Source organism: Triticum aestivum, chromosome 2B (assembly GCF_018294505.1).
Source record: "Triticum aestivum cultivar Chinese Spring chromosome 2B, IWGSC CS RefSeq v2.1, whole genome shotgun sequence".
NCBI lineage: Eukaryota > Viridiplantae > Streptophyta > Magnoliopsida > Poales > Poaceae > Triticum > Triticum aestivum.
In genome coordinates, this window is record NC_057798.1 from 72,397,637 (window position 1) to 72,469,725 (window position 72,089).

Below are 72,089 nucleotides of genomic sequence, written 5' to 3' on the forward strand. Positions count from 1 at the left end.
GGAGTTTCTCTCAAAAGAAGTGAGTGGGAGGAAAGTAGAACTTGATGAGGTAATTGTACCTTCTCCCTTATTGGAAAGTAGTTCATCACAGAAATCAGTTCCAGTGATTCCTACACCAATTAGTGAGGGAGTTAATGATGATGATCATGAAACCTCATATCAAGTTACTACCGAACCTCGTAGGTCTTCCAGAGTAAGGTCCGCACCAGAGTGGTACAGTAATCCTGTTCTAGAGGTCATGTTACTAGACCATGATGAACCTGCGAACTATGAGGAAGCAATGATGAGCCCAGATTCCATAAAATGGCTAGAGGCCATGAAATCTGAGATGGGATCCATGTATGAGAACAAAGTATGAAATTTGGTGGACTTGCCCGATGATCGTCAATCCATAGAAAATAAATGGATCTTTAAGAAGAAAACCGACGCAGACGGTAATGTTACTGTTTACAAAGCTCGACTTGTTGCGAAAGGTTTTCAACAAGTTCAAGGAGTTGACTACGATGAGACTTTCTCACCTGTAGCGATGCTTAAGTCTGTCCGAATCATGTTAGCAATTGCCGCATTTTATGATTATGAAATTTGGCAGATGGATGTCAAAACCGCATTCCTGAATGGATTTCCAAAAGAAGAGTTGTATATGATGCAACCAGAAGGTTTTGTCGATCCAAAGGGTACTAACAAAGTGTGCAAGCTCCAGCGATCCATTTATGGAGTGGTGCAAGCCTCTCGGAGTTGGAATAAATGCTTTGATAGTGTGATCAAAGCATATGGTTTTGTACAGACTTTTGGAGAAGGCTGTATTTACAAGAAAGTGAGTGGGAGCTCTGTATCATTTCTAATATTATATGTGGATGACATATTGTTTATTGGAAATGATAAAAAATTTCTGGATAGCATAAAGGGATACCTGAATAAGAGTCTTTCTATGAAAGACCTCGGAGAAGCTGCTTACATATTGGGCATCAAGATCTATAGAGATAGATCAAGACACTTAATTGGACTTTCACAAAGCACATACCTTGATAAAGTTTTGAAGAAGTTCAAAATGGATCAGTCAAAGAAAGGGTTCTTGCCTGTTCTACAAGGTGTGAAGTTGAGTCAGACTCAATGCCCGACCACTGCAGAAGATAGAGAGAAAATGGAAGTCATTCCCTATGCTTCAGTCATAGGTTCTATCATGTATTTAATGTTGTGTACCAGACCTGATGTGTGCCTTGCTATAAGCATAGCAGGGAGGTACCAAAGTAATCCCTGAGTGGAGCACTGGACATCTGTCAAGAACATCCTGAATACCTGAAAAGGACTAAGGATATGTTTCTCGTTTATGGGGGTGAAAAAGAGCTCGTCGTAAATGGTTACGCCGATGCAAGCTTTGACATTGATCCGGATGACTCTAAGTCGCAAACCGGATACGTATTTTGATTGAATGGAGGAGCTGTCAGTTGGTGTAGTTCCAAGCAAAGTGTCGTGGCGGGATCTACGAGCGAACCGGAGTACATTGCTGCTTCGGAAGCAGCAAATGAAGGAGTTTGGATGAAGAAGTTCATATCCGATCTAGGTGTCATACCTAGTGCATCGGGTCCAATAAAAATCTTTTGTGACAATACTGGTGCAATTGCCTTGGCAAAGGAATCCAGATTTCACAAGAGAACCAAGCACATCAAGAGACGCTTCAATTCCATCCGTCATCAAGTGTCGGAAGGGGACATAGAGATTTGCAAGATACACACAGATCTGAATGTTGTAGACTCGTTGACTAAGCCTCCTCCACGAGCAAAACATGATCAGCACCAAAGCTCCATGGGTGTTAGAATCATTACTATGTAATCTAGATTATTGACTCTAGTGCAAGTGGGAGACTGAAGGAAATATGCCCTAGAGGCAATAATAAAGTTATTATTTATTTCCTTATTTCATGATAAATGTTTATTATTCATGCTAGAATTGTATTAACCGGAAACTTAGTACATGTGTGAATACATAGACAAAACATATTGTCCCTAGTATGCCTCTACTTGACTAGCTCGTTAATCAAAGATGGTTATGTTTCCTAACCATAGACATGTGTTGTCATTTGATGAACGGGATCACATCATTAGGAGAATGATGTGATGGACATGACCCATTCGTTAGCTTAGCATTATGATTGTGTCAGTTTCATTGCTACTGCTTTCTTCATGACTTATACAAGTTCCTCAGACTATGAGATTATCCAACTCCCGAATACCGGAGGAACACTTTGTGTGCTACCAAACGTCATAACGTAAATGGGTGATTATAAAGGTGCTCTACTGGTATCTCCGAAGGTGTTTGTTGGGTTGGCATAGATCGAGATTAGGATTTGTCACTCCGTGTTTCGGAGAGGTATCTCTGGGCCCTCTCGGTAATACTCATTACTATAAGCCTTGCAAGCATTGTAACTAATGAGTTAGTTGCTAGATGAAGTATTAAAGAACGAGTAAAGAGACTTGCCGGTAACGATATTGAACTAGGTATGATCATACCAACGATCAAATCTCGGGCAAATAACATACCAATGACAAAGGGAACAACGTATGTTGTTATGCGGTTTGACCGATAAAGATCTTCGTAGAATATGTAGGAACCAATATGAGCATCCAGGTTCCGCTATTGGTTATTGACCGGAGACATGTCTCGGTCATGTCTACATAGTTCTCGAACACGTAGGGTCCGCACGCTTAACGTTCGATGACGATTGGTATTATGAGTTTATGTGATTTGATGTACCGAAGGTTGTTCGGAGTCCCGAATGAGATCATGGACATGACGAGGACTCTTGAAATGGTCGAGACATAAAGATTGATATATTGGACGGCTATATTCGGACACCGGAAATGTTCCGGAGAAGTTTCGGATAAAACTGGAGTATCGGGGGGTTCCCAACCCCGGGGGGTTAATGGTCCTACATGGGATTTAGTGGAAGAGAGGAGGAGGCGACCAGGTGGAGGCGCGCGCCCCCCAAGCCCAATCCAAATTGGCGAGGGGGCCGACCCCCCTTTCTTTCTCTCCCTCTTCCTCGTTCCTTCCCCTCCTAGTTGGACTAGGAAAGGGGCAACCTACTCCTAGTAGGAGTAGGATTCCTCCCCTTGGGGCGCGCCCCATGAGGCCAGCCGACCCCCTCCTCCCCTCCTTTATATATGGGGGAGGGGGCACCCCATGGACACACACATTGATCTTTAGCCATGTGCGGTGCCCCCCTCCACAGTTTTCCACCTCGGTCATATCATCGTAGTGCTTAGGTGAAGCCCTGCGCCGGTAGCTTCATCATCATCATCACTATGCCATCGTGCTGACGGAACTCTCTCTCGGCATCAGCTAGATCTAGAGTTTAAGAGACATCACCGAGCTGAACGTGTGCAGATCGCGGAGGTGCCCTGCGTTTGGTACTTGATTGGTTGAATCGCGAAGACGTTCGACTACATCAACCGCTTTACTTAACGCTTCCACTTTCGGTCTACGAGGGTACGTGGACACACTCTCCCCTCTCGTTGCTATGCATCACCTAGATAGATCTTTCGTGATCGTAGGAAAATTTTGAAATTACTATGTTCCCCAACATTATGGACATCCAGGAAAGGACCAATGATCAGGTTTTGATTAGGATGATGGTGCTCTACATCAGGTCTGGGGTGTGGATTACCATCAACAGGGATTGGATCCTCATCTGGTGGGCCTTATCCAATAGGACTATATATCATGAATAATGACAACTGGGAAAGTCCAAGACTCCCCTTCTTTCTTATCAGAAGAAACCACAATGCTGGCAGGTATCTCCTTGAGATCATCAACATAAACTTTAATTAAAACTGATGCATCAGAGGATTTAGCCCTGTCCCAAACAGACATCTTTCCAAAGCTTCTCACATAATTGGCTAACTCATGAATACATCTAAGATCCGCAGGAAGACCCACTAACAACAGCCAAACTTCTCTGTCTAAATGGAATTTCTTCCAGTTAACCCTTGATTATGCCTTCCAAAAACATAGTGAATATCATCATGTCTGTGTGGACCGCTACCAGCAAGCAGATCTCTCTCTGCTACACTATTGAAGCGAACAAAAGCTTGGCCAAAAGGACAAGGACTGATAGATTTGAAGCCCACATGTTTAATCTGAGTAAGAAAATCTCCCAAAACTTCTCTGACATTAGCAAAGGGGACCTCACCGACAGGCATCAGAAGGATAGAGACAATCGCCAGGTCTTCATTAGCCGCAGAAAAATCTCTGCAGACCACACAGGCGCAAGCTGGTCGATCGTCCACCTCAATCACAGAGAAACCTCGTGGGACGAAAGGCATAGGATCAAAGGGGAAGGTGGCCATTGGAGAGGCAGCAGAGCTCGAGATGTTGGTGGTGAGGATGGGCTGAGGGGGATTTGTTGCAGGCGAGGAACTGGGAGGTAACACCCTCGCCAAAGGGATGGAGGTTTGGTCACAGAGGGGAGGGGCTCTGGCGGTGCTGGTCGTCACCAACTTGGGAAGGCGCGCTGATTAAGGTTTGCTGCCAAATTTGCCTCGGGGGGAAATCTAACACCGGAAGCCATGGCGTTAACCCCCGATTTAGAAAAAAAAAAGCAGGATGACCAAATGTGGCCCAGTCTTTTGCAGGCCCGGCAACAGATGCGGTTAGTGCAAGCGGGCCTAAGGTGGTCCGAAGCGAGACAACATACACAGAAGTTACGAAAGCGGGCCGGCTGTCTGCTAATAGAAGTTGGCCCAGTAGATTGCACAGATGCAGGAATTTGAATATGCGTTGATCCGCCCTCCCTAAAGGAGTATTATTTGGCGAAGTTAATGCAGCAGAAACTGAAGTTGGACCCGAATTAAGTTGATTAACTTTTGGAACAAAAAAACGAGGTTCTTGGGCAGCTTGAGCATATGATCTGTTGGTGTTGTTGCGATTAACCACCGTCCATTCTTGATTGACTGAGCGAAGATAATTCATATAAGCAATCCGAAGATCAGAATCCCCAGTGCCCCAAAGTAAGAAATCCATGGACAATAATTGATCTGAAATGTTGCGACCACGAATAATGTCGAAACCAACATCACGCGAGGAAACACAAAATGACAGATTGTTGACTTGATCAATATTTAAAAGATCGACTTTTAAAATATATATAATATATGCACTATAAGTTGGCATGCGGGAGTATAAAATATAGAATCATTAAAGAATTTAAATAAATAGCACAAATTATTTTGTTTGGGGGGGGGGGGGGGGGGGGGGGGATTGGCCCCCGCCCTGGATCTGAACTGACGAAATTCCCGTCCCTTTTCCATGCCTTCATTCTGGTATGGACACAAATACTTGGGGGTTCTGAAGGTTTCTATACGGAGAAGAGAGGAGCAAATGGCAACTTCAAAATCTATAATATCGGAGAAGGTACGTACATGAAGTTTCTGAACATCACCTTATCATCAGCGCGTAACACGCCGTTTTCACATATAACGTTTTCCCACACTTGTATATTAGATGTTTGCTGCACTATTCTTTTGGGTAGTTTGTTTCGTCAGCATCAGAACATCACCTTATCATCAGCGCGTAGCGTGTGCCTTGCCACGCTGTTTTCACATATGACGTTTCCCCTCACTTGTATATTAGATGTTTGGTGCACGAATCTTTTCGGTAGTTTGTTTCCCGTGGCTTTATTAGCCTTCATCTCTTCAGGATTTAATTAGTCGTTCAATACGGTAATACATGATTCATAATTGCCATATATCGCCCCTAGCGAGCGCTAGGGGCAAATCGCCCACAAGTACTACAGTGTGGGTCGGCCCAATAGCAATCACTACATATGTTTTTATGTGCACCGCAAATTTTATCGCGATGTGGTTTTTTCTGAAACCCGGTTTCTTTTCAGCATTTTTATAAATACCATTTTTTATGCATGAAAATTTTGAAAAAATAGATGTTGAACATTTTATGTTATATGTTGAATATTGTTTAAATATATGTTGAACTTTTTTAAAACATAGGTTGAACTTATTTAACACATATTCGATATTTTTCTAACATATGTTGAACACTTTTTTTATTATATGCTGAACAATGTTTAAATATATGTTGATTTTTTTAAAATACACATTGAACTTATTTTAACACATACTGACAATTTTCAAAGATATGTTGAACATATTAGTTACTTTTCTAAAATTTTGAAATTCATGAGCATTTTTAAATCCACCACCGTTTTTTGAGTTTCCTGAACTCTTTTTTAGTTCCATGAAAAAAGATTAAAGTAAGGAAGATTTTTCTAATTTCCTCTCTTTTAATTCATGAAATTTAAAATTCATTGAACTGTTTAAAAACTTTGACCAAATTTTAAATTCTGGAATATGTTTTCTATTCATGAACATTTTCTAAACACTGTGGTTTCATGAGTATTTGATACTAATTGGTTGCTCTCTGCAAACGATGCAGGCACTGCATAAAGCTTGCAAGTTGAGAAGGAATGGAGTCGTGATGCAAGTCGGAAATGGTGATGGGTTCGCTACTCAAGCCGTTAAAGTCATGTCTTTAGTTTATCTTCAAGATTTATCTTAGAAGTAAATAATACTTATTTCATTCCGAAGTTGTGTAAAACATTATGTTCTGGGTTATGCAACAGATATTCTTATAAGTTCTAAACAATGGTTGTTCAATTTGTTATAAGAATATGGTTTTGGATTTACCTCTATTATTGGTGGTTTATTCATAATGAATCTTGAATATAATACTTATAACATTCTAAACATCTGGAGAAGGATGATAACACCGCTTAAGTGTGGCACTGCTTAGTCATATTGGAAAATAACATACGCAAAAGTTGCATATAGATGGAGTATTGAGATCTTTTGGTGTTGAATCAATTGACAAAATACATAGTGATGTATGTGTTCCGATAAAAATACCAGGGCGCGTGAATACTTATACTTCATTTCACTGATGATTTGAGTAGATATGATCTACTTGATGAAACTTAAGTCTATAATATTTGAAAGGTTCAAAGAAATTTAGAATGAAGTTAAGAATCATTATGACTAAAGATAAAAGGTTCTTCAATCATGAAGAACTATATATGAGTCATGAGTTTAGCAAACATTTGAATAATTGTATAACATACATATCTGCTTTTATTATCTTGGGGATATGCACTTGAAACAACAACATATACACTAAACAGAGCACAGTCAAATAGTCTGGCAAGACAACACCATATGAGTTATGGAATACTTGATCCGGATAAATGCTAATTTGTAGGTTATCCCAAAGAGACAATTGGGTATTCCTTCTACAAAAAGTTTAAGGGCAAAGTTTTTGTCGCAAAGAATGAACGCTTTCTCGAGAAGGAGTTTCTCGCAAAGAAGTAAGTGGGAGGACATTACAGCTTGACGTGATTACTGAATCTTCGACGAAAGTAAGCAGGACTAATGAACCGAAAGTTGTCTGGATAACTAAACAAAACTTGCTACACCAGATGCACAAACTCCAGTTAAGACTGTAACTGAATCGGTAGGCCAGGAAGAGTTATCGAACCTTCTGAATAATTTCATAATGAAATATTCATTTTAGAAGAAGATGAACCTGCGTATTACAAGGAAGCTATGGCGGCGGCCATCTCAAAAGAATGACTCAAATCCGAAATAAAGTCAATATACAAGAATCAGGTTTGGAACTTGGTTAAATCCTCCAGAGGGTGTGGAACCCATACAATGTAAACAGATCTTCAAGAAAAACAAACACTGATGGTAATCCTACCATCCATAAAGCAAAGCTAGTTGCGAAAGGGTTTTCGCAGATTGTGAGAATCGATAATGATGAATCTCTCTTAGTAGCAATGCTAAAGTCCGTGCGGATTATGATGGCAATTACTGCATATTTCGACTACAAGTGATAGCAGATGGATGCCAAAACTTTCTTGAATAGAAATCCCCAACAGAATGTATATATGATACAATCGGAAGGTTTTGTCGATCCTATGGATGTCGTAAATTGTGTGAAAGCTTCAAAGGTCTATCTATGGTTTGAAGCAAGCATCAAGGAGTTGGAGTCAATGTTTTGATGAAGTGGTTAAAAGAGTTTGTCTTCATTAAAATAATGAAGAAGCTGGTGTATACAAGAAGTTTAGTGGAAGCTCTATAGTTTTTCTAATCATACATGTAGATGACATATTATTGATTGGACATGATTTAAAGTTTCTTAGCACAATAAAAGATTAATTGAAAATGTGTTTTTTGATGAAAGACTTAGGCAAAGCAGCTTATATATATTAGACATAAAGATCTATAGAGATAGATCAAGATGTCTAATTGTGCTAAGCCAAAGCACATACATTAACAAAGGTTTTAAAGAAGTTTAAAATGGAAAACGCACAGAAAGGTTTTTCTCCTGATGTCACATGGCACAACACTTAGCAGAAATCAATGTCCTAAGACAGTTGATGAAGCGTGTTAAGATGAGTGGATGTGCATACTTCTGTTGGTCACTAGCCGGATGTGCATAGTTTTGTTGACCACTAGTTGGATGTGCGTAATTTTGTTGATCACTAGACGGATGAGCATAGTTTGTTGATCGCTAGCCGGATGTGCATAGTTTTGTTGATCGCTAGCCGGATGTGCATAGTTTTATTAATCCCTAGCCAGATGTGCATAGTTTTGTTGACAATGTTTTTTTAGCCTTCTTGTGTGTGTACAGTGTTCCAGAAGTTGGAGAAGAAAAACTTCACCGTCATGCATTGTTGGTTGAAGTTGAATGGGAAACCGAAGTGGAACGTATAGATAGCCAAGACCGCCGCCCAAGCCACTGAGGAAGAAACCAGTGACCCAACCGTTCCAACAAAAGAACTACCCAAGAATATTAGAAGAGGGTTTCGGGGAAAGAAGTGGGAGGAGGAGAGGGTGAAGCGAGAAGGTGCGGGGTGAAGATGACGGTGAGGTTCGAGGACATCTTGACCAAGAAGTGGGAGGCATATGTCAAGCGCTCGGACATCAAGTATAAAAGAGAAGGCGGAGAGGTTCAAACTTTTGATGGACGCGATTGAGAAGAAGCTAGCGCTAGAAGAGAATAGGGCCATAATCGAAGAGAAGAAGGTCATGCCCGAGGAGAAGAAGGCGGTGCTGAAAGAAAAGAAGGTGAAGATCGCAGCCAATACAGAGGACGCCAAGATGTTGTCATTGAATGTGGTGTCTTTGGATGCCGATGCAAGGATGATCGTGCAAGCCGTCCACTACAAGATATTGCAGCGACATAAAGATGAGTTGGAGGCCGCAGACAAGGAGGAGGACGTAGCGGCAGAAAAGGAGGCCGAGGCCGAGGATTCATACGCGGCGGCGATGGCGGCGGCACCTTGAGCATCAGCTCGGAGGCTCGGATTACCGGTTCGGCGGGGCAATTATTTTTGCATGGACTGCCAAACTGATATTCTTTTGTGATTAGGCATGTAAAAACTTTAAGCATGCTTGTCTCTTTTTGGTTGTGATTAGACATGTGATTCAGAGGGCGCTATGGATCAGACTTTATTTGAATTTGAAATTGCCCTTTACTGACGGATATATACAGGATAACATTGGATGGCCGCCTCTCGCATCATGTCCGCGGACTGCTCCCGCTGTCCGAGGACGAATGCCGGAGCAAATTTTCGGGTCAGTGTTGGAGACTCCCTGATAGAATAAAATGACCAGTTGGTCTAGTTGTCGATTGTATTACATATTTAGAGTGAAACTTGAAAAAATACATGGATGAAGCAGGGTATATTTGCACCCACCTAAAAAATATATTTCTCAGTGCCAAAAAAATCTAAAAAAGTTGCACGCGCATATCTTCACATTTTGTGTGTGTGCAGATAGTTTCGCGGATAGGCGGCCTTTTTCGGGCCTTTGCAAAAAGACAAAAAAGGGGCTCATGGAACACTATTTTCTAGCACTAATATTTTTGTTTTTGCAGATGCAGAATAGAAAGATAATTTTTCATAAAACTTTGTGCCGTGCACATATTTTTTGCGGAGTTGTACGCGTGTTTTTCTAATTTTTTGGACATTTTAAAACGCGTTTAAAATGCTTTAGAAAAACGGGTGTAGATGCACCTAGGTTCAGGACGTCCTCACTCGTGGAACTTTTTTTTCAAGGAAACTTGTTGCTACTACTTTGTGAGAAAAAGAAGAAGTGGCCCGGCCCCCGACCACCTTGTGGCGTAAGAAAAACTTTGTCTTGCTGTCCAAACCAAAATCCCTCCGTATTAACACCCGATTAAAATCAAATCAAACGAAATAATGCCTCTTCCACCTCCACCGCCGGATGACAGGTGGCCCCGAGGAGGCTCCCGACCCCACGACGCAGCGACATAGCAGGCGACAAAATCGAAGGCCAAAGACTCCTTGCCGGATTCTATTACTTGCCGTCCATGATTCTCTCGTCATATAAATAGCCACGACCAACACGGGTCAAACCATCCAAGAAAATAGTTGTCGCCTCCCAATCGCTCCTCGCGTACGTACCTCGATCGACCGACCTACCATGGAGACGGGCATCGGATCCGTTGACGGGCCCAAGGGGGCGCCGAGCGGCGCGGTGGCGTGCCCGGCGACGTTCCCGGCGTCGGCGCCCACCTTCGTCGGCTCCCCGCACGCCACGCTGGGGCGCCACCTGGCGCGGCGCCTGGTGCAGATCGGCGTGAGCGACGTGTTCGCCGTGCCGGGCGACTTCAACCTGACCCTCCTCGACCACCTCATCGCCGAGCCGGGGCTCCGCCTCGTCGGCTGCTGCAACGAGCTCAACGCCGGCTACGCCGCCGATGGGTACGCGCGCGCTAAGGGCGTCGGCGCGTGCGCCGTCACCTTCACCGTCGGCGGGCTCAGCGTGCTCAACGCCATCGCCGGCGCGTACAGCGAGAACCTCCCCCTGATCTGCATCGTCGGCGGGCCCAACTCGAACGACTACGGCACCAACAGGATTCTTCATCACACCATCGGCCTCCCTGATTTCTCTCAGGAGCTGCGGTGCTTCACGCCGGTGACGTGCTACCAGGCCGTCGTCAACAACCTCGACGACGCCCATGAGCAGATCGACAAGGCCATCTCCACGGCTCTCAAGGAGAGCAAGCCGGTCTACATCAGCGTCAGCTGCAACCTCCCCGCCGTCCCCCACCCCACATTCAGCCGCGACCCCGTCCCCTACTTCCTCGCACCAAGGTTTGTATGCTCCCTTCGTTCTTTCCTGCTTTTATTTTCTTGATGATACGTTCGTGCCATGATCGATCATGCGCTGCATGCATGCATGGGAAGATATATATGACGGATGAATTGACGTGTGCAATGCATGCAGGATGAGCAACCAGATGAGCCTGGAGGCGGCCGTGGAGGCGACGGTGGCCTTCCTGGACAAGGCGGTGAAGCCGGTGATGGTGGCGGGGCCCAAGCTGCGGGTGGCCAAGGCAGGCACGGCATTCGCGGAGCTGGCGGACGCGAGCGGCTACGCGGTGGCGACCATGCCGTCGGCCAAGGGGCTGGTGGCAGAGACGCTGCCACGCTTCCTCGGCACCTACTGGGGCGCGGTGAGCACGGCCTTCTGCGCCGAGATCGTGGAGTCGGCGGACGCCTACCTCTTCGCCGGCCCCATCTTCAACGACTACAGCTCGGTGGGCTACTCCTTCCTGCTCAAGAAGGAGAAGGCGGTGATCGTGCAGCCCGACCGCGTCACCGTCGGCAACGGCCCGGCCTTCGGCTGCATCATGATGAAGGACTTCCTGACTGAGCTGGGCAAGCGCCTCAAGAAGAACACGACGGCCTACGAAAACTACAAGAGGATCTGGGTGCCGGAGGGGCACCTGCCCGAGAGCGAGCCCGGCGAGCCGCTGCGCGTCAACGTGCTCTTCAAGCACATCCAGAAGATGCTCACCGGCGACAGCGCCGTCATCGCCGAGACCGGCGACTCGTGGTTCAACTGCCAGAAGCTCAAGCTCCCCGACGGCTGCGGGTACGTATTCCGATCAATTAACATCTTGCGGTTTTGCTAAGTTGATATGAGCAGCCTTGTGATCCGTGCGTGCAGGTACGAGTTCCAGATGCAGTACGGCTCCATCGGGTGGTCGGTCGGGCGCTGCTCGGCTACGCGCAGGGCGCCACCGACAAGCGCGTCATCGCCTGCATCGGCGACGGCAGCTTCCAGGTGACGGCGCAGGACGTGTCCACCATGCTCCGCTGCGGCCAGAACAGCATCATCTTCCTCATCAACAACGGTGGCTACACCATCGAAGTCGAGATCCACGACGGGCCATACAACGTCATCAAGAACTGGAACTACACCGGCCTCATCGACGCCATCCACAACGGCGAGGGCAACTGCTGGACCGCCAAGGTGACGTGCGAGGAGGAGCTGACGGCGGCCATCGCGACAGCGACCGAGGAGAAGAAGGACTGCCTGTGCTTCATCGAGGTGGTGGCGCACAAGGACGACACCAGCAAGGAGCTCCTCGAGTGGGGATCCAGGGTTTCCGCCGCCAACTCTAGGCCACCCAACCCGCAGTAGACATTATACTAGATCTCGATTTTGATGATTTGAGCGAGGCATTTTCGATTTACTAGAATCCAGCGTACGTTTGATTACTACTACTCCCTCCGTTCCAAAATACTTGTCTTTCTAGGCATTTCAAATGGACTCAACATACGGACGTATGTAGACATATTTTAAAGTTTAGATTCACTCATTTTGTGCCGTATGTAGTTACTTGTTGAAATCTCTAGAAAGACAAGTATTTAGGAACGGAGGGAGTAGTATGCTTGCATGCATGCAAACTTCGCATACTACTTTCTAGGCTCGAATAATTATTGATTAATAAAGTTGAACGATTCTTCTTATGTCGTCTTTCTACTGCAGAGAGTTAAACAAAATAAGTTTGACAATCTTTAGCCTCGAGCTCTTCTCAGTCCTTTTTTTTTTTGAAAGAAAAGGTAGATCATGTTCTACCTTATGCTTTCAAAACAGGCCGTAGCCTGGGTGAAAGTCATTTTACATGTAGGCGTTCTATCAGCCCAAGAAGATAGACGTTCCCTGACATTTCCCTCGGGTGCTTGCAGTCTCCGTAGCTTGATCAGGTCGGCAACCTCAGTGAGAATCCTCCCAGCTGTCCAACACTTGTTATGAAAAACTTGCTCGTTCCGATCATGCCAAAGCGCTACGGCAGCAGCTGCAAAGAAGACATGCCAGAGCGCATCATGTGCCTCCTAGCTATTTCAAAGGCCAAAAAATCTGCTGCAGATTCACATGAGTGAGATTGCCAAGTCCAGGAGGCCGGCCTTGGCCCAAACAGTTTGGGCAAGTTCCCAGTCCTTTATCTCAAAGGCCAAGAAATCTGCTGCAGATTCACATGAGTGAGATTGCCAAGTCCAGGAGGCCGGCCTTGGCCCAAACAGTTTTGCTACTCTCTGCACCAAGCTCCACCGCTAATTGGACTCCTCTGCTGCAAGCCAACAATTCCGCATGCTCGGGAACAGTGACGTTAGAGAAAAAAATGACAAGCCCCCGCGCGAAACATGCCATGATGATCACGCACGACCATTCCTCCGCCAGCCCGTGCTCCTTCCTTCTTCATGGCTCCATCGACATTCACTTTCAGCCAACCCTCCTCTGGTCTGCTCCAGGAAATATATAGTACCTGATGGTGATGTCGGTCTGCCTTAATTTGGATGTTTGGACTGCCACCGACCCATCTCTACAAGCATTTCTAGCCAGCCACATGTGATATAAATAATAAAGACATATAATCATGATAGCTTTCTCACCTTCCGTGTGTGTACTGAACCAATCAAAGGCATCAAGCAACCAAACGCTCATATTGGCCTGAGAATCGATATGCTTGGGAGGCATAAAGTCGCCCTCATTGTCTCGAGCATCAAGCACCAGGCTCCAAAATTGTTTGGCACAGGAGCACCTTCAGAACCGGTGCAGATCCGTCTCTTCGACGCCATCCACAACGGCGACGCCATCCACCGCCGCCGGAGAAAGACGGCGAGCGGCGGACGGCGGTGGCGGGCTCGCCCTTCATCCCAGGGGCGGACTCGGGCTGCGTGCAACGGCGACCCTGGGCGCCAGGCGTGGTGGCGGAGATAGGAAGCTGAAGCGGCGGCTCCAGGGCTTTTGGCGGGGCTACGCCTCCATGGCTTCCGGGGCAGCATGGTGGCCAGCCATGGCGCACAGTGGCGACGGATCTGGGCGCCCTTGGCTTCATCCTATTCTGCTTCAACAGAAGCCCTTAAATTCGTCTAATCGACCATTTCATAGGCAAGGGTGGAGGAGAAGCAAGCCGAACGTCTAATCGACCCGGACACATCAAAAATTCTCGGCGCCAAGAGAAAGACGAGATTCAGTAAGTAATTCACTAAGTGCTTTCTTTTATAAGAAGAGCGTCGGTTTGGAAGAAGAAAATGAAATACGAACAACCGCGCTGGTTGTAATAGATCGATTTGAATGCGTCTTCTTGCTCCAGCATTCAAGTTCCATTTCAAGGGAGGATGACGTACCATGATACTTTCTGTTTTGTCGAGCCCTGCCCAAATTCGTCTTGCTGTGGGTGGTGGCGGCCCGTGGTGTCGTCGGCGCCTAGCTAAGTGTCCGGGATAGTTCTCCACTCCGACGAGTGGAGGTGGTTGTCGAGGCGGCGGGTGCGTCGGATCTGGGTGTGGCCAGATTTGTGGCCGGCGTTGTCGGGTCGGCTTGTTCGGCTGCCGGTGCGCGCGGGCGGTGGGAGCTGGGTGGGTTCTAGCCCCAGATCTGGCCGCAGTCATCCGATCCTGATAGGTGGGCTTCTCTCCTGCGGGTTCCTGACGGTGTCGGCGTGGTTGCTGGGACCCTGGGCACGGGTGAAGTTGGTGGAGGAGATCCAGATTGGGGGGGGAACCCCTTGGTCGGCCCCGGTCGGCCACGCCGACAACGACGCTCAAGGGCGCCGCTTTTTTCTTGGAGACGTTGAGCCAACCTTGAGGATAAGGCGAGCGCAGGGCGGTGGCTTCGTTGGGTGCCGTGGTGGCGTCGACAGATATCCGGACTGGTAAGGATGATGCGGTTCTCTCTCCTGAAGATGGGTCAGTGGTCCCTGGTAGGGATGATGCGGTTCTCTCTCCTGAAGATGGGTCAGTGGTCCAATGAAAATGGCGGTTTCTAAAACATGTGCATGTGGTGTGCGCTTTAGATCTGCTGCACCGGCTGTTAGTCCCGATACGTTATGTGGATGGATCTGTGACAACACTGGTTTTAGATATGGAGAGTGAGAGCACTCCTCATTATTAAATTTGTAGGTGTGAGTAGTGCCTTCGGGTAATTTGATGTATGTACTTATCAGAACTTTGTGGAATAATTAATAAAGATGGTTGCATGCATCGATTGATGCAGAGACCGGGGTTTAACCTCCTTCTAAAAATAATCGATCTAGAGTCCAACGTACGTTTGATTACTACTCCCTCCGTTCCTAAATAATTGTCTTTCTAGAGATTTCAACAAATGACTACATGCGGAGCAAAATGAGTGAATCTACACTCTAAAACATGTCTACATACATCCGTATGTTGTAGTCCATTTGAGATGGCTAGAAAGACAATTATTTGGGAATGGAGGAAGTAGCATACTTGCATGCATGCAAACTTCGTATATTCTGTTAAATATAAAGACGTTTTTTCTGTTAAATATAATTGATTGACGACACTGGTTTTAGATAATTCGTCCTACTATTTCTAGGCTCGAATAAATAATTGATTGACTAATAAAGTAGGATGATTCTTACTTCCTCCTTTTTTTTAGTCTGCATATAAGATTTGGTCAAAGTCAAACTTTACAAAGTTTGACTAATATTATATAAAAAAATATCATCATCTACAATACTAAAGTTATATGTTATGAAAATTAATTTCATCATTCATCTAATAATGTTAATTTCATAGTGTGAATTTTGATATCTTTTTCTACAAAGCTAGTCAAACTTTGTACAGTTTGACTTTGACCAATTCTTATATGCGAACTAAAAAAACGGAGGGAGTAATCTGTTGGCAATCTTTAGCCTCGAGCTCTTCTCACTCCTTTGTCTCACTCAGATTTTCTTATTTCTCAATTTAATCAATGAAGAACCAAAATATAAAGACGTTTTTTCTTCAACGTCTTATATTCTGTACAGAGGAGTACATAATATGGTTTTCGTAGTCGATAAGGAAACAGAGAAAAAAGATTAGAGCAACGGTTCTGCTAAAGCACCATACTTGCAATTAAACTTGCAAGAAGCATGGGCTTGGAACAACCGTCATTATATCTGCACAGAGAAAATCAGGCAAGTTTCAATCCAAACTAGAGTGTGCTTCGCCGTGTCGTTCTTCACTAGTGGGTTGTTGCGGTCAGTTGTTTCGTTGACGGTTGTATTTGTTCTCAGAGGAGAATGGAGTTGTTGATGCGTGACCGTGGTGTCCGTGCCAGTCTGTGAAATTGTTGCTATAACAGTCATATATGGCCTGCCAATGAATTTCTTGCTCGCACAGCTCGACTCCGCCCTGCTTACTTGCTTAGTCTGTTCTATTACTAGCACAGAACAGCCGACTGTCATGTTTTTTTTTGGAAAGTTAACACGGATTTTAAAATTAGAAAAATGTTGCGAATTAAAAAAATCATGGATTTTACAAAAATGATTTGAATATTTTTTTTATAGATTTCAGATAACGTTCCCTAATTTTGAAAAAGGTTCAAAAATCCAAAAATCAAGGATCTTAAAAATTCTCATGAACTTTAAAACTATTGATGTATTAGTTATGTCAAGAATTTGGAAAAATGTTTCATCGAGTTTTAAAAATGTTCATAGTTTTTTATTTTCATGAGTTTTAACAAATATTAATGAAATGAAAAAATAAGTTAGAAAAAAAAGGCATGAAAGGAAGAAAGAAAAACATGAAATAAGAAACTAAAAACCCAAGCAATGCGTTCTCAACACCATGAAAACCGGCCGACCCATTATGGCTATTTACTCTCAACTAGCATAACACAACCTTACAAGCGGTGCCCATAGCAATCCAGCAGTTCTCGGTGCACTTGAGGCTCAAAATCTAGGAAATGGAAGTATCTTAGAAGATTCCAAAGCATGTGTCAAACCCACTGGAGAAGGAGGCGGGGAGAGGGAGGGGAGAGCCATCATGTGCAGGACACGAGCACGTTTCTTCTAGGTATTCCCCTGTCCTTTATTCGAAGCAAGTCAAATTAAATAATAATAACACTGCAAATCTTGAACCAAATAAAACTAAAAATAATAAAATGGTGGTAGAAGATAATAATGGAACACCAACGCCCAAAAAAATTGTTGAAAAACAGGTAACTAAGACTTAAAAGACAAGCCTGGCCCATGAAGCTTTTCCTCCACAATGGCATCGAAGCGTTGTGCCATCTCCGGCGTCATATGGTTCACCCAGTCTCCTGCCACCCCCTTCCTGAAGAAAGATGTGTGCGGGAACTTGACAAAGACCTTGTTCGCGCCCATCTTATCGGCACGCGCGCCCCTTAGCGTCTCGATGCTGCACAACTTCATGATGTCCTCCGGTAGGCCCGCCGCCTCCTCGGTCACCGTGAACAGCACCTCGAGAAACCGCGCAACCTCCCTGATGCTGTCGACCGGGTCACGCAGCATCTCCTCGTACCGTAGGAAGAGGACCCTCCCCGGGGCGTGGCTTGGCTCTCCTGCCAGTAGCCGAGGATGTGGTCCCAGATGGGGCCGTTGGAGTGCTTGCCCTGGCATGCATTCTCGAACAAGTCGGACAACGTGTACGTGCTGCCTTCCGTGGTCTTGGAGCTTTTGTAGAAGTGCCATAGGGAAACCACCATATCCTTGGGCTCCCTGGATGCACATAGAGAATTTTTATTTTTTTTGAGAAATGGATGCAGACAGATGAGTAGCCAAAAATCACACTGAATGGAAGTAAAAAAAAAACTAGGAATCGTTTTGTACCACTTTTATTTCAAAAACAATACCACATTTTTTAGAAAAGGAAAAAAATTGTACCACATGTATCTGAGTAAACTAACGGCCTGTGCATGGTTGATGTGTACGCAATGCATAAGTCAATGGTGCTAGCTAGCTAGCAGTGTGGATGATCTCCTCCAGCTCTCCTCTAACTCTCTGAATGAAAGCGAAATTAGCAGAGAGAAATGGCAGGTTTTACGTAGATACCTACAGACGTACACGATCTTGCAGCCGGGGTCGTGGGCGACGGAGGGAGGCAGCAGGGAGTGGTGCACGTGCGTGTTCATCAGCCTGGGCGACGGCAGCGCATCCAGCTTGGCCTCCTGCCCGGCGCTGAACAGGCTGTCGACCAGGGGGACGCAGTCGTGCGGGTTGAGGCGGAGGAGCGGGTGGTCGCCGTCTCCGGGTGGGTAGGCGGCCCGCGCCACATCGTGGCGAAAGACAGGGCCTTGAGCCACGTGGTGCCGCACTTGGGCGGGCTCGCTAGGAGCACGTCGTCGTGGGCGCGGCGTGAAGCGCCGCTGGAAGGAGAGCACCCCCGGCACCCTCCGGTGGGGCAGCCAGGCGCCCTTCCACTGCCGCATCAAGTGGCCTGCGTGTACGGTGATGGCGGGCATGTGTACTCTTCCGGCGGGGAGACGACGTGGTCGCCGCCGCGGCCGCAGACGTCTTTGAACGGGACGGGGCCGACGAGGCAAGACGATGAGCCTGGAGTGGCGGCCATGGTTCTGGTTTGGTTTGGTTGTACAGTACGCAACTTACAATGGCGCTAGCTAATAATCAACGAGTTAACAATGGCATTAGATCTTCAAAAAATAACAATGCACTAGATGCAATCCAGTAGAGTGTGTTGACATCAATCCAACTGAAACAGTTAAATAAGGAGAGTGGCTTTTTAGATCCAGCCTTGGATTGCTGCCATTTCAAAATGAGATGTGTGACAGTGCTGTGTTTGCAGGCTGACTACCGTATTAACAACGATGGTCAATGCTGCGCGGAATAGTTCTTCAGTTTCTTGGGCTGAACAATGCTTCACCTGTCGGGCCTAATTTGTTTCTGTTTTTCTTTTTAACAACGAAAGGGGCTTGAGGCGCCAAATATAGTGCAGTAGGACTGGGTGGAGAGCGCGTGTGCATGTGCAGCGTAACTTTAAGTTTGTAATTTCCTTAGTGGAGTATGGCGTTATGCCAGCGAGAAGGGTGTTGCCGGTGCATGCGAGCTGCATCCGACGGCTAGCGACGAAGGTGTTTTTACGGTTCTCCGGTGGTCGGAGACAGAGGCAGGAGGTGACTACTCCGTATGCCCTCTCTTTAATAAGTTCGCACGCCATCCAGATCTGGAGGTCATTGCGTCGTCCCTTAGAGCATGGTTAATAGCTCAGCCGGCTGCTGGCTATAAACCATCTCCACGTCACCTATAAAGCCTTCACGCACAATAGACAGGCTTTTAGGCTGGCTGTAAGACTGGCCCTAATAATTACTTAGACATTTAATACTGCATGTGTATATCACCTGTTGTGATCCAATATAAACAACAACTTTGTGGCCATTTCAATCAGCCTCCTAGTGTCAAGTAGGAGTATACTAGATGATCAACTCATACCACATCTAAATTAGAAGTATCAAATGAACATGCAGCCATGACAGATGAAAGGACAATACAGCCTAAAAGAGCAGAGTTGAGATAAGTAGGGGCACGAGTGTAGCTACAAGCATCAGATATATAGAGCATGTCATATAGAGCATGTCATATATGGAGCCATATATGATACAGATTAAGCCTAAAAGAGCATGGCATATATGGAGCCGTATATGATAGAAATTCAGCCTAAAAAAGCATGGCATATATGGAGCCATATATGAAACAAAGCACAGCAGCTTCACATCATACAGATTACAGAGCATGTCACATATGGAGCCATATATGATACAAATTCAGGGTTAAAAAATGTCATATATGGAGCATATATGATACAAAGCACATCAGCTCCACACCGTACAGAGAAAAGACGCCTCAAAAGCATCTGATTTTTCAGAGTTGAGATAAGTAGGGACACGAGTGTAGCTACAAGCATCAGATTTTGATTAACTACGTTAACCTAGATGCATACCATGCTTGCGGATCGGAGTCGTCAATATTCTCAGTCGTGTAGCCAAGCAAATGTAGCAGGCGGCGCCCAGCAAGGGCCTTGACCCGAAGTACCTGCTACACTCGTTGCTGCAGCCTCGTGAGCAAACATGTCCGGTGCAGAGGAGGCCGCCAGCGGAATGAGGCCGTCGCAGGACGGGCTGCGGCGCCGGCGGGATGAGACGAGGCGTCGCCGGTGAGACGGGTTGAGGCGCCGGCTGGACGAGATGTGGCGTCGACGCCCACCTGCTTGCTTGATTTGACGCCGCCGGTGGTTCTAGGGTTGGGGATGGGCTGATTTAGGGGTGATTTGGAGGCTTTGAGGCTTCGATTTGTTGCGCGCAGGAAGTGATTGGGGCTAGGCATGGGAAGAATTGGCGCACAGGGGGAGGAAGAAGCGCGGGAGGCGCACCGGATCGGAATCGCCAGCTCTGGCGCCCGCCTCAGGCTGCAAGCGGGCGGCTGTTCTTTGGTTTTGGCGATGTAGCCGGGCGACTGAAGGAGCGCCCGCTCCCTTCTCTTTCCTCCCTTCTCTTCCCTCAGGTAGGATTTTTCTGACGTGGAGTGGCTTGCAGCCGGCTGATTAGGCTCTATTGTACTTGCTCTTAGGTGTGGCTTGTGGAGTGTGGGCTCTTCATTGATGATTATGAGACAACTGCTATAAAGAACATAAGACTAAACAAATAGAGGATCATTAAATCAATTTTGTCCGCATAAAGAAAATCAACTATGAAGTATGCAAGACCGTGTGGACAAGTGAACGAGTAAAAAAATTTGATTATCTTTATCCAGTTCATTGTCATTATGGTGTTGTTGTTTTTAACTTGTTATCATGAGATCTTATATGTATGTATGTAACATGTCGGAATCTTCGCTGAGAAGGCTCTGTGTACTAATGATGTTACGTGAGTTGTACTCTAATGCGTACATCTATTATATTGTGTTTGAATTATTGTTATGGTAAAATGTGTTGTTTGTTATGGTAAAATGTGTTGTGGCTAATCTGAGACACGTCTATTGTAATATGTATGATCGCATATGCAAGTTTTTGTTGTTGTTTAATGTTGGGTTTGTGTTGACGGCTGGACATGTAGCTGCGGCGGGTGCCCCGGACTGCCTGCCACAACTAACAATATATTTCAATGGTGGGCGACCGCCCGTCACTAATGTCATGTTAGTAGTGGCGAGTGCCCATGTGAGCCTCGCGCGTCACTGCCAGACATTCCTGCGGTGGTGGCAGCATGGTAGTATAAGTATTTGAAATATAATAATAGCTATTATTTGATTGTCTTTCATATGCTATTGAGAAACAGTAAAACAGAGCCACCTAGGAGCCCTCACAGCGCTTTGCCGTACCTAACCGTTCGATCCATCCATCGACCGTTCTCTTGAACGTCTTCGTTTATCTCTTGGGCCGCTGCTCCACGGAACTATCTGTATCTGGGGCTGCTGAAAGAGGAGCTAGACACGCTGTGGAAAACGCCAGCCAATACGTGAGACGTCGCAGAGAAAGAATATTTTCCTATGAGAGCCACACTGCTCACGACGGTGCACGACTATCTTGGTTACGGATATGTCGCGGGGCAGGTGGTCCACGGATTTTCTGGATGCGTCAGGTGCATGGATGACACAACGTATCGCCAGCTAGATAGAGATCTCGGGTCTTCGAAAACCGTGTTCATGGGACATCGAAGGTGGCTTCGCGACGATGACTCATGGAGAAAACATAAGGATCTGTTCGATGGTGAAACCGAACCCCGAAGACGCCCACGTACGAGGAGCGGCGAGGAAATAGACGAGCTGTTGAAAAATTGGAAAGATTGCCCACTGTCGGGAAAGAAGCAAAAGGCGTCAGAGCCGGGAAAGAAGCGAAAGGCGCCAGAGACGCTGCTGAAGGTATGGAAAACGAGGTCTGTTTTCTGGGACTTGCCGTACTGGAAGATCCACCGTGTGCCTCACAGCCTTTATGTCATGCATATCACGAAGAACATGTGCGAGAGTCTACTTGATACCCTGCTCAACATGCCAGAGAGGACCAAAGATGGTTCGAAAGCAAGGGCAGACTTGAAATCAATGGGCATCAAGGAGGAGCTTCACGCTAATGATGATGATGATGAGGGGAAGCAGGACACGGAAAGTCGTCGCAAAGGCAAAAAAGCCAAGAAGACCGGAAATGACTTCCCTCCCGCGTGCTTCACTCTAAGTCAGGAGGAGATCGAGCAGTTTTTCACCTGCCTCGTAGGAGTAAAACTTCCTTACGGTTACGCGGGGAAGATAAGCAGATACCTAGACTCAGCGAAGCAGAAGTTCAGCGGGATGAAGTCTCACGACTGTCACGTGCTGATGACGCAGATACTTCCAGTTGTAATCCGTGGGATCATGGACGCACGTCCGTGAAACGCTATTTGGCCTATGCAATTTTTTTGACATCATCTCTCAAAAGTCGGTTGGCGTGAGGCAACTCAGAAGGCTATAGGAAGAGATCATGGTGATACTATGCGAGCTTGAGATGTACTTCCCGCCGCATTCTTCGACGTTATGGTGCATCTGCTGGTCCATATTATGGAGGATACCATCCAACTCGGGCCGACGTTCCTGCACAACATGATGCCGTTCGAAAGGATGAATGGTGTCATCAAAGGATACGTTCGCAACATGTCACGTCCAGAGGGAAGCATAGCCAGGGGCTTTCTGACCGAAGAGTGCATCTCCTACTGCACGAATTATCTAGGCATTGAGAACCCCGTTGGTCTGCCCGTCAACAGGCACCTCGGCAGGCTCGCTGGATGGGGTCACCGTGAGGGTCGCCGCGAAATGCATGTCGACTTCGAGGGTCGACTCGCCGACTTTGAAAGAGCAAACCTAGTCGTGCTACAACACATAGACCCGGTCGATCCTTGGGTGGTAGAGCATAAAACCTTTATTGAGAAGACGTACAATGACCGAGGCCAACAGAGGACGAACGAAGATATAATCAAAGAGCACAACTCATGTTTCACGCATTGGTTCAAGGAGAAGCTTCTGTCGTACCCTTTACATGAGGATTCTTCCGCGGAAGAACAACTCTTATTCGCCTTGTCACAGGGCGCCGAGCACAACCTGATGACGTATGAGGCGTACGATATCAACCGCTACACATTCTACACTGAGGGAAAGGCCATGAAGAGCGATGGTTATCAGAACTCCGGGGTAACGATGGAATCCTACACCGGTAACGACAAGGACAGATACTACAGAAAGATCGAGGAGATCTGGGAGCTGAGCTACGCTCGAGAGAAGGTCTCGATGTTCCGTGTCAGATGGGCCAAGAGCATCCTAAAAGAAGACCGGTATTTCACCACCATGGTTATATCCGAAGCCAAATCCAAGACCGCGGGCGCAAACTTCGACGTAAAAAATGAGCCATGGGTACTGGCTTGCCAAGTGGACCAATGCTTCTTCATTACTGACCCGTCAAAGCCCAGTCGTGTTGTCGTGAGGAGAGGCAAAAGGAAGATGATCGGAATGGATGCAGTCGCCAATGAGCAAGACTTCGACAAGTACGGCGACCCGAAGATGAAACATGACGACGACGATGAAGTACCAGCATACACCACAAGAAGAAGCAGGACCACCTACCTAAAGGACGTCCGTTCAAGAGAAGAACCCCATTTGCGAAAAATAAGGGCAAGAAGATTGTGAACAGATAGCTAGCTAAGATCGATTGTATTTAAATTGTAGCCTTCATTTCTTGATTGTATTTCGACAAATGTTTTCATATTCATAAATGTTTTACCAATTCGCAAATGAATGCAACTAAAAATCCAAAAAAAAATATTGATTATATTTTTAAATAACAAATTTGATGATATTTTTTCATATCCATAAATATTTTGAAATAAAAAATTTGATGATATTTTTTCACATTCATAAATGTTTTCAAATTTGATTGTCATTTTCTAAAAAAGTATTAGATACAACTAAAAATAATAGTCCAAGAAAAAGTACTAATGGCGCACCAGGAGAAGGTGCGCCATTGCTATCAATGTACTTATGGCGCACCCCTGGGAGGTGCGCCATTGCTAACTTTTCCCCCTCTATCCCTTTCCCCCTCGCCCCCGCGCCAGATCCCCCGCCATCTCGATCGCGCGCTATCCCCCCTTGCCAGATCCCCCTCGCCGCCGACGACCCTCCGCACCCTCCCCCGTTCCACTGCCGCCGATGACCCCCCGCTCCTCCCCCGCTCCACCGCCGCCGACGACCCCCCGCACCCTCCCCCGCCAACTCCACCGCCGCCGACGACCCCTCGCACCCTCCCCTGTCTCCTCGCTCGGTTCCCCCGAACGGAATCGGCCGAGCGCACCACCCACCCCCTCCCTCCCCCCAGAGCGAGACCTAGGGTTCAAGCCGCCGCTTCCGGCCCTCCGCCGCGGCGCGCCAGCCGGCCGAACCCTCCGCGGCCCCATCTGTCCACTCCAGGAGTCGTGCCTCCTCCGTCTGCATCGAGCCCCCCCCCAACTGTTTTACCAAATGTTTTACCAATTCAAAAATGTTTTACCAATTCGCAAATTAATGCAACTAAAAATCTAATAAAAATATTACTAATGGTGCACCGCTAGGAGGTGCGCCATTGCTATCCCAAAAAAAAAGTTACTAATGGCGCACCATCAGGTGATGCGCCATTGCTATCAAAAAATAATTACTAATGGCACACCGCTAGGGGGTGCGCCATTGCTAACCCTCCCCCCTCCCCCCCACTAAAATCCCCAATCTCACATTTCTCTCTAAGCCCTCCCCCCACCCCCCCCCCACCACTGCCTCGCCTCACCCGTGCCGCCCCCGTGCTCGTCGTCCCTGGCCGTGCTCGCTGCCCCCGCCGTCGACCCCCACCACCCCCGCCGCACCCGACCACCACCGCCCACAACGCCCCCGCCGCACCCGACCACCATCGCCCCCAACACCCCGGCGCCTCGCTCCCCGTCGCCGACCCCCACCGCCCCCGACGCCCCCGACCCCCACCAGACCGCCGCCGCCCCCAAATCTCTCTCTCGCTCCCGGCGGTGGCTGCCTCGTCGAGCTGCCCCTCGACGGCGGCCAATAGGAGCTTGTGATGGTACCATCTTGTTCTGGTAAGCGGATCGCGGCGACTCCGGCGGAAGCCTCCCCCATCCACCGCGCTCCTTCTCGTCTGGATGTGTAGATCCGTGGTCCTGACTGTTCCTTTGCTGTTGTTGTTGTTGCGCAGACGAAGGGAACGGGCAGCTTCGGCAAGCGCCGGAACAAGACCCACACGCTGTGCATCCGCTGTGGCCGCCGCAGCTTCCACCTGCAGAAGAGCACCTGCTCCTCGTGTGGCTACCCCGCCGGCTGCATCCGCAAGTGTAAGTCCCGCCGCCAGATCCCCTTCCCCTATCTTAGCATGCGATTCGAGTCCTTCTGCCTAGCTGCTTTAGGCAGATGTGGTGCTTGGTTCCTGCGCGAGGCCGTGATTTCTGAGGGTTTCGATGTTGTTGTGGTAGCCCCATCGCTGTTGCCTTGAATCGCATTCATGCTAGCTCTGTGGCTCGACGTGGGACGCATGTGGCTTGATGTCTTTATCTGAACTTTCATTGTGAGTAGTTCTTGTTTGATGTGATGTGGCTGCCTTTGATCATAAGCATGATAGTTTGAAGATGTTGTGAATTTGCTATGATGTTTTCCTATGAATTTGCTATGTGGTGCTGCTTATATATGCTAGAACTAATTTTGATATGGATGTGCTGATTGTGTCAAGTAGTAGTACAAGGTTGTTGCCCTCTGGATGCTACCATTGTATTTGCATAGAGGAAATATTGATGGCCTATCTGTCCTGCATATTGTGCTTTGGATGTGCTTTGGCCTGATTGTTCACAACAATATATATACCGTGGTAATACTAGAAGGTTGCTCCCTGCCATATTGTTCAAAGCAATATATACTTTGGAATTGAGCTGCTCTGATGAATGCTTTTGTATGATGTTGAATTGAGCTGCAGTATATGTACTAGATGTATACTAGTAGTAGATGTATACTAGTAGTAGATGTCTATTTGCTATTAATTTGAGTACTACAAGCATTCATAGGCTACTAGATGATGTTGATTTTTTGCACATTTAGTTGTAGTAACTTGTACTTGAGGATACCAAATCAAGAAGGCCCAATCAGATTTGCATGATGAAACTGCAAGTTTGAATCTCTAGGACTCTTTGGGTGTAGCTGCCTCTTTAGTTTTTTATCTGTAGGGAATTGAAGTGAAATTGACTTCCCTTGTTTTTATTTCTAGACTAGATTTTAGTGGCAAGTACATACAGGTTCATGTTCATATACACAAGTCTGTATTTTTGTATGATTCAAGTTTATTTTTTGTTTTTTCAAACTGGGCTACTTGCTGAGACAAATCTAGATATGACTTCCTCTTCCAGTTATCCAATATAAATATTGACATATATGTAGGCAGTCAAAGTGTTGTGTCCAAAATGAGAGATTTCCAAAAACCAAATGACATGCCTACTGCCACTAGACAATACAACTAGTAAGCTTCAGGTTGCCTACATGGCATGCCTACTGCCACTAGATTATAATGGGGCCTGTTGGACCCATTTTAAGCTTTGGCCTGTCAGTTAAGTAACCTTAAACAGTTATGCCAGGACTCTGAACCAAACATCTAGCCCAATATTACCTTCAGCTTTTTCTGATTTACAACACGAGGTAGCGACCAGTAGAATATTTCTGCAGGTAATTGTCGTGTAATTTGGTCGAAAATTTGTTTGTTGTTACTTACTTTGTGTAATCCGTCTGTAGGGGATTCTTGCAGAACTTGAGTACAGTCCTGTGGGGTTCATCACCCGTTGTTACAGAGTGATTCAGTGATAGAGACCAGAACAGGTGCGGTTCATCATCCACTTACTTATAAGGGAGCAGTATGCATCTAGTGTAGGCTTGTATACTTGTATAGTTTGAGATGTCTCCTGTTCTGGGTCATAGACTTTGTGCCATGGCCACATTTGGTTTTCTGTTTGGCCTCAATTTGGCCTGGCAAATGATGGTCTACTAGCTGGCAAGATGCTTTGGCAGAAGTTCAGAACTGTTATGTAGTATTGGCTGTTAGTCTGATATGAATCTAGAAGTGTTGATTTTCCTTGGTATATGTTGTGTTCAGTTTTGGCAGGAGTTCAGAACTGTTAGGCAGTCTTGGCCCTGTTGAAGAGATCATATGTTCATAGCTCCAACTATCGGAAGTCCTGTAATTCTTCACTCGCTGACCAATAGAGGATTTGTTTTGGTTTGGTATATGCAAAAAGTAGAGGTTTTCCCCCTGATTGGTACAAGTGTGGTATAACAAGTGTGGCCAGATTGCATAGTTCCCTTCCTGTAGTGCACACTCATTGCTGGAGTTTCAGTATAACAAGTGTGGTATAAAAAGTTTCAGTATAATAAAAAAAATTGGTCTCTTGAATTCTAGACAAGATAATGTGAGCTAGCCTGAAGGTGATGCACTGATGCCCAACCAATAAAAGAAAGAAAATAACCCCGTGAATGCTTTTATCTTTTATTTAGGCAGAAAAGTGCCACAAAGCAAGGATAAGATTGCTGGAGTGGCCTCTCTTTACTTGTTATTTGATTATTTGTCAATATTTTGAAAATATTATGGGAGAACAATGGCTGGTCTAACTAGTTTATCTTTGTTGCAACCTGCATTTATTGACCGATGCCATTCTTTTGGTATGCAGTGATTATGGCATCTACTAAATCTTGAACTGGATAGTATTATCGTGTTATATATTTCACCGTTTTGAAAAACGTTATATATATTCATACTGATGTTGACTCTATAAATCATACTTATTAGACATGTTTTACGTGTTGATCCATCAATTGATCACATTGAGAAAGACTTGTAAAGATGATGATCATCTTTTGCAGAAAACAATTTCTGTAAACACGTCAGTAACTTTGCTAGTTTGCTGGGTTTTGTCTCCGACCCTCGTGTCGTGATGATTTTGCAGGTACCAAGAGAGGCCCTTGAGCTTGCTGGAATGTCGATTAACTTCCATTCCGGCAAATTCGGGTACTCCGTATGTCCTATTTTCAGCAAAGGTCATGCTGAAATTTTCCGTGAATTTTAGCATGACTTTGCTAAAAATAGGACATATGGGGTACTTGCGACTAATGCATGGGCCGGGGTATCTTAGTACTTAATTAAGTAGGATCAACTGCCTCTTGTGTTATACATATAGAAGTGTGATATGTTTACTGTCTCTTGGTGTATTAGAATTCTCCTTCCCTTTTCTTGATAGGGTATATTATTAGAAGATACCCATATATATCAGTCAACCTAGGGTGCCTCGGCATCGATAAATCCTAAATGATGAAAACTTAACTTAGCATTTAGGGTGCCTCGGCGTCGACAAATCCTAAATGATAAAACCTTGGCTTTTAGGGTGCCTCGATGTCGATAAAAACCTAAATGAAGCTTAGGCTTTTAGGGTGCTTCGGCATCGACAAACCCTAAATGATAAAAGCTTAGCTTTTAGGATGCATCGGTATCGACAAACCTTAAATGAGGAGACAAGAAGAAGGGGGTTAGGAAGGGACTTGGACCTTAGCAACAACACACTAACAGGTTCCATCCCAAAGCACCTAGGCAATATCACAAACATCTCTCAATTGTTTCTTGATAATAACCAACTTTTTGGAAACATTCCTCGAGAATTAGGTTATTTGGTCAACTTAGAGATCTTGTTCCTTGACAATAACCAACTTTTTGACCAAATTTTTTTCCTATTTAGAGCGAACATGGCCCACAACGATGAGGCTGGCGGTTCGGGCGGCAAGGCATTCTGGGAGCTATCTCAGGAGATGGAGGAAGAACCTCACCGCTATGAGGACGCCGCGGAAGACACCGATCCTGACTACACAACCCCTAGTGGCGTCGGGGATGACACCACTGATGATGCCGCCGAGGATGCCACCACTGATGATGGTAGTGCATGCACAGATGGTAGCCAGCCGAAGAGGCAACGGAAGGACCGACGCCCGAACATGCTCGGCACCGTCAAGGAGGAATTTACTGAAGTGTCCTCCGAGGGGCATCCAACGACGCCCAAAGAATTAATCAAGGGGTACTCGGTTTAGCTCGGGTGCATTCTTCGGAGCACCATCTCGATCAACACCGAGAACCTAAGGCATAAGGACCGAGGGAATTTGCGCAACCTCCTCTTCACGAAGCTGCACGAACGATACAAGTTCCCCGCTGACTTTACAAACGCACGCCTCTCAGGGAATAAAGTGAACAGTGTCGCCCTCACGAAGATGAGCACGGCCCTGTCTACTTGGAGAAGCGCGGTGAAGAGAATGATTGACAAAGGTGATAGTTATGAGAAGATCAAGGAGAAAAATCCTTCGATCAGCGAAGATGACTACAAGGAGTTCAAGATCAAGTGCGAGAGCAACGCAACCGTGGAATCAAGTCAGTGGGGGAAAGATATGCGTGACTTGAACTAAGGGGTCCACCAACTCGGTCCCGGCGGTTACAGAGTGGCGGAACCTATATGGGACAAGGAGGACGCGGAGCGCGTCGAGCAAGGCCTACCGCCCCGCTTCGAGAAATACCGTGACAAGAAGACCAGGAACTATGTCAGGGCCCGGTACAAGGTAAACCCAGTAACAAAGGAGCTTACCACGGATGCGAAGACCAAGGCGCTTGAGCGTGTTCTGGTAAGGAATACACCCCCGCGTAATTAGCTCCATATAGTTGCATTCTAATTAATGAAGCCAAATTTCTAAATGGTTCACATTCCTTTCACAGGACACTGAAAGCAGTAGCGCGGGGACGTCTCAGAGCTCCCCTTGGGACAATACTTTAAATAGGGGGTTGAACGTAATAAAAAACAAGGATAAGTTCAGTAAGCCGTCAGCAGCTGGTCGTGTGGCCGGCAAAGGCTTGTCCATGAAATGGTCGTCATACTATAACGCTGGTGGGCGAAAGGAGAGAAAGACCAGCTCAGAAAGCCAGTCGCGCGAGGTTCAAGAACTCAAGGCACAAGTGGCGCGGATTCCGGAGATGGTCCAAGAGCAAGTGCAACACCAACTGGGAATGACGCTCACCGCCATTGTGCGTACCTTGATTGAGGGGCTGCAGGCGTGGATTACGGGTGGCCAACAGGGGCCGCCCCCGGTTCCCAGCTTCACGGCCAGCAACTCGCACAACGCGCAGGTGGCGCCATTAATGTCTCCGGCGGAGGCGGTATTGGTGTATCCGGCGCCGGCGCGGCCATTGGAGCTTAATGCACCCGGTTGTGTGAAGAATACGTCGGCCGGCACCTCGGCAGCAAGCAGCCGCTCCGTCACTTGCACGCCCGCCGTTGGCGGTGCCTCGACATTAGCCGAGCTTGATGCCATCACGGTAACTAAGCCTCTTGACCGATGACTTCATCTCCTTGCCTTTGACTGGGCATCCCTGATGTCCTACATGTTTTCGCAGGGCGTCGGCGCCGACGTTCCATGCACTCTCCTGCACTTCGTGGGCGGCAAGTTGATCGATGTCGCCAAGGGCAGAATCGTTCAACCGGGCAACCCCGTGTTCCACCGTAATCCGATGCCACCCACCGTGTATAGGATTCAACTGGTTCGGGTGCTGCCAGGCTGCGACGACTTGCTACCTTCGTTTTGACCCGCTGGGGCCGACGAAGATGATGTGATGACCCTTGGCGCCTTCTTAAGCTGGCCCCTGCTTTGGCCGAAGAGCCAGATTTGTTTGGGGGCGGGGGACACCACCCCACAAACAACACTGCCAGTCGTGCCGGCGCCAAGCCATGGAAAGACCGCCGCGACGCTAGCGGACATGCCGGACATGCATATGGCACAGGATCCGGACATGCATATGGCACAGGATCCGGACGACAACGACGACAATGGTTGTACATTTACCAACGTCGATAAGTACTTTTGCCGAACATGGGTACGGTGACGAATTCTTGGGGCCTCCTTCTCAAGAACCCAACCCTGCAAAAGACGACCGCGATCTAGCTGGTACCGCGGAGAAACCCAATTGCAACAGGCGTCGTCTGGCGTTCAGTTCTCAGGAGACGCCTCCAGCTGCCGCCTTCACCGAGCCTCAGATAGCCGAGGTGCGAAATATTATCATCCCCAACACACTTAAGAAGGCGGTTTCTGAGCAGAACTCGATCCCATTACAGCAGAAGAAGAAGGGACGGAAAAGAAATACTAACAAGGGTGGTGCGAGCCAGCCGGCATCGAGTACGATCCGTACTCAGGACGGGCCACCTTCACCTAAGGATATCTCGAGGAGGGTGCATGTGGCGGGTAGGCCGATGCTACCGACTAATCTGCTCAATGCTGCAACCGGTGCTATGCGGAGTCTGCATGACAGTGTTCTTTCTTTGGAGAAGCGGCGTCTCTCCGAGAATGATGTGGCATACCCGGTTTTCAGGTGCCAGAGGGCAAGGGCTTTGTGGATAGCGCCATCGGGGGTACGATCGCCATGCGGTTTGATGACATCTTCGCTATGTTTAACCTTCATCCGCTGTACTACACCTACGTTCGGCTATTTTCGCTGAGTATGGAGATGCGGATCATTAGAGACAAGACCGCAGACATTGTGATAGTCGACCCCTTCTACATGCGTGCCAAGATCTTGGGCAGCGCTGGGGACCAGCAAGTCGCGAGTTCACACCTCGAAGGCGTCATTCTGACAAACCCAGATAAGGATAACTTCCTCGTGCCTTACTTTCCTGAGTAAGTCATCCCCTCACCGCCCCGTAACATATGATTTCTTAGATTTCGATCGTTCTTTTTTTTCTTCTAGCATTTCGTGTTTTGTGCATTGACACACATTGCACACTCATCCTCTTAAGCCCGAAATATTCCATGGCCACGCATTTCGACTCGGACCGTCAGTCGAAGAAAGACTACACAAATATCAAGAAAGTTCTTGATGATGTTCTCCCCGGCTACGCCAGATCTGGAGGCATCTTCAGCAGGCCAATTCGTAGGTACGACAAGAACGTGTTCACCCATAATACAACGTTCCCCTGCGTCAAGCAGCCGCCTGGCAGTCAGAAGGATGCCTACTACGCCCTCCATCACATGCGGGCGATCGTACGGGACCATAATCACCTTCTGCTACCAAATAATCTCAAAGATTGGGCCACACGCTTGTCGGCAATCCAGGACGCGGACATCAGACAAGAATTATTTCGCATCCAGTCGGAGTTTGCGGAAATCATCCATCAAGATGTCCTTTGTACCTCGGGGCGGTTCTACCTCAGATATCAATCGTCCAACAGTGAGATAGAAACAACGCTACAAATGCAGGCTGACAACGCCCGCGATTTCATGACCATCACGAAAGACGACGGCTTCATCCACGCTCCGGTCCCTGAGTCGAGTCGAAAGTAGTGATGCTATATAGTTCTGAAATGTCGATTGACTCATGTTGTAATATTAAACTTTAATGAACTTGTATGTCTGTTTGATTTGGACAGTCGTTCAACTTATATGTAATTGATGCTATTTATTAATAGGACCATGAATCATGCTATTAATGTGTTGCTTTTCTCTTCCGATCCTTTTGTTGCATACTTATATATTGCTTATGTATTGTCTGTGAATTGCTACTAACGTTTTGTTTGGCTAGTGCATATATAGAGATGTCGTCGTATGTCGTGTACAAGGGTAAGGTTCCCGGAGTCTACGACGACTGAGAGGAGTGTCAGAGACAGGTTCGCCGTTTCAACGGTAACAGTTACAAAGGGTACACCACTAGGGCGAAGGCGAAAGCTAGATACACGCGCTATCTAGCGGGAGAGAGGAGGGAGCGTTGGAGGAACCGGATGAAGACTAGTTTCATCGCGATGATGCTCATCGTGATGACCGCAACTTTCTTCTATGTGATGGTAGTTTAGATGATCGATATCGACTTGTAATGTGAAGACAAACTCGCTAGTCGCGGTCTCGAGACTTATAATGTTCTAACTTTGTTCGATATTTTAAATTCGGAGACTAATATGATGAATTGTATTCGGAGACTAATATGATGAATTGTATTCGGAGACTAATCTTCTATTGTATTCGATAAATCTGTTGTTTATATGTTGTATTGTCTATATTCTGTGCAGTAATATATTTTGTAACCTGTGAAAATATCAGAAAAGAAAAAAAATTCCTAATATTCATACTAGTGGCGCACCACTCTGCACTTTAGTGGCGCACTGCAATAAGCATACTAGTGGCATATCATCTATAAGTGCGCCATTAGTAAGCCAGAGCACAAGGTAAATATGGCCCCCTGGGAGGCATACTAATGACGCACCGTGTGATATACTAATGGCGCAATCCCTGATGTGCCATTAGTATCTGGTATACTAATAGCGCACCTTTCATTAGTACTAATTACTAGTGGCGTGATGCTAGTGACACACCTATAGTGTGCCATGCCATTAATGGCCAAAACAGGTGCGCCACTAGCAGGCCTTTTCCTAGTAGTGGACAGCCGCTAGCGAGCGCTAACGAGCCCCCGGCCGCCAGCTAGACGCTTCCAAAGAAAAAACAAACTAGTGCGCGCACGTTAGCAACTGCACTACTACGCCGGCCCAATTCAGCAAATACTTTCAAGGTTTAAAATAGACCGGGATTAGAGAGTTCGGTGTGCTGATTTTAGGGATTGAGAGTTCGGGTTTGATTTAGCTTTTGCCTACAAATTCAAGGTTTGTTTTGGACTTTTTCAAAAAAAAAACCACGTGCGCGTGGTGTGGCGGCCAGCAGCGTGGAGTGACTCGCATGGCCACCGCGCGTGGGGTCCGACCGACGCGACCAATGGCGTCGCATGCCGACTGCCCTTCGGGTCAGATCAGGATGGGCAGTGGCCGGGGATGCGGATCGATACATGTCGATTGGATACCACCCGCTCGCGATTCGATACCATTCACAGGGCTTTAATGGCATTAGATGCGGACGCCGGTGGAGGATAATTACAAGTCAGTTACCATGGCGCTTCCTGTATTCCAGGAGTGTCCATATATTCCTTCCTTCCTCCTCGCATCAGGCTAGGTCTGGCGACCGAGGTAAGAGCAAGTATAGTAGATCCTAGTCAGCCGGCTATAACATTCACCACGTCAACAAAATCCTACATGGATGAGTGAGAAGGGAAGAGAGAGAGTACAGCTGGCTCTTTAGCTATCGCCGGGCTGCAGCACAGTGTACGAGAAAAAGGAGGCTGCATGCAGCTCCTTTTTTCCTCGCTGCCAATTACTGTTCGTTTCTCTTTCTTCCAACCTGCATGCATTGAATACTATAACCAGTCTAGTAGTCCACACATAGCCAGCTTATTATACAAGCGTACGTATGCAAAGACTTTATGTGACGTGGAACCAGTGGTGGAGACAGGGGGGACCAGCAGGGGCCCTGGCCCCCCCTAACATCAAGGATTTACTGCTAATTTACTTATAAACAGTGTAGAATTAGTGTGCATTTGCAGGTAGGAGCCTATTTTTTCAATGGTTTGGCCCTCCCAACCAATTTTAACATCCCTGGCCCCCCTAATCCAATTTTCCTGGCTCCGCCACTGCGTGGAACAGCTATATAGCCGGCAGCATGCGTTTCTATTAGCCATGCTTTAACGGGCAGCGGCTGATACCTATCCTCCGCTCACCGTCCACGGTGCAGCGACCAGGCCCTCAGGAGCGAACTGGCTGCAAGGCAAACCGAGGCGGGAGCACCACCTCGTTGCTCAGAAGGAAAAGCGGTTGCGTCGGGTCAAGCAAAGGCAGCGCAAGGAGCTGCCCTACCACTCGCGGAGGTGGGGCCGAATGCAAGAACATCTTGGGCAAGCGTTCCGATGCCAGGTACACAAATTCCAGGGGGAAAATAGGGGCACACATGCCTCCAAACTATCCATGGCTTGATTACATAATTGTATTGGAGATATGAGGATTAAATTGACGCTACACTCTTACTGAAATAAATGCCTAGAAATTTTGGACTTACCACCGACTTTTATTGCTCCACTGATTGTAATAGAGATGGATGAAAACGTACTTGCTTGAAAGTATTACCTTATTCCTAATTTTAACACAAAGAGGTTTGATGTTTTTTAAGAGATATTCAGGTTGATGCCACCAATAGTTCTGGCACGCAGTAGACATGTTTTTGATTATATTCATGCAAGATTTTGGCGGTCGATTTTGCAGGTTGCTAATACTTTTGACAGAATTTACTGAAAAGGTAGGGCTTAATATTTACTGACTATCAATCCTTTACTGGTACTAATATGAATTCATGAAAATCTTATGATAGAGCTGCCAGTCAGGTGTGGCAAAGCTGGGGCACTGATTTAGTTTCACCGACTTTTTCCACAATTATAAATGTGTTGCTTGTCATATATTTCAGGCAAATCATTAGCTAGATTTCGTTGGATGGGAGAACGGAAGAGATGAGGAAATTAAAATATGTTGTTAGTTGTGGTTATGGTCGGTTGGCAGGCGAGAAGATGGGAACAGCGGATGAGATAATTTTCTCCAGTGGATGAGATAATTTTCTCCATTGGAGAAATGTCTGGACCTAAAAGCAAAGGAAAAATGCTCTAAAGACAATAGGAACCAAGATGGATTGAACAGATGCAGGATTTGCTGAATATACAAGTACACCATGTATATAATTTTCTTAATTTATGATCTATCCCCAATTAATAGTTTACTTGTGATCTCTAAGACTAGCCACAGTGGAAGTAATTTCAGCAGTAACATCGAGTCCAACTCAGCAAATTTGCTTATGTGGCAATGAGTTAATGAGGAGATAGGTAATTATAGTAACTTAACTAGTTACTGTAACATCACATGCCTCAATGCAATATGAATCTATAACCTAATAAATGAAGTTTTGCAAGTTACCACACTTATGTTAATATCCATTATGAAGTCAGTAACAAAGTCTAGGGATATGTGTATTGTTACTAGTGTATGTTACTCACCATTGTGGCTAGTCTAGGGTCAACGTGACCATGTTGTAATTTGACATATCGACAAAACAACTAAATTTTCCTTCTTCTGGTCACTGAATACGAAAATTCTAACAAATTTATTGGACTAACGGATGGGCGCTCGGATGAGGACTTTGGGTGTTTTTTGTCTGTTTTCTCTGTGGCAATTGAGCGAACCATTCGTATGAGGTGAGCGATCTAAGCCTTGCCACTGTTGAACAAACGCCAAGAAAAAGTATATATATGGCGAGCGACCAAATGAAAGTCCAGGCATCTCAGGGAAACGTACTAACCTATTTCTTTTCTAGCAAACGTCCTAATTTCCTTACAATACATTTTCCTCATCCAACGGCACATACCTACTAAAATTTCAATTGTTTTTGTCAGTAACATTAAAAATACTATGGCTCCAAATAGTTGTATCAAATACCAATATTAAAGCGGCACCGGCGCAGCAACGCGCGCCTTCAATGATCTAGTATACAGTGGAACCTGGCCATTTTCTCCTTCTATTTTCTGATGGAACCATACTATTCCTAGTGGCGTGGAGAAAAAACCAAGTGCGCATGCATGTTTTTTCTCATATCAGTGACATCCGATCCGCAAAATGTGTTTACAGTTCACTGAAAAACGGTTTTGCGGGCCGGCCCGCAAAACTGAAAATCCCCCATAAGTGAATTTGACAGCGATTCGGACTATTGAGTTCAAATTCGAAGAATAAAACATAGTTCGCGCGCAAATAAAAGCATAGTTTTGTACGGCAAACGCAAAAGGAATTCATGCAAAAGTGACGACCACGTCCATCGTCATCTTTGTCACTTTTCACCCGTCGCCTTGATCAAGATTTGGTCTTCCAACATCGTGTAGTTCTTCGATCTCGCGCCTTTTTTTTGTTTGCGCTTGCTCATACACCCCCTCATCTATCTTCTCCAGTTCATCTTCACCATCGTGATCGTCCAAGCCACCCTCCATTTCATTGTAATCAAAATCAGCGATCGGGGCTTGATCGATGTCGAGGGTGTTGGTATCCAACAAGTTGACGAACTCGACAATGGCATCGTTCGAACCACCGCTATAGTGAGTGACATCAAGTCACGAGCTACCACAATGGCGAAAAGGGAAGCAAGTAGAAGGAATCGAAGATGCATACCTTCCGACCATTTCATCAAACACCTTCCCTGGCCGTGGAAGCAGTGACGTTGAACGGCATCGTTGGGGTACCTCTTGCTGGGGTGGAGGGAGAGGATGAAGGCGCCGGCCTTTTCGTAGGAACCATCTTGCGCTTCACGCCCAAAACCTTGCCCATCTTCTCCGACGACGGCTGGGCAGATCGCGCAACAGAGGCGGCGGCGGGCGCGCGTGCCTTCCCAGCAGGGCCATCCGGATTGCCGCCCTGCACGACCACGTTGCCCTGACGCTTGGGGGCAGGCGCGGTGGTGCCTTGAGCGACGGCGGGGGCGAAAAGGCTAACGGCGAGATCTGCTGGAGGGGATTGCGCGTGCGCGATATCCACGGTGATGGGGGATGGCTGGGAGGCTTCCATGGCAGCGAAGAATGGCGGGGGGAGATGGACCGGAGCGGGCGGAGGCGGGGCAATGGTGGCGAAGGTGGTGGGAGGCGGGAACTGCCGCGTGGAAATTTCCCTCGCGCCAAATCTCGTTGCGAATAGGGGGCGAGCTCGGGTCGGCCTCCCACCTCGTGAACCTAAACGTTGAGGGCGAACTTTTGCCGCGCCCCGCAAAAATTTATACGGGTCTGACGCGTTTGCAGGGTCTGATCGGACATCATTTTTCCCGCGGATCCGTGTTTTGGCGGTTATTTCGCGGGTCGGGGCATTGTATGGGGTCTGCTAGAGATGCTCTTAGCTATGCAAGGGTGGTGGTTTGGCTCCAGGTGTTGTACCTCAGTATTTTTTTCAAATATGTTTCAAAGACTTTAGTTATCTTAAGAAAATTCCACATGAAGTTAAAAAGGAAAATAAATAAATTCCACATATACATCAAGATACATAACTATATGATCTTATATTTGACATTTTAGGTTTGTGCCTACATAAAAAAATAATATTAAACTTGATCCATAATAACAAATAATATGTTCACTGTGGGCCCACTATTTTGTCGATAGCCTTTTATGCTTGCTTCTTTCAAAATGGGAATGGGTTTATTCACGAGTCGAAAGCAAACGAAACACCAAAAATATTGGAAAAGGCTTATGTTTGTTTGTCCTACTACTATTACTTGTCCATTCTTGCCATACAGAAAGAACAATAATACACTACTTTTCCTACTGGGGAATTGACTGGGTGTACATTAAATAGCTGAAGTATGCCCGTGATTTGGGTTACCAGATTGTACCACTCAAGGGTTACTAGCTTGAGGATATGATTAGTCGTTTTGAAAGGTTTGTGTTAGATATCCTCAGCTTCTTTTACTATATAGAAGAAATAAGAATAATAACTAAGTAGGTTTGGACCCATTAAAGGAGGGGCCAGTGGCACGCGCACAAAATATGAGGAAATTGGTGCCCAACGAGGCTGGCGAAGTCGACGCAAGAAGTAGGTGGATGTGTTGAAAGCAACAAAGTGGCAAGCTTTTTTTTTGCATTGTGGGACAAGAAATTCCCAACCAATGCTAGGTTGAGACATTTTAGCAAAGAATGATTTCTCCAACAATATGAGGATTAATATTGAGAAAATTTTTATTTCCTGATAGTTTATATTTTTGTATGTTTTAATGTTGAACCAAAAAGTTGGGATTCTTTTGTACACATTGTAATCTAATACTCTTTCCGTCCCGAATTGTTTGTCTTAGATTTGTCTAGATACGGCAATCCGTATCTAAAAAAATCTAAGACAAGCAATTCGTGCGGAGGTAATATTTGTCAGTTTGAAGTTTGTATGTTGTTTTCAGACAAAATAATAATATTTGCACATGGATCTTGATGGAAATAATGGATGATTGGATATAAGGTGTAGGTGCATTGGGGTGAAGGGTAGGAATATGAGGGTACGGTTGCCTTCGAACAGAGAATTCGTCCAGATGAGATCATTAAATGTGTGACGACTATGAGTAGACTTTGTTACCTTTATCATTGTTAGGTAGGAAGCATTGTGTTTCATCACTGTACAAGCCAAATATTCATGTAAATTAGGATAACACTAAAGAGAAATCTTAGATTACATTTTGAAATTGATGCAAGAGTAAAGAATGTCTTACTAGTTTGATGTCTATCCCATAGCTGCATGCATACTGCAGATTGTCAAGCAGTATTAAATCTTTCAGAATAGGAGAACGTATTATACACGTACAAAAAATCCAAACCAAAAAGATGGATACCAATCTGTCATTATGTTACACTAGGCATGTGGTTGGGACACTGTGTCAAGATTCATTGGGGCCAAGGGGCCAATGCCCCCTCCCCACCCCACCCCCCACCCCTCCTATATTTTTTTTTAGAAATGTACAAGATTAATTGCAATACTTTGAGTTAGGCATCTATTGCAACCATGTACTTCTTTAGGCCACATCAAGCAGTGTGGCGACAGTTCTTTGATGTTTTGCTCGTACTCGCTGGCCACTGTGTAGTTTCCAGTTCCACGCCTGGGCTTGCTGATGTGACTGTCGTAAGGAGAACCAAAGCGCTCCTCCCTTCATGGTTGTAATGGCATGAACTGAAAAGTAATACTCCCTCTGTATATTGTATATAAGGCGCATCAGTTTTCGTGCAAGTCAAACGGTCGTATGTTTGATCAAGATTATAGAAGAAAATTTCAACATCTTCAATTCCTAATAAATAAAGTATGAAAATACTTTTCATTATGGATCAAATGATATAAATTTGGTGTTGTAGATATTAATATTTTTCTAGAAACATGCACAGGTTTGATTTTTTTAAAACTATAATACATCTTATATTTTGGAACAGGGGAGTAGATAAATCCCTTACAAAAAGTGTTAAGCATATAAGCACTTTCGACTTGATTTGCAGTGGTCAGTTATGTAAGACAGGGTAGTGTAAATACAATGCGAAGGGGGAGGAATGATGTTGTGCAGGAGGAACGGAGCTGGGCTGCGCCAAAGCTAGGGTGGTGTAAATTGAATACCGATGGGTCCTTTGTTGCGTCGGAACGGGCTGGCGCGGGGATGATCTTACGGGATCATCAGGGAGCTATTAACTTCTCGTCATGCAGGGTGTTGTTTTCATGCAGAGACTCCCTCGAGGCGGAGTTATGTGCGTGTATGGAAGGTTTGTCCCTGGCCTTGCAGCAAAGTGATTTGCCGATCATGGTGGAGATGGACTCTCTCGAAGCAGTATCTCTCTTATCAAGCTTGGAGACGGATCGTTCAGTTTATTCCTCTATTGTGCGAGAGATTAAGCACTTAATGGGTTTAAGAAAGTCTTGTATTTCACATATAGTTAGATCTCAAAATAAAGCTAGCGATTGCTTAGCTAAGTTTGCTAGAACCCAAGGCAGAACTTTGACTTGGTTAGGTTCAGGCCCGGATGAAGTAGTTGAAATAGCATCCCTTGATTGTAAGACCGTTGTGATTGAGTAATGCAATGCTATTTCTCCCGCAAAAAAAAAGTTACATAAGACAGAAAGAGAGTCCTCCTTCAGAGTCCTTTTATCCCAATGTTAAGGATAATGGGTGGGCCTTTACTGAAAGAAGGTGGTTGATCCCCTACATGTAGACAAATAAGATCGATAAATCTAAAAAAATGCCAAGCTTTGCAAGGTCTTCTTCTTAGAACAACAGCAAGTCAGCTCTAGGTCCAACTCCCAATTGTGGTAATATACCATAAAAATCATCCTATTTGTACATTTTTTTAGCATAGCCCACAAATCAATATATTTGTGTTTGCCAAAGTGTACATGCACGTAGTGAGCATCTATACACACGTATGAAAAATAATGGAATTTCAGAATATGTTTCAAACAAATTTCTTTCACTAATCATTCTTTTTGTACCAAGGCCTAAACAAAGCTGTTCCACGCCCAGTCAGCTTTCCGGTTGAATCGTGGCCAACCCCAGTCATATGTTGTCCTTCTCACTCCTCACTCCTTCTCAGTGTGAGTTGGTGGCGGCATTTGCCTCAAAAAACAAGTTGGTGGCGCCATTGGGCTTGTTTTGCTGTCGAGGCTGCCGCATGATCAAACGAATTGAGCTGCAAGGGAGTCGCTCGTTTAGTCCCACACCACTTGTCATGGTGATTCGGTGCAGTGTCCAGTGAGGTGAATAAGAGAGCACCAGGGTCCAGCGGTAGAAGGCACTTAGCTGCGTGGTGAGCACAAAGTGAACTATTCTTTCGCCTTTTACTAAAGAATACCGTGTGCACGCCACAATGTGCAGCATACCATAATTTATAAAGGGTCCTTCTCCTTTGTGAGAGGGTCCCACAAAACAAACTCAGTAAGCATTGATTTTGAAAAGTGTTGCAAGTTCAAATACTTGATATTTTTTTTGTGTGAAACTGTTTTGTCTTATTTCTAATAATATTTAATCAGATTTATTTGCCGTTATGGTTTGTAAAATTGAGATGATAACCACATAATTTATTTGTGTTGACTTAACCTTTCTCACTCTCCACTCCTGCTCGCCCATAACAACATGCTTCCTAGTCATCTGTAATCCGGAAATCGTTCTAATCTTCTGCTAGATTGTAAGAGTTTGTTAGCTCCATGAACTGCAATGTACATGTTCTAATCTTAGATTACATTTTGAAACGGATGCAAGAGTAAAGAATGTCTTACTAGTTTGATGTCTATCCCATGGCTGCATGCGTAGTGCAGATTGTCGAGCAGTATGAAGTCTTTCACCTGAACGTGAATAGGAGAACATATTATACATGCAAAAAAATAAACTAAAAAGATGGATATCAATCTCTCATTAATGGGTAGTATCATAAGTTAGTATCATGCATATGATACTAGTGTGTGATACTATCTCCCTAATGCATAGTATCATGTACTAGTATCATAGATGACTTTATTTATTCTCATGCATGACACATAGTAGCATTGTATTTATTATGATACAGTATCATTGTATGATACTCAACCATCTCTTTCTTTATTTAATTCTATGCCATATCATCAACATTGGCTACTTGGCATGCATGATACTAGCTATGATACTCCCACTACGACCAGCCTTATGTTACACCAGACATGTAGTTGGGAAACTGTGTCAAGATTCATTGGGGCCAAGGGGGCAATGCCCCCCCCCCCCCCCCCCACACACACACACACACTTACTTTTATAAATGTACAAGATTAATTGCAATATTTTGAGTTAGACATCTATTGCAATTATGTACTTCTTTAGGCCACCTCAAGCAATGTGGTGGCAGTTCTTTGATGTTTTGCTCGTACTTGGTGCCTGGTGCCCATCGTGTAGTTTCCACCGCAATAACAGGGCATTTACTTGCTGATGCGACTATCCATGAATGGTGATCATCCCTTCATGGCTGTAATGGCGTGAACTGAAAAATAATACTCCCTCTGTATATAAGGCACATCAGTTTTCGAGCAAGTCAAACATTCGTATGTTTGACCAAGATTATAGAAGAAAATGTCAACATCTCCAATTCCTAATAAATAAAGTATGAAAATACTTTGCATGATGGATCAAATGATATAAATTTGGTGTTGTAGATATTGATATTTTTCTAGAAACCTTTCAAACATGCACACATTTGAAATTTTTTTAAACTATAATAAATCTTATATTTTGGAACAGGGAAGTAGACAAATCCCTTACAGAAAGTGCTAAGCATATAAGCACTTTTGACTTGATTTGCAGGTCAGTTACGCAAGACGGAAATAGAGTCCTTCTTCAGAGTCATTTTATCCGAATATTAAGGAAAATGGGTGGGCCTTTACTGAAAGAAGGTGGTTGATCCCCTACTTGTAGACAGATTTGATAGATAAATCTAAAAAACGCCAAGCTTTGCAAGGTCTTCTTCTTAGAACAACAACAAGTCAGCACTAGGTCCAACTCCCAATTATGGTAACATACCATAAAAAAATCATCATATTTGTCCATTTTATTAGTGTAGCCCAAAAATCAATATATTTGTTTGCCGAAGTGTGCATGCACGTAGTGAGCATCTATACAGACGTATGAAAAATAATGGAATTGGCGAGGGATTGAACATGGGCTTGAGTTATTAAAGAAGGGCATGATATGGAGAGTGGGAAATGGAAAAGGCATCCAGATTCGTAGACATAATTGGATCCCTCGCCAAGAAGGGATGACGATCATGTCCCTTAAGAACAGAAGCAGAATTCGTTGGGTCAACCAATTGATTATTCCAAACACAAATGAGTGGAATAGGCCTTTGATTCATAGTTTGTTCCATGAGTTTGATGCTCTAGAGATTTGCAAAATTAGGATACCATCAAGTCCTGTTGATGATGTGCTAGCGTGGAATCATGAAAAGGATGGTTTTTTTACAGTGAGAAGTGCGTACAATTTGGGGCTGAACCTGAAAAATGCTACAGGCTGGGAAGAATCATCACATAGCCACGGCAAGGGAAGAGTGTCTCTTTGGAACCTCATATGGTAAGCACACATCCCGCACAAGATCAGAATTTTTGCTTGGAGAACTGCTACTGATTCCTTACCAACAAAAGAAAACAAATTGAAGCGGACTTTGGAACACGATAGTATTTGCAATATTTGTGGTAGGGAGCCTGAGGATGCTTACCATGCTACTGTTCGCTGTACTAAAGCTAGAGCTATCAGAGAAGCTATGAGGGAAGTCTGGCCTTTGCCAAAAGAAGAATGCTTCGATCATTCATGACCCGATTGGTTGCTGATGTTACTTAGCCAATGTGATAACACATCCAAAGAGAGAATCTTGTTGTTGTTATGGAGAGCCTGGTACTTACGTGATGATATAGTGCGTCATAAAGGTACTGCTTCCATTGCCGATTCTGTCATCTTCTTGTCTAATTATTGGTACTGCCTTAAAGGAGACATTAGTTCTGCTCATGACTTGAAGGGCAAAAGTCCTGTGGCTGCAATTCCTAGAGCGAAATCTGAAGCTAGTGCCCATGCTTCCAATTGGACCAGGGCCCCTGTTGGCGTTATGAAGGTAAATTCTGATACATCTTTCATTGCTACTTCGAGTTTGGCAGCGGCTGGGGTCATTGCAAGAAATAGCAACGGCGAGGTCTTATTTAGTGCGGGCTGGACCCTCCCCGAGTGCAGAGATGCCGAAGAGGCTGAAGGGCAGGCGATGCTTTTAGGCATGCAAACTTTGGAAAAAATATATGTTGGTCCGATGATATTCGAGACAGACTGTGCGGCTATTGTGGAGGCCCTCAATGCAAAGTCTGTGATCAGGCCAAGATGGTGGGCTACTTATAACGATTCTTTGGAATTGTTGAAGAATTCCCCATCCTGGAGAGTGACAAAGATTGGAAGAGAGAGCAACGTGGCTGCTCATAAACTTGCTGCTTACGCTAGATCTAATGGCAGTTTTTTTATGATGAGCAGTGTGCCATGTAGTATAACTGATGTAATCTTGAAAGATTGTACTCCGGGTACAAGTAATATATAAAGCTCTCTTTTCCCCTAAAAAAAGGAATTTCAGAATATGTTTCAAAAAAATTCTATCACTAATTCATTCATTTTTTTTGTACCACTAAACAACGCTGTTCCAGGCCCAGTCAGTTTTCTGGTTGAATCGTGGCCGGGCCCAGTCATATGTTGTTGGTGGCGGCATTTACCCGGAAAAAAAATTGATGGCGCCATTGGGCCTGTTTTGCTGTCGAGGCTGCCGCGTGATCGAAGGAATCGAGCTGCCAGGGAGTCACTCTTTTAGTCCCACACTGCTTGTGATGGTGATTCGGTGTCCAGCGAGGTGTATAAGAGGGCACCAAGCAAGGTCAGCTATACGAGGCACGCAGCTGCGTGGTGAGCACAAAGCGAACTATTCTTTCGCCTTTTACGGCGTCACAATGAACAGCATACGCTAATTTTTAAAGGGTCCTTGCTCGTTTGAGGAGGGTCCCACAATGCAAATTAAGGAAACATTGAATTTCGCATGAATCTTTTCAGTGATCAGAATGTCGTCAACAGCTTAAGGGATTTACTCTAGTAGAAGGTACCATAAGTCAACTTCTGCAATGTGCGGGCAATTCTAGAAAATATATACTCCCTCCGTTCCTAAATATAAGTCTTTTTAGACATTTTAAATGGACTACAACATACGGATGTATGTAGACATATTTTAGAGGTGTAGATTCACTCATTTTGCTCTGTATGTAGTCATTTGTTGAAATCTCTAAAAAAACTTATATTTAGGAACGGAGGAAGTATTTTAGATTGTAGAATTTTATGATATTTTGCTCACTATATTTGATTGGACGATTTGAACTATCAATGCTGGGTTTCTTCAGTATTATGGCACTTCATCACATGCAGGCTGCTCAACAGATGTTTTCTTCAAATCAGAGGTACAGACACACAACATGAGCCACACAACCTTCCCGCTTACTTTACTTTCATATAAATTTGCTGGTACGGGCGGAGCCAGAATTTGGGTATAAGGGGGCCAAGCGAAGCTAGGAAAAAAAATCAAGGGCAAAAAATACCTATCGTAACATTCCGCTTCATGTGAAGAGAACACCACTAAATTTGTATTAGCTTGTTCCAAAAAATGTATTAGCATAAATTTGCCTCCACGACTGCCCAATATGATGATTTGAGATATGTTTAGTAGTTGTAGACAGTATATAGATAGTATTTTCGACACATAAGATCAAATTTGAGATATGTTTAGTAGTTGTAGACAGTATATAGATAGTGCTAACCTTGGCTAGTTGCCTTGTTAGTGGCTGGAGGACGAGACCGAGTGCAGCCATAGGACATTGGCAGATCATCGTCGGCGCGCCGGTGTATGATTCAAATTTCAAATTGTTGATTGCCAACAGGAGGGCAGGAAGGCACAAGGCAGCAGTGGTGAAGCAAAAATGCTAGACATACAAAGGCTTACACGCTTTTACACGCTCCTTCCATCTAACAACCAATCACAAACCTCTCCCCCCCTGATTTTCAGGGAGGTGGACCGCCCCGCTCACCTATTGACCAATCAAGATTAACCATCCTGTAAAAGCCTGTAAATCGTTTGTACGTGTAGCATTGCCGGTGGTGAAGGACGGCTGCGGCGCAATGATCGCAATCACAGAATTTTTAGGGCTACCGCAATCACAGATTAATCACTGGAGAGCTGCCGCAATTGACGCTAAACTAGCTTTTTTTTTTTTGAGACAAAAACGCTAAACTAGCTACCCACGGAAACATCTTGTCACGACTCACGAGTGGGCTTCCTCTCATGGGCTTTCTCCTCTTTTTTTCTGCTTCACGTTATAGATAGGGAGGCCAAGTACACACATAATCACCTGTGCTATCCTAATTACTTACTGCAGGTTCAGCTTTTGCTCGGTCATTAGGGGGGGCCAGGCCCCTGCTCGCCCCCCCTTGTCTCCGCCACCAGGACACGTCATTACAATGCCAATAACCTACTACATGTTCAAGCCCAAAGCCCCAACCAACTTTTCAGGATTAGGAACAACAAATCAAACCAAAGAATCCATGATAACAACAGATTTCACCATGCATCAGGTAGCTTAAGCAGACATGATCTCAGGCTTTGCCCACCACAACGGCGAAACCTTCAGAGTCGCGCCCTCAGGTCCCTCCGCTGTGATCTCCTTCATCCAAGCCGCCCCCTGCACCATCCGTGGTCTCTTACTCGGATCCATGTCGGCGCAGGACCTCATGATATTGCACAATGCACGTGCAGTTTCTTTAGTGAAGGAGCTCAGGCAGTCGATCAGCTCCTGCAACAGGCATCTTGCTTTCAAAATATAGAAATGCCCACTTTTCAAGTGGCAAGTCTTGCTCAGGAAAGAGTACTACTCTGCCGGTTAATATCTCCAGCAATATAATGCCATATTGACGCACGATGCTATGTGTGTCCAACATGGTGCAGTCGTCTCTGACGGAATCAAATCCCTTGGTGCCATTCCAGAAATCAGCTATGATAATTCCAGGTTCTAATACAACCGCTTTATCGGATGACCATCATAGTATCAAGTTAATGCATTACCAATATACTGAAGTTTATAACAAATCTGTGTCGCTACAGCAGGATTATATGCATTAAACTTTCTTGTACCTTTTCATGAGATGTTACTTCTATTTTCACTATTGCTTTGATTGACGGGATGGCTTGTCTCCATTCAAATGAACCGAGCTAGTGATAGATAATTGTGTAACACGGTGAAAATCAAAGATTATTATTTAAAAAGGATGTCAACGAAAACATACGCAGAGAGAACAATTGTTACCGTATAATACAAGTACCAAAAGCCCATCAGGGCAACTGAAGGTGATAGAGGGGATCTTCAGGGCACACATTGCAACTGCAGCAACTGTATCTGCCACTAATCTCCTATTTGGATCTTTAATATAATCCTGGAAACAATTACAAAGTACTATGAACAGAATGCCATAGAACTATATATTACCGAAAAAGGGTTTTCCCCCGCTTTGTATTCCAAAGCAACCAACATCAAGTACAGATAACGTTGTGGCGAGCAGCACAACACACCAAAAAAAAAAGAAGAAGAAACAAATGCCAACCACGGCAGCTTGGCAAAGCGCGGATGAACCGCCACCGCGGCGCCCACTGAACACAAATCACCACAGACCGAGGCTCCGATCCGCCGCGTACCAAGCAGCACCTCCAAGAAGGGATGCGACGCCGACGACGCTGCTGCCCGGACGAGTCCTCAGGTTTCCCCGGGCACACGGAGGGAGGTGGGGGTGGATACCACCGACACCCTCCAAGAAAGAATGGTGGCGCCCGCAGGTGTCACCGCATCGGGGCCGAAGCCGGCAAGGATTTCTCCCGCATTCCAACCCCAACCGCCCAACCGGACGGAACCGACCCGCCAAACCGACGCCCACCACCATGCGCCAACGCAGTAGAGCCGCCACCCACGCCGCCTCACCACGAACACCACCACGAGGCCAAGAGGACCGGAGAGAAGCTCACCACGACGGGAGCAGCAACACCGACGCCGAGCGGGAGGGAACCACCTCCACCGCCGTCGTGCGGGAGGCCCGTGCCTCCGGCACCGTTGCAATAGCCGTCCGGACGCGGCAGCGGGGCATGCCGGGCCACCCCTGGCCCAGCCAGGCCCGAAGCAGGCCCGTTAAGCCCCGCCGGCCGCGATGCAGCAGGCCGGCGTCGTCGTCGCCGGCACCCAGCCGCTCGTCGCATCTCCCCCGCCTCCCAGAAGCCACGTCGGAGACCATCCCCGCCCGCCCAGGCCCAGATGGGGACCTAGATCTGGGCCGAGCGGGCGACGCCAGATCCCGCCGCCGCGCCGCCCCGCTGCCAACGACAGCGCCGCCACCCAGCTGCTCGCCTGCATGCGCCACGGAACCCCGCCGCCACGCCAGACTGCCGCCGCCTAAACACACCACCCGGAGCAGCTCCGCCCGCGCCGGAGAGCGATCGGGAGGGGGAGGGCCAGGAGGCCGCCGCCACCAGCAGCCCCGGGGCCGGCGATGGCGGCGGGAAGGAAGGAGGGAGGGAGGGCCTGGAGGGAGGAGGCCTGGCGCGCGGCCGGTCGCCCGCGGGGGGGGGGGGGGGGGGGGGGCGACGCGGTCGCGAGAGCTTTGTTAAGTTGGGGATGGCCTCACTAGTCACTTTACCGGAGGCTCTCCTAGTCCTGCAGGAGATGAAGTGTACTGCAGAGCCGAGCTCGCCTGTTCACGGTATCCTCTTAGGCGTCGGCTCGCATGGGGATGTGGAACGCACTCAGAACTATATATTAACCAGAATCTTTGATTACACAGGGAGTGGACATCAAATTTTAAACTCTACTAAGCTTGAACTGGTTAAAAAAGAAACTGGTTAGCTTGACCTTAAGTTGTCATTTGATTGTAAGAGCTGTTTCCAGAATATTTCCATGGGTATAAAAACACTTAGACACCGAAAAAAAACTGCTGTTGTTGTTTACTAGTTTGTTATTTTGCTCTGGCGCTGACATGTCTTTGGTCCTTTTCTTCTCCTTCTATGTATTTCACATGCAGGCCTTCTGCATGGTTTGAAAAAAGTAAGCCGCTCCACAGAACATCCTAGATACATTTACAAAGCTTTAGTTAACATTCATGAACTATTGTCTCGCTCATATAAAAAGATCAATGTACGAGCCACGTAGACACCGACATGACAAAACTAAAAAGACATTAGAACATCAGCCTTTTGCACAAAGGATTATCAGCCAAGAAAGAAAATTACAATCAGGACCGACTACATCCTAGAGCTTGAGTCCAACGCACGTCACTTGCCTCCGGCAACATCACAGCAACCACCAAAGAAAAAAAATAATGGATCACCTTTTCACCCGAGCTCAATGTGGCTCCAACGCTAATATGCAACTTTTCAGTCCTCCAAAGTAGCTTACCAAATGACGGTGTCCCGGCTGAGGGGCCTCTCACCATGTCGACTCCTGGCCTAGTGGGCCGAGCTGAGGACCCCTTGTCGATTTCGACTTGGGCCACATCGGGCGGCCCTTGGCATATAGTTAGAAGGTCCAGAAGACTTGGCGTGCACGACAAGACGTTGAATCCGTGGAGGACTCTGCCTCCCTGTATGTAGCCGACTAGGATCTTGTACCTTAGGACCTCCCCTACATATATAAATCAAGGGGCCTGGCTCATAGAAATCATACTTACAATCTCTTGGTAGATATGTGTACTCTGTACACATTTGAAAGCAATAAACACAAAGTAGGACGTAGGGTATTATCTCCTCGAAGATCACAAACCTGGTAAAACCTTGTGTCTTTGGCCTGCCTAACTGTGAGACTGACTGGGCGAACAAAGAGGAAGTCGGCCATAGTTATCCGAAAGTCCCCTGTGGAAGGGCTCTCGCTCGACAGATCAAAGGTACCTCAAGCCATCGACATCATACGCTCTACTAAAAAAGATTTACCGGAAAACCAGCTATATCCGATCTTGGCTGGCCTTTCACATCTAGCCACAAGTCATCCCCGTATTTTGCCACATACGTGGGTTCGGTCCTCCAAGGCCTGTTAGAGCTCTCTTGAACCCGCTCATGGCTAGATCGATTAGTTTCAGGTCAAATAGGAGGCATATTGTGTCTTGTTACTCAATCCCTAGCTCAGAATGAATGCTTAACTCTATTGGGACGGATTGGACAGTTGGAGCACATATGAGCACCCGAGAGAGAAATAAGAAGGAAAATAAATAAATTAAGAAAGAAAGAAAATAGCGCTTCCAGCGTAACAAATAGGCAAGAACGCTAGTATTCTCCTGATATGTTTCTTCTGACTTTCTTTTCATTTTCTCTCAGGTTTGTGACCATTTTTCCCACATAAAAATACAATAATTATTATTTATCCTCATTGTATTTTAAAATTACATAATTATTTTAAAAACTAAAAGCATGTATTTTGAATAATATTCAGCGTGATTTTATAAAAATGGTTATCCGTTTTCCCTATTATATGACCAACTACCTTTTTTGTTTTTCCAAGTTCGTGTTTATTTTCGTATCTTCAATTAGGACCACAAGCACACACAATTATTGTGTATTCATTGTATTTTTTCTAGAATGCACGATTATTATGAAAATTGACAGTGTGTATTTTGAAAATAGTCAACATGTATTAAACATTATTGTGTAATAATAATAAGTTCTAGAAATGTAATAAAACGTTCAAGCTTTATTAAAAAATCAGTATTATTTTAATATACACATGAAATGCATGACGAACATTTTCCAGAAACACATCGACAATTTTTTAAGACACGTGTAACATTTTTCAAAAACATGTTCAGGATTAATTTTTCTCAAATAAGCACTTTACTTATCTTTCATGCCGAATATTTTTTTTTCTTACATTCATTTTTCCGAATGGGATAAATAAAATAAACATGAATTTGAATTTGAAAAAGAAAATAAAAAGGAAACCGGTAGAAAACGGACGTCAGGATAATTCTCCAATAATCTGATTCACCTTTTCCTTGAGTCGAGGATGGAAAGCTCCAACAATCACATGTCCCGAATTATCGGACGTCTTGTTAGGGTAACTAGTATCGCATTCCAGAAATAAAAACTATACCAATAACGCCCATTCACCTAGACCTAGATCCCTTGCTCAAGTTCAACTCATCTTAGATCAGATCGATGAGGACACGGTCGCAGAACCAGAGACTTGGTGGTGCATCTCCGGGCACCGGCGGCAGCGATCGTCTCCCGAGATTTGAGGGCGTGATGACGCGAGCACGGCGCCGCCGCTGTGGAGTTGCCGATCTTCTGCCGCTGTCAGGCTGGCAGCTCACTGTGGTATGGTAACCCTCTGGCAGGAGGGACTGGGCCAACCTGACGACCGATCTCGTCAGGGACGTCGCCGGCCGTCTGTGGTCCACAGATTCTCCATGGCCGGCGGCGCAGTACAACCGCTTGCGGGCCGTTTGCCGGACCTGGCGCGAGTCCACCGACGACCCGCGCTCCGTTTGCAGCATGGATATCCGCTTCCGCCCCCGCGGCTGGACGCCAATACGCGATCTAGTGCCTACGTCGGGCTGCCGCCTCCGCCACGACTCCGGTGTCCGCACCTATGTAAAACTCGACGCTCTCTCCAGCAATTACATCTTTGCCGTGGCCGACGGCCTCCTTGTCCTGCGCGACAAGCAGTCCACCGACGTCGTCCGCCTCCTCAACCCCCTCACCGGCAGCCTCACCGAGTTCCCACCCATCACCGAGGTGCGGGCTTACGATGGCTCCGAACCGAAAACCAGCGAAGCCATCCATACCTTGAAGCTCTACTTCGCCGACCCCAACGAGTTTCGCTATTTTGCCGGCATCGACGACTCAACCTCCCCGCCCACTCTTGTTTCCTGCGTGGAAAATGATGGTCCATTGCACGTCATCTACGCCAAGCCCGGCGATTACCACTGGGTATCTGTGTACAACCTGCCGCACTGGGCTATGTGCTCGGATTTTGGCAGGCTTGTGTGGTCTTTCACACCGCCGCTTGGCGTTTGGTTGCCGAAAAAGATTTACGTGTACTCGTTTGGTTTCTATTAAGAACCCCTAAAAATGGTTCCTATTAAGTGTTTTCCGACTCAAGTAAAGCTTGACCGTCAAAAACTATTATAACTATGATACCCGGCGCATTGCTGCGAGGATTGGTTGCGATACGTTTTGATGATTTTTAAATAAAATTAAAATGAATATACTATATTGTATTTGATTATTACATAGTTGTAAATATGTATGCAATATAAGTATAGTATTTCTCATGCATGTTGGGACAAATATAATTAGAATGATTTAAGTTGGGATGTGTGCATACTGAAAGAGAATATAAATAGAAATTTCCATGCATGTTGAGAGTAGTTAGTGAGGTGATGATGTGATATATGTGCATGTTGAGAGAATTGAGATAGTAGAGATCAACTATTTAGGTATATATAGGATATAGGATATGGTATAATGTCGAAGCCACTGGAAACAATAAATTATGCAGACATGATTAGATTTAAAGCATGTCGGAGAGCACGCTTAGTTTTTGGCAACGCCGCGACAAACATTGTCTCCAATCCTGCTCTGGCGCCATAGCATTCCAGTTTTGTCATCATCATGTCCGGCACTCGGGCCTCCCAGCAATAATATTGTCGCTGCCATGCTCATACGCGTCATAGATGTTGACTGGATGATGGTAATGCATGCCTGCGAGGCAGTGCCCCATGGCTCTGATGAGGCCACCTTTGCTTTTTTCTCCTCTGTCACCGTCGCCGCCTTCCTCTCCTCTAGTTGCATCGAATGTTTTCTTTACCTAGAAACGAGATATAAATGTATCGAAGGGCCGCTGGCCGAACTTTATTAGATAAAAAGAAGGGAGGTACAGTCTGGTTAGCAGTCTAGGCGCACTAGAGCTGAAAACCGTCAGAAGCTGCCAAATACAGCTATACAAAAGAGAACCCAGAGGTACATGTAAGGCGCTCTGATTAGGCTCCGAGCTCAACAATACAACCGGTCGCACGCCAAATGGCAATATCTTCGCAGACCAAATCCAGCACCCTGTCGGCGCTGCTTGCCACCTCGTCAAAAATCCTGGAGTTTCTCTCCTTCTATAGCCTCCAGTGCATGAGGATAGTAATAGTGTCGAAGTTGCGACGCATCGACTTAGGCACGCCGGCTCGCCAGGAGCCACCACTCCTCTATGTCGCTAAAACTGTCCTCTGGCGTGGTGAAGCGGGCCCCAAACCTGCGCTTCAGCAATCCCCAAAGCTGCTGCGTGTATCGGCAGTGCACAAACAAATGCGTACAGGTCTCGGGTGCCAACATACAGAGGGGGCAGGATGCATTAGCCGGCCACCCGCGGCGAAGAAGACTGTCTGCAGTCAGGCATTTGCCATGAACGGCCAGCCACATGAAGAACTTGCACCTTGGGGGAGCCTTTGACCTCCAGATTGGTTTGTTGCATGCAAAACGCACATTAGCCATGAAGAGCAATCTGTACGCACTGCTGACCGTAAAAACTTGTTCCTTAGTAAGCTTCCAGATTGCCCGATCCCGCGCACTTGGCGTAAGATTGGTGGCCTGCACCGTATCCCAGACGAACAGGTACTGAGCGAGCGCCTGCACCAATATGCCGCCTTTGATTTCTCTAATCCAAGATTGACTATGCAAGGCCTCACAGACAGAGCGGCCAGAGTCCTTGACGAAGGAGAACAACTCTGGCGCCAAGGTAGCAATCGAACGACCATTCGGCAGCCAATTTTCCGTCCAGAACCTCGCAAAATCCCCGTCGCCGAGAGAAATTGCAGTGGCAGCGCTGAACATCGCCGTGACCTCCTTTTCTATACTGTCAGACAGCAGATGCCACGGCCTGAGATTCTCATCCCACTTCAACCAAGGCCATCTACAACGCATTGCCCAACCGAACCATCTCAAATTGAGCACACCAAGCCCACCACATTCCTTGGGAGTGCAGACTTGCGCCCATGGCACTAGACAGTGCCCACCACTGATGGCCTCCTCCCCTTTCCATAAGAAACCCCGACACCTTCTGTTTATGAGCTTGATCGCCCAGACCGGCAGAGGAAGCACCGCCATTAAGTGAAGCGGCAGCGCCATGAGCACCGAGTTTACTAGAGTTAGCCGCCCCGCTGCCGGCAGAAGCTTTGGTTTCCAGCCTTTCATTTTATTAGAAAGTTTATCCACCAGGGGCATAACCTCCTGACGTCTCAATCTGAAAACTGACAAAGGCAAGCCCAAATATTTGATGGGAAAACCCTGCTTCTGACATTGGAAGTGCTCTGCCACCAAAGATGCAAGGTCCTCCTCACAGCGAATACAGGTCACCGAACTCTTCTGTAGGTTGATGCGAAGGCCAGAGGCTTGGCCGAACAACTGCAACACCGCGGAGATCACCTGAAGGTCATTTGAGTGCGGCTTAAAGAAGAGAACCGCATCGTCTGCAAAGATGGATGCCCTCGGGATCTCCCTGCCCAGACCCATATCTGTTAACACCTGCCTTTGCGTCGCCCACAGCAGCATTCCTTGGAGAGTGTCCATGGCAATGATGAACAACACCGGGGACAACGGATCACCTTGCCTGACGCCCTGAGCAAGAGCAAAAGGTGCCGACAACTCACCGTTGATGAGCACCGAGGTGGTAGCCGTACTCAGCAAGCCGCAGACCCAGGAGCACCAGCGAGCGCCAAATCCTCTGGCCCGCAACACCTCCAGCAAGAAGCCCCAAGAGAGTGTGTCAAAAGCTTTAGAGATGTCGATTTTCATCAGCACCGCTTGTTTCTTCTTCTGGTGCAGAGCCCTCACAGCATTTGTAACGAGTTCAAAGTTCTGATGGATGCTCCTTTTGCAAACAAAAGCACTTTGAGCCTGGGAGATCAGAGAAGGCAATAGAGTTGCAAGCCTGATGGCCAACGCCTTAGCAAAAAAATTGGCTACCCCATGAATCAGGTTAATTGGTCTGAAATCAGACAGCTGCAAGGGGTCTTCTTTCTTTGGCAGGAGGGTAAGAATGGAGGAGTTGAGATCACGAAAGGAGTAGAAACGCCCATCATGTAGCATTGCCATGACAGCATGAAATCCTTGGCGATAATCTCCCAGCAGATCTTGAAAAACAGCCCAGAAAACCCATCCGGCCCAGGCGCGCGATCAGACGGCATGTCAAAGATTACTTTCTTAATCTCTTCTTCCGTAAACGGCACCTCCAGCCCCTGGGCCAAATCCGGCGACAGCCGGTGCAAGCCCAAAGCGTCCAGACGGAGAGAGCAGCCCGATGGTGACGAGGAACCCATCAGATTACAGAAGAACTCCAAGCCAGGTTCAGCTTATCCTCCATATTAGTGGCAGTACGGTTACCATCTTTCAGGTAAGGAATATAATGCCGTCTACGCCTGCCATTAGCCTTCATATGAAAATATTTAGTATTGGCATCCCCCTCCTTCAGGTCCCTGACTTGAGCCCGCTGGCGCAGCCTGACCCTCTCGAGAGAAGCCAAGGCAAGACACTTCCCTTTTAGGAACAATTTCAGTCTTCTTTCCTCCTCCGAGAGAGATCTTGACTCTTGTGCCGTGTCCAGACGCAGGATTACCTCATTAGCAATCTGAAACTGCACTTCCAACGTGCTCTGCTTCTTCTGACCCCAGCTTCAAAGGGCTTTAGCCGTGCGATTTAACTTAACAGAGAGAATTTTCATCGGATCTGTGCTAGCCACCTCCACATCCCAAGCTCGTTTCATCGTGTCCAGGAAACCAGGCAGTTTGCACCAGAAATTTTCGAATTGAAACCGGTGCGCACGCGGACAGGCGGCCGCACACGACAACAACAGAGGGCAGTGGTCAGAGATGTTGGAACTCAGCGCCATGAGATCGCTGATTGGATAGACCTCTTCCCATTCGTTGTTAAAGAGCACCCTGTCAAGCCTAGCCATGACTGATCTCTGCTGATCATTGCACCAAGTAAACTTTCTGCCCACCAATGGCATGTCATGCAAACCTAGACAGTTTATGGTATGCCTGAACTTGCTGACCATCCTTCGATCAGCCCTCCCCGAGCTGTGCTCTCCCTCGCCTCTGACGAGGTTGAAATCCCCATTGATGATCCAAGGGAGTTGCACCTGCTGCCCAATGAGCTCGATCTCCTGCAAAAACCTCACCTTGTCATCCACTGCCTGGGGCCCATACACTGAGGTCACCATCCAAGCCTTGCCATCCGCCAAAGACAGAACATTGGCTGTAATTTAGTACTCGCCTTTGTGAACAACCATGACACGCAGAACGTCAGGCTTCCAAGCCATCAAAATACCCCCGCGGGTGCCCACCACCGGCAGAGCCTCAAAACCACCGAACCCTGGCCCAAGGGTATTACAAACCACCGACGCATCAACACTGTCAAGCTTAGATTCTTGCAGACAAACTAGAGCGGCATTACAGGATTGCATAAAAAGTCTAATAGACGAACGCCTCGCGGGGTTGTTCAACCCCCTCACATTCCAACTCAACACACCCAGAGACATGATCAAGGTGTGAGAGATCCCGCGTGCGACCACTGCTAGGTGCTAAGCCCCACACGGTTCCACACACTCCGGCAATGAGAAGGCAACGAACCCCTCGTGTGCAGGCTCATCGAACTCTGCCCCATCAGGATCAAAGAGAGCAGCTACAGTCCTGATGTGGTGCGGTGCCAGTTGCTTGTCGAAAAGCTTCAGGTACGCGTCCAGGGCCTCCTGCGGCAGTTGTTCTTCAGCTTGAATTATCCCCATGCGGCGAAGCAGCACTGTCTGAGCGCGCTGCACCGGACCGATATGCTTGCCACCGTTAAGTTTATTGATCCTGGCGCTCCTCCGGGGAGTGAAGTTGGGGGGCAGAGCTTTTTTACGCCTCGCCGGAGCCGAGGCCGTCGGTCTTGGGCCCAAAATGGACGGGGCCGGGGGGAAGAGAAGCCCTTCCAGCAGAGTGTCAGCAGCCGATTTGGGTCCAACCGTCCCACCCAAATCCGGTTCCGGCGGTGGCACAGTCGCAGCTGAAGGCAGCAACTGATGAGGCTCCAGCGGAACGGCGAACGGAGTGCACACCATGCTGGAGTTGCTGCCCAAAGGACTGCCATGCATGTTGGTGGTCAGAATGTGCGGCAAACCCTCGCCCAACGATGGCCTATCGGAATCCAAATCCATACCCTGCGCGCCGCCACCTTCCTCCTTGTCCGAACTGGCCAGCGCGTCTTGCAGCCCAACTGACGCCCTCCCGATCATGCCCTCCGCACCCTTCTCCGGGCTGAACGGATGGCGGCGAGGCAGCGAGGCGTATAATTTCAACGCCGGTAGAAGATCCGGAGTGCGCCCCCATGCCGCAGAGCCGACAGCCGTAGAGCAGACCGATCGCGGAGAGCGCTGCAAGCTAGGGGAGCGAGACAGCAGGGTACGCCAGAACAGCCCGCGTCCCGCCAGCGGGGTAGCGCACCCGGCCGCAGAGCCCACCAACGTAGAGGTCCTCGAAGCAAGGGACCCCGACGTGTCGACGAGCGCCGCAGAGCCCGCCGCCGTAGTGGCCGCAGAGCCGGCAGCGCAGCTCATGGCCGTCCCCGAAGAGGCCGGAGGCGTCCCACGCTCCCCGGACGATGCAGGCCTTGGCGACCGGTCGATCGACACAGGCGGAGACGACACTGTTGGAAATATGCCCTAGAGGCAATAATAAATATGTTATTATTATATTTCTTTGTTCATGATAATAGTCTTTTATTCATGCTATAACTGTATTATCCGAAAATCGTAATACACGTGTGAATACATAGACAACACCATGTCCCTAGTAAGCCTCTAGTTGACTAGCTCGTTGATCAACAGATGGTTACGGTTTCCTAACCATGGACATTGGATGTCGTTGATAACGGGATCACATCATTAGGAGAATCATGTGATGGACAAGACCCAATCCTAAGCCTAGCACAAAGATCGTGTAGTTCATTTGCTAGAGCTTTGCCAATGTCAAGTATCTCTTCCTTCGACCATGAGAGCGTGTAACTCCTGGATACCGTAGGAGTGCTTTGGGTGTATCAAACGTCACAACGTAACTGGGTGACTATAAAGGTGCACTACAGGTATCTCCGAAAGTATCTATTGTTTTATGCGGATCGAGACTGGGATTTGTCACTCCGTGTAAACGGAGAGGTATCTCTGGGCCCACTCGGTAGGACATCATCATATGCGCAATGTGACCAAGGAGTTGATCACGGGATGATGTGTTACGGAACGAGTAAAGTGACTTGCCGGTAACGAGATTGAACAAGGTATTGGATACCGACGATCGAATCTCGGGCAAGTAACATACCGATAGACAAAGGGAATTGAATACGGGATTGATTTAGTCCTTGACATCGTGGTTCATCCGATGAGATCATCGTGGAACATGTGGGAGCCATCATGGGTATCCAGATCCCGCTGTTGGTTATTGACCGGAGAACGTCTCGGTCATGTCTGCATGTCTCCCGAACCCGTAGGGTCTACACACTTAAGGTTCGATGACGCTAGGGTTATAAAGGAAGCTTGTATGTGATTACCGAATGTTGTTCGGAGTCCCGGATGAGATCCCGGACGTCACGAGGAGTTCCGGAATGGTCCGGAGGTAAAGATTTATATATGGGAAGTCCTGTTTTGGTCACCGGAAAATTTTCGGGCGATATCGGTAATGTACCGGGACCACCGGGAGGGTCCCGGGGGTCCACCAAGTGGGGCCACCTGCCCCAGAAGGTTGCGTGGGCCAAGTGTGGGAGGGGACCAGCCCCTAGGAGGGCTGGTGCGCCCCCCACAAGGGGGCCAAGGCACAAGGGAGAGTGGAAGGGGGCAAACCCTAGTCCAAATGGGCCTTAAGGCCCACCTAGTGGGTGCCTCCCCTCTCTCCCCCTCTTGGCCGCCTCCCCAAGTCCCATCTAGGGCTGGCCGCACCCCTTGGGGTGGGAAACCCTAAAGGGGGCGCAGCCCCCTTCTCCCCTATATAAATAGAGGCCTGGGGCTGCCCATAATACATGAGAACTTCTCCTCTTGGTGCAGCCCTGCCTCTCTTCCTCCTCCTCCTCTCCCATGGTGCTTGGCGAAGCCCTGCTGGATTGCCACGCTCCTCCATCACCACCACGCTGTTGTGCTGCTGTGGGATGGAGTCTTCCTCAACCTCTCCCTCTCTCCTTGCTGGATCAAGGCGTGGGAGACGTCACCGGGCTGTACGTGTGTTGAACGCGGAGGTGTCGTTCGTTCGGCACTTGATCATCGGTGATTTGAATCACGACGAGTATGACTCCATCAACCACGTTCACTTGAATGCTTCCGCTTAGCGATCTACAAGGGTATGTAGACGCACTCTCCTTCCCCTCGTTGCTAGTCTCTCCACAGATTGATCTTGGTGATGCGTAGAAAATTTTGAATTTCTGCTACGTTCCCCAACAGTGGCATCATGAGCTAGGTCTATTGCGTAGATTCTATGCACGAGTAGAACACAAAGTAGTTGTGGGCGTTGATTTTGTTCAATATGCTTACCGTTACTAGTCCAATCTGTTGGGGAACGTAGCAGAAATTCAAAATTTTCCTACGAGTCACCAAGATCTATCTATGGAGAAACCAGCAACGAGTAGAAAGAGAGTGCATCTACATACCCTTGTAGATCGCTAAGCGGAAGCGTTCAAGAGAACGGGGTTGAAGGAGTCATACTCGTCGTGATTCAAATCATCGATGATCAAGTGCCGAACGCACGGCACCTCCGCGTTCAACACACGTACAGCCCGGTGACGTCTCCCACGCCTTGATCCAGCAAGGAGAGAGGGAGAGGTTGAGCAAGACTCCATCCAACAGCAGCACAACGGCGTGGTGGTGATGGAGGAGCGTGGCAATCCAGCAGGGCTTCGCCAAGCACCACGGGAGAGGAGGACGACTTGGGAGAGGGGGAGGGCTGCGCCAGAACTTCGTCTTTAGCTCCCATGCGTCTCCCCACTATATATAGGGGTGGAGGGGCTGGTTTCTTGCCCTCCAAGTCCATTGGGGCGTTGGACAAGGTGGGAGGAAAGAAATCCCATCATTTCCTTCCCCACCGATTGTTACCCCCCCTTTTTAGGGATCTTGATCTTATCCCTTCGGGATATGATCTTATTCCTTCTAAGGGGGGATCTTGGTGCGCCTTGACCAGGGGTGTGGGGCCTTTCCCCCACTACCCACGTTCATGTGGGTCCCCCATGCAGGTGGGCCCCACTCCGGAACCTTCTAGAACCTCCCCGGTACAATACCGAAAAATCCCGAACATTTTCCGGTGGCCAAAATAGGACTTCCCATATATAAATCTTTACCTCCGGACCATTCCGGAACTCCTCGTGACATCCGGGATCTCATCCGGGACTCCGAACAACATTCGGTAACCACATACAAACTTCCTTTATAACCCTAGCGTCATCGAACCTTAAGTGTGTAGACCCTACGGGTTCGGGAGACATGTAGACATGACCGAGACGTTCTCTGGTCAATAACCAACAGCGGGATCTGGATACCCATGATGGCTCCCACATGCTCCACGATGATCTCATCGGATGAACCACGATGTCAAGGACTTAATCAATCCCGTATTCAATTCCCTTTGTCTATCGGTATGTTACTTGCCCGAGATTCGATCGTCGGTATCCAATACCTTGTTCAATCTCGTTACCGGCAAGTCACTTTACTCGTTCCGTAACACATCATCCCGTGATCAACTCCTTGGTCACATTGCGCATATGATGATGTCCTACCGAGTGGGCCCAGAGATACCTCTCCGTTTACACGGAGTGACAAATCCCAGTCTCGATCTGCATAAAACAATAGATACTTTCGGAGATACCTGTAGTGCACCTTTATAGTCACCCAGTTACGTTGTGACGTTTGATACACCCAAAGCACTCCTACGGTATCCAGGAGTTACACGCTCTCATGGTCAAAGGAAGAGATACTTGACATTGGCAAAGCTCTAGCAAACGAACTACACGATCTTTGTGCTAGGCTTAGGATTGGGTCTTGTCCATCACATCATTCTCCTAATGATGTGATCCCGTTATCAACGACATCCAATGTCCATAGCCAGGAAACCATGACTATCTGTTGATCACAACGAGCTAGTCAACTAGAGGCTCACTAGGGACATATTGTGGTCTATGTATTCACACGTGTATTACGATTTCCGGATAATACAGCTATAGCATGAATAAAAGACAATTATCATGAACAAGGAAATATAATAATAACACTTTTATTATTGCCTCTAGGGCATATTTCCAACAGTCTCCCACTTGCACTAGAGTCAATAATCCAGTTTACAACGCCATGTGATTAACACTCACAGGTCACATCGCCATGTGACTAACACCCAAGAGTTTACTAGAATCAGTAGTCTAGTTCACATCACTATGTGATTAACACTCAATGAGTTTTAGGTTTGATCATGTTGCTTGTGAGAGAGGTTTTAGTCAACGGATCCGAACCTTTCAGATCCGTGTGTGTTTTACAAATCTCTATGTCATCTCCTAGATGTAGCTACCACGCTCTATTTGGAGCTAATACAAATAACTGTTCTACTTGGAGCTATTCTAAATTGTTGCTCCATTAAATGTATCCGGTCTCTCTACTCAGAGCTATCCGGATAGGTGTCAAGCTTGCATCGACATAACCCTTTACGACGAACTCTTTTACCACCTCCATAATCGAGAAAATTCCTTAGTCCACTAGTTACTAAGGATAACTTTGACCGCTGTCTGTGATCCATTCTTGGATCACTCTTGTACCCCTTGACTAACTCATGGCAAGGCACACTTCAGGTGCGGTACACAGCATAGCATACTGTAGAGCCTATGTCTTAAGCATAGGAGACGACCTTCGTCCTTTCTCTCTATTCTGCCATGGTCGAGCTTTAAGTCTTAACTTTGTACCTTACAACTCAGGCAAGAACTTCTTCTTTGACTGATCCATCTTGAATACCTTCAAGATCATGTCAAGGTATGTGCTCATTTGAAAGTATTATTAAGCATTTTGATCTATCCTTATAGATCTTGATGCTCAATGTTCAAGTAGCTTAATCCAGGCTTTCCATTGAAAAACACTTTCAAAATAACCCTATATGCTTTCCAGAAATTCTACGTCATTTCTGATCAACAATATGTCAACAACATATACTCATCAGAAATTCTATAGTGCTCCCACTCACTTCTTTGGAAATACAAGTTTCTCATAAACTTTGTACAAACCCAAAATCTTTTGATCATCTCATCAAAGTGTACATTCCAACTCCGAGATGCTTACTCCAGTCCTTAGAAGGATCGCTGGAGCTAGCATACCTTTTAGCATCCTTAGAATCGACAAAACCTTTCTGATTGTATCACATACAACCTTTCCTTACGAAAACTGGTAAGGAAACTTGTCTTGACATCCATCTGCCAGATTTCATAAATGCAGCTAATGCTAACATGATTCCGACAGACTTTAAGCATCGCTACGGATGAGAAAATCTCATCGTAGTCAACTCCTTGAACTTGTCGAAAAACTCTTCGCCACAAGTCGAGCTTCATAGATGGTGACATTACCATCCACGTCCGTCTTCTTCTTAAAAGATCCATTTATCTCAATGGCTTGCCGATCATCGGGCAAGTCCATCCAAAGTCCATGCTTTGTTCTGATACATGGATCCTATCTCGGATTTCATGGCTTCTAACCATTTGTCGAATTTGGGCCCACCATCGCTTCTCCATAGCTCGTAGGTTCATTGTTGTCTAGCAACATGACCTTCAAGACAGGATCACCTTACCACTCCGAAGTAGTACGTGTCCTTGTCGTCCTACGAGGTTCGGTAGTGACTTGATCTGAAGCTTCATGATCACTATCATAAGCTTCCACTTCAATTGGTGTAGGTGCCACAGGAACAACTTCCTGTGCCCTGCTACACACTTGTTGAAGTGACGGTTCAATAACCTCATCAAGTCTCCACCATCCTCCCACTCAACTCTTTCGAGAGAAACCTTTCCTCGAGAAAGGACCCGATTCAAGAAACAATCCTTATTGCTTTCGGATCTGAATAGGAGGTATACCCAATTGTTTTGGGTGTCCTATGAAGATGCATTTATCCGCTTTGGGTTCGAGCTTATCAGCCTGAAACTTTTTCACATAAGCGTCGCAGCCCCAAACTTTTAAGAAACGACAACTTAGGTTTCTCTAAACCATAGTTCATACGGTGTCATCTCAACGGAATTACGTGGTGCCCTATTTAAAGTGAATGTGGTTGTCTCTAATGCCTAACCCATGAACGATAGTGGTAATTCGATAAGAGACATCATGGTATGCATCATATCCAATAGGGTGCAGTTATGATGTTCGGACACACCATCACACTATGGTGTTCCAGGCGGTATTAATTGCGAAACAATTTCCACAATGTCTTAATTGTGTGCCAAAACTCGTAACTCAGATATTCATCTCTATGATCATATCATAGACATTTTATCCTCTTGTCACAATGATCTTCTACTTCACTCTGAAATTATTTGAACCATTCAATAATTCAGACTCGTGATTCATCAAGTAAATATACTCAACATCTACTCAAATCATCTGTGAAGTAAGAACATAACGATATTCACTGCATGCCTCAGCACTCATTGGACTGCACACATCAAAATGTGTTACTTCCAACAAGTTGCTATCTTGTTCCACTTTACTGAAACGAGGCTTTCAGTCATCTTGCCCATGTGGTATGATTTGCATATCTCAAGTGATTCAAAATCAAGTGAGTCTAATCGATCCATCTGCATGGAGTTTCTTCATGCGTATACACCAATAGACATGGTTCGCATGTCTCAAACTTTTCAAAAACGAGTGAGTCCAAAGATCCATCAACATGGAGCTTCTTCATGCGTTTTATACCAATATGACTTACATGGCAGTGCCACAAGTAAGTGGTACTATCATTACTATCTTATATCTTTTGGCATGAAAATGTGTATCACTACGATCGAGATTCAATAAACCATTCCTTTAGGTGCAAGAGCACTTTATTCATGTTTAATACTAATCTTGATGGTAGAGGGAGCGTGCGATGTTTGATCACATCAAACTTGGAAACACTTCCAACACATATCGTCAGCTCACCTTTAGCTAGTCTCCGTTTACTCCGTAGCTCTTTTATTTCGAGTTACTAACACTTAGCAACCGAACCGGTATCTTATACCCTGGTGCTACTAGGAGTACTAGTAAAGTACACATTAACATAGTGTATATCTTATATACTTCTATCGACCTTGCCAGCCTTCTCATCTACCAAGTATCTAGGGTAGTTCTGCTCCAGTGGCTGTTCCCCTTATTACAGAAGCACTTAGTCTCGGGTTTGGGTTCAACCTTGGGTTTCTTCACTGGAGCAGCAGCTGTTTTGCCATTTCATGAAATATCCCTTCCTGCCCTTGCCCTTCTTGAAACTAGTGGTTTCACCAACCATCAATAATTGATGCTCCTTCTTGATTTCTACTTTCGCGGTGTCAAACATCGCGAATACCTCAAGGATCATCATATCTATCCCTGATATGTTATAGTTCATCACGAAGCTCTAGCAGCTTGGTGGCAATGACTTTGGAGAAACATCACTATCTCATCTGGAAGATCAACTCCCACTCGATTTAAGTGATTGTTGCACTCAGACAATCTGAGCACAAGCTCAACGATTGAGCTTCTCTCCCTTAGTTTGCAGGCTAAGAAAATCGTCGGAGGTCTTATACCTCTTGACGTGGGCACGAGCCTGAAATCCTAATTTCAGCCCTCGAAACATCTCATATGTTTCGTGACGTTTCAAAAAAACGTCTTTGGTGCCTCTACTCAAACCATTTATCTGAACTATCACGTAGTTATCAAAACGTGTATGTCCGATGTTCGCAACATCCACAGACAACGTTTGGGGTTCAGCACATTGAGTGGTGCATTAAGGACATAAGCTTTCTACTGTCCGCATAATCGCTACTGTCAACTTTCAACTATATTTTCTCTAGGAACATAACTAAAACAGTAGAACTATAGCGTGAACTACGACATAATTTGCAAAAGGTCTTTTGACTATGCTCAGGATAATTAAGTTCATCTTATGAACTCCCACTCAGACAGACATCCCTCTTGTCATCTAAGTGATTACATGATCCGAGTCAACTAGGCCGTGTCCGATCATCACGTGAGACGGACTAGTCATCATCGGTGAACATCTTCATGTTGATTGTATCTACTATACGACTCATGCTCGACCTTTTGGTCTCCGTGTTCCGAGGCCATGTCTGTACATGCTAGGCTCGTCAAGTTAACCCTAAGTGTTTTCGCTGTGTAAAACTGTCTTACACCCGTTGTATGTGAACGTAAGAATCCATCACACCCGATCATCACGTGGTGCTTAGAAGCGACGAACTGTAGCAACGGTGCACAGTTAGGGGAGAACACTTCTTGAAATTGTTGTAAGGGATCATCTTATTTACTACCGTCGTTCTAAGCAAACAAGATGCATAAACATGATAAACATCACATGCAATCAAATAGAGTAGTGACATGATATGGCCAATATCATATAGCTCCTTTGATCTTCATCTTCGGGGCTCCATGATCATCTTGTCACCGGCATGACACCATGATCTCCATCATCGTGTCTTCATGAAGTTGTCACGCCAACGACTACTTCTACTTCTATGACTAACGCGTTTAGCAATAAAGTAAAGTAGTTTACATGGCGTTCTTCAATGACACGCAGGTCATACAATAAATAAAGACAACTCCTATGGCTCCTGCCGGTTGTCATACTCATCGACATGCAAGTCGTGAATCCTATTACAAGAACATGATCAATCTCATACATCACATATATCATTCATCACATCCTTTTGGCCATATCACATCACATAGCATACCCTGCAAAAACAAGTTAGACGTCCTCTAATTGTTGTTTGCATGTTTTACGTGGCTGCTATGGGTTTCTAGCAAGAACGTTTCTTACCTACGCAAAACCACAACGTGATATGCCAATTGCTATTTACCCTTCATAAGGACCCTTTTCATCGAATCCGTTCCGACTAAAGTGGGAGAGACTGGCACCCGCTAGCCACCTTATGCACCAAGTGCATGTCAATCGGTGGAACCTGTCTCACGTAAGAGTACGTGTAAGGTCGGTCCGGGCCGCTTCATCCCACAATACCGTCGAAACAAGATTGGACTAGTAACGGTAAGCATATTGAACAACATCAACGCCCACAACTACTTTGTGTTCTACTCGTGCAAAGAATCTACGCAATAGACCTAGCTCATGATGCCACTGTTGGGGAACGTAGCAGAAATTCAAAATTTTCCTACGTGTCACCAAGATCTATCTATGGAGAAACCAGCAACGAGTAGAAAGAGAGTGCATCTACATACCCTTGTAGATCGCTAAGCGGAAGCGTTCAAGTGAACGGGGTTGAAGGAGTCGTACTCGTCGTGATTCAAATCACCGATGATCAAGTGCCGAACGCACGGCACCTCCGCGTTCAACACACGTACAGCCCGGTGACGTCTCCCAAGCCTTGATCCAGCAAGGAGAGAGGGAGAGGTTGAGGAAGACTCCATCCAGCAGCAGCACAACGGCGTGGTGGTGGTGGAGGAGCGTGGCTATCCTGCAGGGCTTCGCCAAGCACCGCGGGAGAGGAGGAGGACTTGGGAGAGGGGGAGGGCTGCGCCAGAACTTCGTCTGTAGCTCCCGTGCGCCTCCCCACTATATATAGGGGTGGAGGGGCTGGTTTCTTGCCCTCCAAGTCCATTGGGGCGTTGGCCAAGGTGGGAGGAAAGAAATCACATCATTTCCTTCCCCACCGATTGTTATCCCCCCTTTTTAGGGATCTTGATCTTATCCCTTCGGGATATGATCTTATTCCTTCTAAGGGGGGATCTTGGTGCGCCTTGACCAGGGGTGTGGGGCCTTGCCCCCACTACCCACGTTCATGTGGGTCCCCCCATGCAGGTGGGCCCCACTCCGGAACCTTCTAAAACCTTCCCGGTACAATACCGAAAAATGCCGAACATTTTCCGGTGGCCAAAATAGGACTTCCCATATATAAATCTGTACCTCCGGACCATTTCGGAACTCCTCGTGACGTCCGGGATCTCATCCGGGACTCCGAACAACATTTGGTAACCACATACAAGCTTCCTTTATAACCCTAGCGTCATCGAACCTTAAGTGTGTAGACCCTACGGGTTCGGGAGACATGTAGACATGACCGAGACGTTCTCTGGTCAATAACCAACAGCGGGATCTGGATACCCATGTTGGCTCCCACATGTTCCACGATGATCTCATCGGATGAACCATGATGTCAAGGACTTAATCAATCCCGTATTCAATTCCCTTTGTCTATCGGTATGTTACTTGCCCGAGATTCGATCGTCGGTATCCTATACCTTGTTCAATCTCGTTACCGGCAAGTCACTTTACTCGTTCCGTAACACATCATCCCGTGATCAACTCCTTGGTCACATTGCGCATATGATGATGTCCTACCGAGTGGGCCCAGAGATACCTCTCCGTTTACACGGAGTGACAAATCCCAGTCTCGATCGTGCATAAACCAATAGATACTTTCGGAGATACCTGTAGTGCACCTTTATAGTCACCCAGTTACGTTGTGACGTTTGATACACCCAAAGCACTCCTACGGTATCCAGGAGTTACACGCTCTCATGGTCAAAGGAAGAGATACTTGACATTGGCAAAGCTCTAGCAAACGAACTACACGATCTTTGTGCTAGGCTTAGGATTGGGTCTTGTCCATCACATCATTCTCCTAATGATGTGATCCCGTTATCAACGACATCCAATGTCCATATCCAGGAAACCATGACTATCTGTTGATCACAACGAGCTAGTCAACTAGAGGCTCACTAGGGACATATTGTGGTCTATGTATTCACACGTGTATTACGATTTCCGGATAATACAGTTATAGCATGAATAAAAGACAATTATCATGAACAAGGAAATATAATAATAACACTTTTATTATTGCCTCTAGGGCATATTTCCAACACAATCTTGTTTCGACGGTATTGTGGGATGACGCGGCCCGGACCGACCTTACACGTACTCTTACGTGAGACAGGTTCCACCAATTGACATGCACTTGGTGCATAAGGTGGCTAGCGGGTGCCAGTCTCTCCCACTTTAGTCGAAACGGATTCGATGAAAAGGGTCCTTATGAAGGGTAAATAGCAATTGGCATATCACGTTGTGGTTTTGGGTAGGTAAGAAACGTTCTTGCTAGAAACCCATAGCAGCCACGTAAAACATGCAAACAACAATTAGAGGACGTCTAACTTGTTTTTGCAGGGTATGCTTTGTGATGTGATATGGCCAGAAGAATGTGATGAATGATATGTGATGTATGAGATTGATCATGTTCTTGTAATAGGAATCACGACTTGCATGTCGATGAGTATGACAACCGGCAGGAGCCATAGGAGTTGTCTTTATTTATTGTATGACCTGCATGTCATTGAAGAACGCCATGTAACTTACTTTACTTTATTGCTAAACGCGTTAGCCATAGAAGTAGAAGTAGTCGTTGGCGCGACAACTTCATGAAGACACGATGATGGAGATCATGATGACGGAGATCATGGTGTCATGCCGGTGACAAGATGATCATGGAGCCCCGAAGATGGAGATCAATGGAGCTATATGATATTGGCCATATCATGTCACAACTATATAATTGCATGTGATGTTTATTATGTTTATGCATCTTGTTTACTTAGGACGACGGTAGTAAATAAGATGATCCCTTACAAAATTTCAAGAAGTGTTCTCCCCTAACTGTGCACCGTTGCTACAGTTCGTCGCTTCTAAGCACCACGTGATGATCGGGTGTGATGGATTCTTACGTTCACATACAACAGGTGTAAGACAGTTTTACACAGCGAAAACACTTAGGGTTAACTTGACGAGCCTAGCATGTGCAGACATGGCCTCGGAACACGGAGACCGAAAGGTCGAGCATGAGTCGTATAGTAGATACGATCAACATGAAGATGTTCACCGATGATGACTAGTCCGTCTCACGTGATGATCGGACACGGCCTAGTTGACTCGGATCATGTTATCACTTAGATGACCAGAGGGATGTCTATCTGAGTGGGAGTTCATAAGATGAACTTAATTATCTTGAACATAGTCAAAAGGATTTTGCAAATTATGTCGTAGCTCGCGCTTTAGTTCCACTGTTTAGATATGTTCCTAGAGAAAATATAGTTGAAAGTTGAAAGTAGCAATTATGCGGACAGTAGAAAGCTTATGTCCTTAATGCACTGCTTAGTGTGCCGAACCCCAAACGTCGTTTGTGGATGTTGCGAACATCGGACATACACGTTTTGATAACTACGTGATAGTTCAGTTAAACGGTTTAGAGTTGAGGCACTAAAGACGTTTTCGAAACATCGCCGAACATATGAGATGTTTCAAGGGCTGAAATTGGGATTTCAGGCTCGTGCCCACGTCAAGAGGTATGAGACCTCCGATGATTTTCTTAGCCTGCAAACTAAGGAGAGAAGATCCGGAGTGCGCCCCCATGCCGCAGAGCCGACAGCCGTAGAGCAGACCGATCGCGGAGAGTGCTGCAAGCTAGGGGAGCGAGACAGCAGGGTACGCCAGAATAGCCCGCGTCCCGCCAGCGGGGTAGCGCACCCGGCCGCAGAGCCCACCAACGTAGAGGTCGTCGAAGCAAGGGACCCCGACGTGTCGACGAGCGCCGCAGAGCCCGCCGCCGTAGTGGCCGCAGAGCCGGCAGCGCAGCTCATGGCCGTCCCCGAAGAGGCCGGAGGCGTCCCATGCTCCCCGGACGATGCAGGCCTTGGCGACCGGTCGATCGACACAGGCGGAGACGACACTGTTGGAAATATGCCCTAGAGGCAATAATAAATATGTTATTATTATATTTCTTTGTTCATGATAATAGTCTTTTATTCATGCTATAACTGTATTATCCGGAAATCGTAATACACGTGTGAATACATAGACAACACCATGTCCCTAGTAAGCCTCTAGTTGACTAGCTCGTTGATCAATAGATGGTTACGGTTTCCTAACCATGGACATTGGATGTCGTTGATAACGGGATCACATCATTAGGAGAATCATGTGATGGACAAGACCCAATCCTAAGCCTAGCACAAAGATCGTGTAGTTCATTTGCTAGAGCTTTGCCAATGTCAAGTATCTCTTCCTTCGACCATGAGAGCGTGTAACTCCTGGATACCGTTGGAGTGCTTTGGGTGTATCAAACGTCACAACGTAACTGGGTGACTATAAAGGTGCACTACAGGTATCTCCAAAAGTATCTATTGTTTTATGCGGATCGAGACTGGGATTTGTCACTCCGTGTAAACGGAGAGGTATCTCTGGGCCCACTCGGTAGGACATCATCATATGCGCAATGTGACCAAGGAGTTGATCACGGGATGATGTGTTACGGAACGAGTAAAGTGACTTGCCGGTAACGATATTGAACAAGGTATTGGATACCGACGATCGAATCTCGGGCAAGTAACATACCGATAGACAAAGGGAATTGAATACGGGATTGATTTAGTCCTTGACATCGTGGTTCATCCGATGAGATCATCGTGGAACATGTGGGAGCCATCATGGGTATCCAGATCCCACTGTTGGTTATTGACCGGAGAACGTCTCGGTCATGTCTGCATGTCTCCCGAACCCGTAGGGTCTACACACTTAAGGTTCGATGATGCTAGGGTTATAAAGGAAGCTTGTATGTGATTACCAAATGTTGTTCGGAGTCCCGGATGAGATCTCGGACGTCACGAGGAGTTCCGGAATGGTCTAGAGGTAAAGATTTATATATGGGAAGTCCTGTTTTGGTCACCGGAAAAGTTTCGGGCGATATCGGTAATGTACCGGGACCACCGGGAGGGTCCCGGGGGTCCACCAAGTGGGGCCACCTGCCCCAGAAGGTTGCGTGGGCCAAGTGTGGGAGGGGACCAGCCCCTAGGAGGGCTGGTGCGCCCCCCACAAGGGGGCCAAGGCGCAAGGGAGAGTGGGAGGGGGCAAACCCTAGTCCAGATGGGCCTTAAGGCCCACCTAGTGGGCGCCTCCCCTCTCTCCCCCTCTTGGCCGCCTCCCCAAGTCCCATCTAGGGCTGGCCGCACCCCTTGGGGTGGGAAACCCTAAAGGGGGCGCAGCCCCCTTCTCCCCTATATAAATAGAGGCCTGGGGCTGCCCATAATACATGAGAACTTCTCCTCTTGGTGCAGCCCTGCCTCTCTTCCTCCTCCTCCTCTCCCATGGTGCTTGGCGAAGCCCTGCTGGATTGCCACGCTCCTCCATCACCACCACGCCGTTGTGCTGCTGTTGGATGGAGTCTTCCTCAACCTCTCCATCTCTCCTTGCTGGATCAAGGCGTGGGAGACATCAACGGGCTGTACGTGTGTTGAACGTGGAGGTGTCGTCCGTTCGGCACTTGATCATCGGTGATTTGAATCACGACGAGTACGACTCCATCAACCCCGTTCACTTGAATGCTTCCTCTTAGCGATCTACAAGGGTATGTAGACGCACTCTCCTTCCCCTCGTTGCTAGTCTCTCCATAGATTGATCTTGGTGATGCGTAGAAAATTTTGAATTTCTGCTACGTTCCCCAACAGACACATCCCGGCGACCCGGCTCTGAGCCGCCCGCCAGCAGATGTGGGTGCGGAATGCCCCCTGCCGGCGCGAGCAAGCCGTTCACCCGACGCCCGCCCCAATCACCCGCGATGCCAAGACCACCAGGGCCGCCAAAGGGATGACCACCAGAACGAGGAGTATCTCCCCTGCCCGTACCATCAATCCTTCCCC

At 46.7% G+C, this 72,089-nt stretch overlaps 1 non-coding gene and 2 pseudogenes across 1 annotated transcript; 2 read left to right on the forward strand and 1 right to left on the reverse strand.

The window, feature by feature from the left end:
• Positions 1-10,436: 10,436 nt before the first annotated feature.
• On the forward strand, positions 10,437-12,683 carry LOC123043542 (pyruvate decarboxylase 2-like; annotated as a pseudogene).
• Positions 12,684-17,340: 4,657 nt separating this feature from the next.
• Positions 17,341-18,706, reverse strand: LOC123038972 (cytosolic sulfotransferase 5-like; annotated as a pseudogene).
• A 22,674-nt stretch (positions 18,707-41,380) lies between these two features.
• Positions 41,381-41,500, forward strand: LOC123047719 (U5 spliceosomal RNA). Its single transcript, XR_006423093.1, has one exon. It is a non-coding gene; the product is annotated as a U5 spliceosomal RNA (small nuclear RNA).
• Positions 41,501-72,089: the final 30,589 nt, after the last annotated feature.